General features: G+C 49.0%; 1 protein-coding gene across 1 annotated transcript; it reads left to right on the top strand.

Annotated features, from left to right (window-relative positions):
• Positions 1-17970: 17970 nt before the first annotated feature.
• WNT7A (Wnt family member 7A) lies at positions 17971-51417 on the top strand. Its single transcript, XM_059480271.1, has 4 exons — positions 17971-18644; positions 19451-19677; positions 30122-30393; positions 49884-51417. The coding sequence occupies exons 1-4, from the start codon at positions 18574-18576 to the stop codon at positions 50361-50363; spliced, it is 1050 nt and encodes a 349-aa protein (XP_059336254.1). The 5' UTR covers positions 17971-18573; the 3' UTR covers positions 50364-51417.
• The last annotated feature ends 19486 nt before the right edge of the window (positions 51418-70903 follow it).

The raw sequence follows: 70903 nt of genomic DNA on the forward strand, positions 1-70903 counted from the left end.
AGTCCTGGCAGGAGCTACTGGAGGCATCAGATGTCAGTGTGTGTGTTGTTGCAACACGAGAAATCAGATTTGTTCTTATTTTTTCTATTGGTTGTAGTGGAATTGGATTTTTAGGCTGGTTTGTTTCAGACACTTGAAACCACTCCAGTGAAGAGGCATTGGAAAATCAGACACTGTTCTCTTCCAGCCTGTTGCATTAAAGTAATCTTCAAAATAAAGCTATTACAAGCCACATAATGCTACTAAGAGCTGTATTTTTGGCAACTGAAAAGGTCCTGTCTGAAATAGGAGAATGTTTCTGAAAAAGCACTCCTTTGACATTAAAACTCTATATACAGATGATGTTGAGCTGGTTAGTCAAACCCAGCACAACATAAAAGCAGGGAAGGGATCAAGTCATGGAAGTCCCAGTTCTGTGAGAGAGTTTACTACTCCCTGTGTGCCTCACCTTGTGTGTTACACAGCCTTTAGTACACTCCCAACAACTCTGTGTGAATGAAGGGAAAGGAGCAGCCAGTGGTCAATCCCAGTGTCCCCAAATGCTGTCACACATTAACCCTTAATCTCAGCTGGAATTGCCTCTGCAGTAGCTCCCTGGAATGAGGAGGGATAGGGAAGAAAAGGAGAGGTGTAATTTGAATTTCCCAACTCCCAGTGTGCTGCTGAAGCCCTTGGTGCTGGTACAAAACACTGAAGGGCTTATGCTGAAAGAGCAGCCAGAGCCTTCCCTCAGTATCTGTGTGCAGAGAGCAAGGCTGAGGCTGTTCTCAGAGCCTGATGGAATTAATTCCTGGTGGGTTCTTCATCAGCTGCCCAGCACTGCTCCAGCTGCCTCTGTGCTGCAAGGAAAGGATGCACAGACACCACTGCAGCTCCTCCTCAGCTTGGAGCAAACCTCATCAGAGCAGGGGAGAAACCTCCAGGTCAGTGACAGTGGAACAGGAGGCCTGAGAGTGACTGAGGAGTGTGAAATAAGCAGAGCACATGAGTGTCTGAGGGTTGCAAAGGCAGGAGATAGGGTTCTGTTCAAGGGCTGGTACCAGTCCCAGCTGACTGTCACACAGAGGTGCAGTGAAACATGTGCAGAGCTGGAGTGGGGGCAGTGCCAGGGAGCAGCTCTGCTCAGCTGGCCTTTGACAGGAACAGACAAGTTTAAACCCAGGTTCAGCTGAGCAAGGGAAATCCTTCATCTCAGGGCAGGATTTCATTTTGAACTCAGAATAATTCACAGAAACTTGAATATCACCAGCTGGAAAGGACCCCTGTGGGTTATTGAGTCCTGCTCCTGGGCCTGCACAGGAGACCCCAAGAACCCCACCCTGTGCCTGAGGGTGTTGTCCAGACACTTGACTGAAATAAAGCATACAATTAACTCATTACATTAATTAACATATTAAAAGAAGACTTAGCTAAGATACTAATTAGTAAGTATTCTTAATTATATTAACATACTGTAAATTAAAATATTTTAAAATAAAATTATTATAATAATTTTTAGCTTTTAATAGGTTATTAGGTATTGTTTTGGGTTTTTTTTTAATCTACTCAGAGCTAGGAAAGGCTTGTTGTTGTCTGAGTGGGCAGCAGCAGGTGTGGATGTGGGAAATGCACTGGGCACTTGTCCAGGGGCCCTGGGCCAGCCTGGACCACTCAGGGCAGAGGCTGCTGGCCCTTGCTGGGGCACTGGTGGCAAACAGAATGCTTTGAGGAGCTTGGGCATGTGTGCTTAGCCCAGCCATGAAGAGAAAGATGCTATTAGCACAGTGAGGGATACAGGAGTTAATTAATACCATATCACAGAATCCCAGAAATGTTTGGGTTGGAAAGGACCTTAAAGCTCATCTTGTTCCACCCCTGCCATGAGCAGGGACACCTGCCATAAACCAGGCTGTTTGTTTATTCATTGTGTAGTGAATTAGACCACATGAAAATTTCCAAAGCATTTAAAGTATGTTTCTGAGGTGCATGATAGAGTTTTTACTCTTAATAAAATACCTGTTTTCTGTTTCACATTTCAACCCTGGCAAAACCTGTGTTCCCACTGGATTGCCATGACTCAGTGACATTTCATTGTGTTGCAGAAAATCTGAAATGGGGCCAAGAAATTCCAATATTACCTTCTTAAAGAAAAAATGCCCACTAAACTGCTTGTCCTTCAAATCTCATTCAGTGACCACAGTGTTGTATTTCAAGCAGGGCCAGTACAGGAGTTTTCCTTTAAGCTGCTCTTAAAATGTAGGAGCTAAAAATCACAGAATATCCTGACTTGGAAGGGAACCAGGAGGATCACTGAGCTCAGCTGCTGGCCCAGCACAGGACAGCCCAGGAACCCTCCCCAGCTCCCCTCTGTGCTCCTGTGAAGCTCAGAGCCTGTGTCTGGGGAGGATGCAGCCCAGCTGTGCACAGGGCTTCCCTGCCCATTCCTGTCACTGTTGGCTCCCATAGGGATATCCCAGGGATCTTCAGGCTCCACTGAGCTGCAGCTCTGACAGCAGCCAAATCTGAGCTGCTCTGGAACTCTGGTTATTGATTTAGGGTCACTGGTGGGGACTGCAAGTGCTCAGGAATTATTCTCCAGAAATCCAAGTCAGAAGTGCTGATCAGTGAATTCAATACTGAGCAGAGTGTTTCACTCAGTGGAGAGCAGCACTGAGCTGATCACTGTGCCATCCCTCTCCAATCCAAACACAGCTCTCTCCATCAAAATTGGCAATGGAAAATAGCCCAATGCTGCTCTTAGATTTAGAACAAATTCTGTGACTGGATGACAACAAAACATCTCCTGTGTACCTCTGCTCTGGAGCCAGGCTGGCAGAGCTGGGGGTGCTCACCTGGAGAGGAGCAGCTCCAGGGAGAGCTCAGAGCCCCTGGCAGGGCCTGAAGGGGCTCCAGGAGAGCTGGAGAGGGACTGGGGACAAGGGATGGGGGGACAGGACACAGGGAATGGCTCCCACTGCCAGAGGGCAGGGCTGGATGGGATATTGGGCAGGAATTCCTCTCTGTGAGGGTGGTGAGGCCCTGGCACGGGTTTGCACGCTCATTTTCGAGCACCAAACATGTTCATTGTCAGATAAGGCTCGAGATGTGTTTTCCCTGCAATAAAATAAAACAAAACAACATGAAAGGGAGCTGGAAGGTGCCCACAGGCTCTCTTGGCAGGGTTTGAAGCTGTGGAGCTCTCCCAGGAGAGCAAAGGGCACAGGGCAGCTCTGAGCTGTGCTCGTGGCTGCCCGAGGGAGGGTTCCTGTGTCACTGCTGCCCCACAGGTGACAAGGGAGGGTTCCTGTGGCACTGCTGCCCCACAGGTGACAAGGGAGGGTTCCTGTGTCACTGCTGCCTTACTGATCAACAGCTCCTTGTTACTGCAGCTCCCACTGACACACTGGCACTGTTAAGGTAACAGGTTGCTGTGCAGATAATGCCCCAAACTGTTTTCTCGAGCTGGCTCATGCTCAGGGAAGATGGCAAAGGCACTTTAAAGGTGAAGTAATTTCTTGCCTACTGTGGATGACCTAATGAGACACAGTCATGAGATAAGGGTTTGCGTCACCATCTTTTATGTAAATTCTTTTTTAGGGCTGGTAAGGGAGTGTTACAGTTGGCCACTTCATAAAGGAAAACAAACAGATGGAGCTCTCTTTTTAGTCTTCTGAGATTATAACTCACAAATGCCATTTTTCCAGAGGTGATTCGTTGAATTTCCACATTTCTGGTTATGGTTAGCAAAGATTTTAACATGGATTTGCACATTAAATTCATGTGACAGTTCCATAGAAAGCTTTGGAAGTGTTGTTTTGATACCTAACAGGAAGTACACAGGTGGCTTCCTCTAACATGCATCTTTGGGAGCTTCATCAAAACTCAATAATTCCAACCTTGCATTTTGGAAACTGTTACCTACAAACAAGGCAAGTAACCAAACCAAGCTCTGTATTCTCTCCTGCCTAAAGCATGGTGAATATAACCCTCTCTCATATTTTTAGATTATTTACTGGCCACATTTAGTGTATGTGTTATTGCTTAGGTAGTTTGAGTATTTTTCTTGTACAATAATAAAATCTCAAATCTTTATAAGGTGTACTTGCACAACATTGGTGTTTTAGCACTGTTTATCCAATAAAAGAGATTTTTATACTTTAGGCACTGGAAGCAGCCTTCCCTGCCCAGGTAGCTGCTCTCAGAAGTGTTGCTTCAGAACTCTTGTGCCAGGAAAAGAAAATTTTAAAAAATAGTATTTTAGACATGGTGAATTCAAAGTATATAACAGTCAAGGGAGCAGCAGCAGATTGAATCTGCTGTGCCACTACAGCCCCAGTTCTTTGAGCTGTTGATGTTACACATCCAAAGCAACTGTAAATGTAAGTGTAGGCTGCTGGGAGAGTTTTCAAAACAAATCCGTGTGGTCACAGTTCGTGTTAACTTCTTCAAAGTAAAGCCACTAGAATATTCCGTTTTGTGTTTTTTCTCATGAAACAGGTCATAACTATGTACCATGCAGGGAGGGGTTGTGAGACTGCCATCATGTATTAAATCAGTTTGGTGTTAAAAACAGTTACAGCAGGCAGGAGCATCCCCAGGAGCTGCTCCTGGCCATGGAGAGCCCATGAGCTGCCTCTGGGCAGGCTGGGGCTGCAGGGGAGCTGCTCACACTCTGTTCCCAGCCCGCTCTGGCTGCTGCCTGTGCAGTGTGACAGCTCTGCGTGTGCTCCATGCCCAGAGTGACCTCCTGTGTCTGGGATGGGCGTCATGCTGCACCTGTGTGTGACAGGGTCACAGCAGGGCTGAGCCTGTGCTGCCCTGGGGACTCCAAACACTGTCAGTCCACCAGGTGAAGGTGCTCAATCCAATCCAATCCAGCCTGGGCTTTTCCTGGCTCCCTGTGTCAGTGCTCCCTCTTTCCTTCTGTGTCACCCCATCAGGGAGAGCCAAACAAGCTGAGAGCTGTAAGCCCTCCAGTGCAAACATCAAAGCAGGGGAAAAGCTCCTAAACAAACCCAAACCAAGCTTCTGACCCAGCTTTTGGTGCCATCTCTGGGCTCTGTGCTGTGTCTGTATGCTGAGGTGGAGCCCTGGGCACGTGCCTGCTCCGAGCGGGGTGGGGAGCACAGGATGTACGGACAGACAGAGCCGGACAGACAGAGCCGGACAGGCAGGCTGGCAGGAGAGCAGAGCCTGGCTCTCCCAGGAGCTAATCCTGCCTGCTGGGCACATTCCCTTCCCCGTGGCCTCTGGGCCATGCAGGGATCATGCTGAAGCCTGCCCAGGTTATGTTTTTCATGCTCAGTAAAATTTGGGTGCCAAAAACTTTCAGGATTCTCCCTCCCCTGTCCTCCATGAGTTATGCTTCCTTGAAAAACCACAGCCCTCTCTAAGTACCTTAGAAATGCACCATAAGCACTAAGCCAACACGGGACGATAATAAATGAGGCCAAATTACATGCCAGGATGTGCTGGTGATAATGTTTTCCACTGAAGACAGGAGCGGGGAAATTTTCCAGCACAACAACAGAGGCTCTGTCCCCACCCCACAGGAGTGACCTTTACCTGAGCACCCCAAACCTGCCCATGTGGCCGTGTCCCCACAGGTGACACCGGGGCAGTGCCGAGCGTGGCCAGCCCTGGCTGCCCTTTAAATCCATCTTGGCTTGTTTGCATGCCCAAGAGGAAATCACATGTGTGGCACGAGCCTGACCCAGAAATATTGCAGGGAGTAGGATATTTTGTGTGAATAAGGAAGGGCAGGGTCTGCAAGATGAATCACCAAAACAATAATTATCCTGAGGAAAAGCCTTGGAGGGTGGATTAGCCATGATAACTGCCCTTCCAAGGTAACAACAATGCGAGCCGTCAGCTCTTCTCAGTGCGAGGGACACGGAACGCTGCGGCTCAAAGCTTAAAAATAAAAATGATGGGAGTTCATGAGAAGAGATTGCCCAAGGAGGCATCCTTCACTTCCCAACTGCTCTGACTTCAGCCTCTGATTGTTATACAATCTGCCACAAGAATTGCTCCAAAAATTATTTTTAGCACACCAGCAGCTTTCAGTGAAAATAAATAAAGGGCCAGACAGTTGCTATAAAGACAGGAAATAAACTTTAGAAACTCTTTAACATTTGGCTAAGCATGGCAACTGAATTACACAGTTCCTGAGCATGCATGATTGTCTCAGATAAGATGAGCTCTGATAGTTTTTTCTTTCTCATCAGCCCAGTTACAACATCGTGGTCAGTGCTTTGTGCCTGACACACCTGGAGCCAGCATCAGGGCCGGGAATCCCGGGGTGCTGCGGTCTCAGCCCACACCTCTGGTGTGTGTTTGCCACGGCTGTGCCATGTGCAGGCATAGAGCTCCCGTGGGTGGCACCGTGCCCGCTCCCAGCCCTGCAGGGTTTGGCCACCGCACATTCCCAGAGCAGGGTCCTCTCCTGGCCAGCCCACCCTGCATGGCTTGGGCACAGGGGCAGGAGAGCTCTGCTTGCCCGGCTCTTGCACTGCTCCCAGGAGCTCCAGGCGCCCCAATGATGGGCAGAGCCATGAGGGGATGCGGCCTGGGCCTGCAGAGCTGGGCAGGGGCAGCAGCACCTCAGGCCCTGCAGGGCCCAGGGTGGGCAGTGCCCCTGCCAAGCTGCCCACTGAGTGCTGCCCATCACACCTCTGCCCTGGAGCACAGCCAGGCAAGGCCCAGCTCTGGCCTGCAGGTGAAACAATCTCCTGGTTCTCGTGACTGAGCCAGCCTTGTGCCCAGCCTGGCTGAATGCTCCCAGCTCCCACGCTGGCAGTGGGACAGATGGGGGGAGGTGACAACATTGTGCTGCCTGTCAGTTTTACACCCAGTTATCTCCCTCAAGTGTGCTCTGAGCAACAGAGGTGCCACAGCCTTGGCTGTGCTCCTCCCCACCTGCCCACAAGGCTGGAGAAAGTGCTGGCACTCTCTGGGAACGCTGCCTGGCTCGGGCAATTCCCGGGGGAAAATCCCTCCTGAGGCCCTCAGGCTGTGCCCTGAGCCGGGCAGGAGAGTTGTGTGCAGTGCCAGCAGCCGGGGTGAGCGAGGCAGAGCTGGCACAGGGAGGGCAGCGGGGCAGGGGCAGAGCACAGAGAGGCTGCCCTGGGAGCAGCAGCACCGCCTGCCCTGGGCACGATGTGCTGCCAGCCGCCTTCCAAGGAAAGGCTCCTCCTGCTCCTCTCCCACACGGCTGAACCCCTGCCAGCAGCCGGGAAAGTGAAACCACAGCACGGCCACAGAGCAGCTGGAGAAGGCACTTCCCAGGTGCTGCTCCTTCCCAGGGCTGCTCCTTCTTTCCCGAGTGCTGCTCCTTCCCAGGTGCTGCTCCTTCCCAGGTGCTGCTCCTTCCCAGGGCTGCTCCTTCTTTCCCGAGTGCTGCTCCTTCCCAGGTGCTGCTCCTTCCCAGGTGCTGCTCCTTCCCAGGTGCTGCTCCTTCCCAGAGGCTGCTCCTTCCCAAGGGCTGCTCCTTCCCTGGTGCTCCTTCCCAGAGGCTGCTCCTTCCCAAGTGCTCCTTCCCAGGTGCTGCTCCTTCCCAGAGGCTGCTCCTTCCCAGGGGCTGCTCCTTCCCAAGTGCTCTTTCCCAGGTGCTGCTCCTTCCCGGGTGCTGCACCTTCCCAGAGTCTGCTCCTTCCCAGGGGCTGCTCCTCTGCTCCTTCCCAGGTGCTCACAGTGACCACAGTGTCCTTAAGCCCTTTGCGACTTGTGCAGGAACTTTAATAACAACAAGAAAATGAATAAAATCATTTCCCTGCTCCGGTGGGACGTGGATTCCTTTCCATCTCGCAGCTCCTGAGTTATTAGAAGGAGTTAGTAGAACCATCTACTTCAGTTCACCATTACTGAGCCTGTTACAGCTTTGTGTGGCTCTGCCAGTTCCACTGCATCCTGAGCTGTGCTGCCAGCACTCTGGTTTCTCCCCTCCAGCTTCTCCTGAATGTCTCGGCCCTGGGGTGTCTGCTGGCTGGAGATGGCTCCCTCAGCCCTCGAAGGGTGGCCTGGGTCAGGATGAGGTCAAAGCACTGAAATATCCTCCTACTGCTTGATTAGCTTGCTTAGCTGTGCACAGAGTTCCCGTCTGATCACACTAACATCCATCCCTTCTGGTTTTACTTTAAGGTTTAACAAAATTATTTTCATTTTTATGCCCCCAAAACGTGAAAAACCCCACCTTCAGCCACAGCCCTTCAGCTCAGACTCAGTCCTGCCTCCCTCAGTGACAGAATGGGAGTGAAACACCTTATCAATTTGGACAGATCAGTTTCCTTTATGGTGGAGTTGTTTTCAGCCTGCTCTGATGCATATTACAGAAGGCAAAGATATAAATGATCAACTGGAATCTTGAATTAATTTTTCCTTGTGTCTAAATTAGGAGAGTGAGTAATTGCAGCAGTAATCACACGCAGAGCCTGTTTATCAATGCCAGTGAATAATTGGCTATCAAACAATAGTGCACTTTGCCTTTGAAAATTCACAACCCCACAGCAGGAAGCACACGGTCGGGCTGTGCTCGCCTGCTGATTGATGAGAGGAGTGGCAGCATTACAAACGCGCTTTGGGGAAAAGCTTCTGACGTGTCTCCCCCAAAGCATCCCTCTGCCTCAGGATTATCCTTGCTGCAAGGTTAACTCACGGCAGCCTCACATTACAGCATCTGAAGTCACAGGGCCAAAATAGCAGCAGCCTAATTCTGCAATCAATCACTGCTGTACCTGGGAGCCCCAGGCTGGAGCTGCTTCTGGTGTGTGGTTCGGTACCCGCGGCTGTGACCTCACCCTGTGCCTCCAGCTCGGGCACTCTTATCTTCCTTGGCCCTCCCATTTTCCATGCCAAGCCCATCCTCTCCCCGCCGTGCTCCTCATCCCTTCCTCTGCCGCCTCTGTGTCGTGTCCCTGCCCTGCTGTCCCACCCTCTGCCAGCCCTACAGTGCCACCACCCCTCCTGTTCCCTCTCCTCTGGCCCTTCATGGGCTCCGTGGGCTCCTCTGGCTCTCAGGACCTCACCTGTGCTCTCCTCCTCTTCAGCACCTTCCTTTCCCTGAGCCCTCTGGCTCAGGAGCAGGCATGGTTTGGGGATTCCTGCCAGCCCCTTCCTTTCTCTGAGCCCTCTGGCATGATTTCTCCTGTTCCTGCTCATCCTGAGCCCCACTCTTGCCCAGCCTCTCCCCATCCCTCTCCACGCTCCATCCAAGGCTCTTCCTTCTCCTCCCAGATTCCCACACACGCTCTTGATGCTCTCAGGTTCTGGAGTGTCAGCTCAACCAGTTCCTCACATTGGCATCTCCTCACTCCCTCAGCCGAGCTCAGCTCCTGTTTGACTCTCTCAGGCCCCAGAAATGGTTAATCTGCAATATTCTGCTCTCAGCACTGCTCATCCTCACCTCTGCTGAGCAAATTGTGATGTGCAGTGTGTTCTGCTCACTGCTCATCCAGATAATTCAATTAGTTTTCCTCTCCTCCTCTGTTTGCAGACCTCTCCTCCCTGTCCTTTTCTCAAATTGAAAATTGCTCATTTGCTTTCAAGCTTCATTTCAGTCCAGTCTATCCTGTTCTCTCAGACTCTGGCCTTCTGACTGAATTTCACTGCTTTTTATCTCCCAGGAGCTTTTAAAACAGCAGAAAATTCATTCTCTCTACCTCTGTACCATTACCTTTCCAACTATGCAGCTGTGAGATCCAGCTGAATCTGAAGAAATGTATCTGCAACTCCATCTGATGCAATTCCTCACTTGTGGCTCTCTCCTGGCTGCCCTGTTCTCCCAGGAAATATGAGCTGACTTTTTCTCATGTCTCCAGGAGGACACTGCTCTGTTCTCCCTTCCAACAGCATCTCCCTGACACCTCACTGTCTTTTATCCTTCCTTCATCCCTTTTCATTCTAATTATGTTTTCGTTTAACCTTGAATTCGGCAGTTTCCCCTTCACTTGCATACTTTAGCATCTCCTTTCTTTAAGATGAATCAAATGCATTGAAAAGCCCTTGATTCCTCTCTTGTGCTGCCACACCCTGTTCCATCCCAGAGCCCAGTGCTGCTCCAGCCTCTGAGGTGCTCGCCCACAGCTCCTGTTGGGGAATTTGGGACTGCATGGCTGAACAGCCAGCCTGTGGCACCACACATGTGCAAGTGTGGGAGCACCAGTTGTGGGTGTCTCTGGGTCTGCATTGAAGGCACTGGAGACAGTAATTTGTGTTCAGACTCAAGTGTTTATTATTTCTTATCAGTAAAGCAGTCTCATTACGGTGAGTTCGGCAGCTTTTCATTAGAAGGCACAAAATGGCCAACAAGCTCTTGTTACAAGGTCTTTTAAGACTAAACTATCCAATTAAGAACTGACACCTGGATTATTTTCCCTTTTAACCCAATAACTGATCCCAAAGAGCCTGCAATGTGGACTTTTCTGCCCAATTACAAAATGCCACCCAAACCCATGGAGAAGGAGGAAGAAGAAGCATGGAGAAGAAACCCAGGGTGACACCCTGTGCCCTCCATCTTGCTTCCATCCACAACACACTAAAAATCCCAAACCCTCAATTTCTCACCAAGTGATACACCTACACTGCTCTCTATAATCTATTTCACACTTTTGTGGATTCCAGTTTATCTTGCAGTCCAGGAAACTTTCTCCTTGAATAAGGGTCAAAGTCAGAGCTTCCCTGGGGGTCAGAGCACCCCAGAGCAGACACTGAAATATTCCTATTGTCCTGGGTTTGCACATGGGAGTGTCTGCAAAGCAACCCCTCCAAAACCAGGAATCAGCCCAGGCAAGTGCTTCCCATGAAGGCATTTATAACAAATTGGTTAATGCTGTTTACATCCTTTAAAATGAAATGTTGAATGCAAGATTGTTTTGCCCTTCATCTGGACATAAATTTTATCTCTGCACAGGTAGATAGGGAAATGTTCTCAGCTTTGCAAGGAGATAAAGATTATCAATAAGAGCCCTGATATCTGCAATACAAACCATTTTCATAGGGTTCACAGAATTGCCCCAAAGCTCTCCCATTAGCGAACTGTTTGGACAAACTTGGCTGGAAAACAAAACCCAGTTCAGTACTTTTCCCTTTTTTTTTTTTTTTTAAACCAGCAGTGCTATTTTAAGATGAATTTTATGGTTCCAGTTTAGGCACTGGCCAAAACGGAAGGGAAAAAAATGACAATATTTCATAGAGCTTACGTGCTCTGCTCGTGACTCTCTCACACCATGATATCACCATGGCCTCGTGCATTTCTATTGACATTTGACATCAGCCTTGTAAAAGTGCATCCCAAATCTTTGAATAGATGTAAAAGGGAAGTTTTGTTTTGGAAAGAGACAGGGTTTGAGTTCTGTCATTTTAATTATAGTTATATAGAGATATTAATCTAGTCACAGTTTCAAAATGTCTCCTTCTGATTGTCAGATTTGTAAATATGCTTCAGCCCAAGGTCAGACTTCGTCACCACACAAAGTGGACCCGTGTCTTTGTGTGCCCTCCTCCCCATCATTCCACTTTCTCCACCCTTTCTCTCCTTCCTGCCATGAACATGAGTTTGCTTCCCCTCCTCTCCACATGATTTCCTCATGCTATTTGTTACCCCTTCCACACAGGGCTCTGGGACTCCTCCCTGCCATGGCCAGGGAATGGACACCACCCTTGTTGTGCAGGCCGGTCCCCACCCAGCCACACGTGCTGGGCACATCACCCGGGCAGCCTGGGCAGCCAGGGGAGCTCAGGGGGCTGCAGTGCCCAGTGCCCAGCGTTCCTGCAGTGCCCAGTGTCCCTGCAGTTCCCAGTGTTCCTGCAGTGCCCAGTGTCCCTGCAGTTCCCAGTGTTCCTGCAGTGCCCAGTGCCCAGCGTTCCTGCAGTGCCCAGTGTTCTTGCAGTGCCCAGTGTTCCTGCAGTGCCCACTGCCCAGTGCCCAGCGTTCCTGCAGTGCCCAGTGTTCTTGCAGTGCCCAGTGTTCCTGCAGTGCCCACTGCCCAGTGCCCAGTGTTCCTGCAGTGCCCAGTGCCCAGCTCTGCAGTGCCCAGTGTCCTTGCAGAGCCCAGTGCCCAGTGCCCAGTGTCCCTGCAGTGCCCAGTGTCCCTGCAGTGCCCAGTGCCCAGTGTCCCTGCAGTGCCCAGTGCCCAGTGTTCCTGCAGTGCCCAGTGTCCCTGCAGTGCCCAGCTCTACAGTGCCCAGTGTTCCTGCAGTGCCCAGCTCTGCAGTGCCCAGTGCCCAGGGCAGCTCTGCCTCCTCCTCCCCCTGTCCCCGTGCTGGAGCAGCTGCCAGGCTTGGCTTTTCTCAGCTTTTCCCGTGGCCAGTCCCCGGTTCCCTGCAGGTTTTGCCCCGAGAAGGCTCCTGCAGGAGTTCAGGGCTGGGCACAGCAGCAGGGATGCCCATCCACAGCCAGCTCTGCAGTGCCCCGTGCCCAATGCTCCTGCAGTGCCCAGTGCTCCTGCAGGAGTTCAGGGCTGGGCACAGCTGGCACAGCAGCAGGGATGCCATCCACAGCCAGCTCTGCAGCCCAGCTCCTTTCCCTCCACCTGTGCTCCTGCTGCTCCACCTCCCTGCAGCCCTGGGGAGACCCTGATGGCTTTGGAACCTCCTTCTAACAGCATCCACAGCTCTCTGGTTCTCACACTGCCTGCAAGGCTGTGCCATGTTTTCTGGATCAGACCCACGGTGTTCAGGACCTTTCTTTGGCAATGGACAGTCTGCTTTGACAGTTCATCTCTTCACCCTTGTGTCCATCAATAAACATGTAAAGGAAATGTCATGTCTTAAAAAGAAAGAAAAAAAAAAGGCAAAAATAGTGTTTGTCTAAGTGCATGTTGTGATAATGAAGGAATATTGTTTTTGTGCAAATTCCAGATATTCCCCAGCGTGTTTGCAACAAGTAGCACATTATGGGGTGGAATCGGGAAAGTGTCCCAAAGCAGCTGTGCAGGAAATGAATAATTATAAAAGGTCTGGATGAGCCTCGTCCCTGTGAACAAATAGCTGTGTTTATGCCTGTCAGGGAATAAAGGGTGAACAAAAAGAAAGAAATGAGCCCCAGTGGATCTGGCAGTCACTGAGTGCAGTGGGCACCTGGTGACACTTGCACGTTGCTTGAGGGAGCAGACAGCGAAGACCAAATGAGTGGCAAAGAGTTTATTTCTCCAGTTCTGCTACTGATGTTGAGCATTCCTGTAGGAGAGAGAATTTTCTTCCCAAGAATTAATGATTAGCTCCTTGCCTGGTGTGTGCAGCAAGGCAGGGTCCAAACTCCAGCAGTACCAAGGGAGGGGGACACAGCCTGCAGGGCAGCAGGGCTGATCCCAATCCCAACCCCAACCCCAATCCCAGTTTGGGATCCTGCCCAGCCCCAGCCCAGGGTGAGCCTGGAGGTGCCCCAGGAGCCAGGGAAAGCAGGGGTGCAGCCACAGCTGCTCAGAGGCAGCACAGGGACAGACAGAGGGACTGGCAGAGCAGCACAGCAACAACCTCCACGTTCTCCTGTGGGTCTGGCCACTGCTTTTAGAATGGATGCTCATGGCTTCATGCAGACATCCGCAGCTCTCAGACAGAACCATGGGATCCTTTCTCAGAAACCAGGCTGGATGGAGCTCAGCAGCTCAGGCGTGGAGCAGCTTCACAGGCCATTACTTTGGTTTGGATGCAAAGTATTCCTTTGTTCGTACTTGGACTAAAAAGTCTGAGCAAACTTGAACCCAGGGAAACTCTGGACTCACAGACCATGTTTTAAGGAGCTTCTGAGGCCACGTCCAGCTCCAAAAGCCACAAGATGTGTTGGAGGCTGTGGCAGAGGAGAGCCTGCCTGCTGCTGGACAGCCCTGCACACAAACCAGCTGCAGCTCCCACACCCCTGAAGAGCCCGTAAAGCCCTAACTGCTCCAATCAGAGCAGCTCTTTCTTCATCCCAAATCTTCTACTGGCTTCTGATCATCCATCCCCCTCCCATCCAACCCCACAGCCCCCTGAGCCCATCAGTTGCTAATTGGAGCTGCAAGTAATGAGTGCCAGGCACCTGTGCTGCCCGAGCTCCTGCTGCTCCCGGGGTGCAGGGACTGTGGGGGTGTCCCTGTGCCCGGCTCGGGGGCTCCCCTGTCTGGCATGGGGGCACAGCTGCCCTCTCAGGGGCTGCCACCCTGTCCTGGGCCCTCTGACTGCTGGCCTGGGCCCAGCAGTGTTTGTGTCACCAGAGCAAGGGGTGGGAGGGGATGGATCGCAGCAGGCACCGGGCACTGCCACAGGGTGCCAGGGCTGGGCAGGAGCTGGGCTCACCCTGCAGCTGAGCACTCACCTGGCTGCTGATGGCAGCAGGATCAGCAGTGGGCCCAGCAGAGCCCAGGAAATTACCTGCCTTTGTAAATGTTATTTATTTATTTATTTATTTATTGTATTTTTTGTTCCATGCGCTTTTAGGAGGCAGGAGATTCTTAATACAGGGAGAGTTGGTATATTAACCTCACATTTCTGCTACTGAAAGGACTCTCTGCTCTGGCTTCTGCAGGAGATGTTTTGACAACAAAACAGTGCAGCTATGATTAGCCTGATAAAAGGGAGCCAGAGTTGGAGTATTGATGGTATGTGCATCTAGGATCTAGTTACAAAATGGGCTTTTAACCACATTTTCCCTTGCGAATTCCTGTTATCAAAGGCCATCTTAAAAGAAAAAAAAAAAAAAAGAGAAAAAGAAAAAGACAGGCAACCTTTCTTTTTCATTTCAGATGGGGATGTTTCTTGTATTTCTTTATGCTTATGAAAAACGAGCCATTAATAACCCTGCCCAGAAGCACACACAGAGCAGTGTGTGCTGTGCAGGTCTCCTCACCCAGAGCAGCCCCGGGAGCTCCTGGACCCAGCTGCAGGTGTGGCTTCATGAGGGAACTCAGCACTCCCAAAGGATTGCATCCACACCAATGGACTTTCCAAACTTTTCTTTCTTTTTTTTTTTTTTTTTTTTTTTTTTGGATCTAATTTATTTTGAGAATACATTTTCAGAGCTGATTAGCAGCTGTACTAAATCACTGCACTGTCTAACTCCAAAAAGCTGCCCTGACAAACAATTAACAATAGAAACACCATTGTGGCAACAAGTGATGGATGGCTCCAGGGTGCAGCTTGGGCCCAGGCTTTGTTCAGAAGAACGTTGCTGCTGCTAAATAAAGACACGGGCAGTAAAAGGTGAGAGCAGAGAGATTGTATCTGGAATAAAACTATTTGCCCTGCTTGGGTGTGTTTCTCAGAGCACTGAGCATCTCGGGAGAGCCCCATGGCTCTGGGCATGGTCACAAACTGCCAGGGCACCAGGGAGTCATGGACTGGTTTTGGTGGGAAGGGACCTTAATGATCACTGTGTTCCACCCCTGGCATGGCAGGGACAGCTCCCACTGTCCCAGGTGCTGCCAGCCCTGTCCCACCAGCCTTGGGCACCGCCAGGGATCCAGGGGCTGCTCGGGGCACCTGTGCCAGGGCCTGCCCACCCTCACAGGGAGGAATTTCCTCTCAAAATCCCATCTAAAGCTGGGCTGCTCTTCTTCAGCTTAAACGCCTGCCCTGTCACCCCCAGCCCTCGAGGAAAGGCCCCTCCAGCCTCCCCCTCTGGTCGCTGGAGGAGCAGCAGAGCCAAACCTCCTCCTGCCACCAGCTCTGGGATTTCTCTTAAATCCTTTCAAGAGCATGGGTTTGAGTTAATTTCTCTTGCCACAGGCAATTTCCTGATTCCTACTGCTCTGTCATTAATCTCTAATTGTGATTCTAAGCTTTGTGTTAATTTATCAACTTGCCTGTAACTTATTACTCTAAAGAGAAGTAGAATTAGTTATCACAATGCCTCATATTGATTTTTATTATGCAGATATTAGAATCTATTTATTAGAAGTAATAAATATGAAGACACAGTGTAAAAAAGGGAGCTGGATATGCAGACCCTGTAATGGTAGGTAAGGATTAGTTACTACAGACCACTCAAAAGACATTGTGGTTGAAAGGATGATTTAAAGTCCACAGCATTTTAAAAATTATGAAAAAGCTTGAGAAACTTTGCCAAACAAGCCAAACTACCTCCTGTAATCTGCACAGGAATGTTATTTTATGTATGCTTCAAATGCATCTAGGTCACAACATTTTTAGGAATGAACAGAGTCAAAGAAATTCATTGATTAGTCCAGTAGGTTATTTTCTCAGGAAAGTTTGCCATTCTCCACTTTTCCTGAGCCCCAAGAAAACAGTTTGCTCATCCTTGACCTGTCTCATAGCAGTGTGCTGTGTTAAACACTGAGGTTGAATTATACTGATCATCACCAGCTTCCACATCAGAAATGAAGAAAAAAAAATCAGAAAAATGAAGCATAAAAAGCTGTGGATGTGTTTGCTGGAGGAGCCTGTGGTGTGTGGGCAGGGCAGCTCTGAGATTCTCAAAGCTCTGGCTGTTGGTCACTGTGAGATTCCCGAAGCTCTGGCTGTGGCTCCCCTGTCCCTGTCGCCCCCTGTTCGTGGCACCGGAGCGAGCGCAGCTCTGGCAGTGCCCACAGCTGGGTGATGTTCCCTGCTGCTGACGAGGGGAGCGGGCACGGCCTTTCTGCTGCCTTCCAATGGCACTTCGCTCTGCTGGGGGGTTTCCCCACCCAAAGAGGACCTGCTCCAAGCCTTGAATTTGCTCTCATCAACACCTGCTGCCCCCTACTCACCCCTGTAGACGCTGGCCCATCCCCTGTCCCTGGTGCTGGGTGCGCTCCAGGGCTGGGAGCCTTTATTACATTGGAGGCTGCAAAAGCCTCGGAACAGCTGCTCCCACCGGCCCAAATGCCCTGGAGGTGCTGAGGGCTGCCCGCTGCTGCCCGCTTTGCCCTCTCCCCCTTTTCCCCTCCTTTCCCCTTTTTCCATTTTCCCCCTCTCCCCTCTCCTCTGCCCGCGCCTGCAGTTCCGGCCGTGCCCGCCAGGTGCCGCTCTGACAATGGGGTTGCGGCGGGCGCTGCCCGCGGGGCTCGGGGCTCGCTCGCACCCGAACCGAACCGAACCGAACCGAACCGAACCCCGAACTCCCGGAATCCTGCGCCCCACACCCTGCACCCCCCTAACCCTGCACTCCCCGAACCCCGCACCCCTGCACTCCCACCCTGCACCCCCGCATGTCGCTCCGTGCCCTGTCCCGGGCCGCCCGCAGGCTCCGGTGGGAAGCGCGGCCCGGCTGCACGGAGAGGCTGCAGGTGCCAAGGTGCTGGGAATCATCCGCCGCACCGGGGAGCGCGGAGCGATGGAGAGCTGGACCGGGACACTCCTTCCGTGCCCCGGACAGCCGGTTGGGCAGGGACGGACCGGCCCGAGCCCCAGCACCGGCTGCGCCCCGCTCGGGGCGGCTCGGGAGAGCGGGGGGTCCGTGCGGCCGCTGCCCGGAGAGGGGCTCCAGCCCGGCTCCAGCTCGGCTCCTCCGAAGGACGCCGAGGAATCCTGTCATCGTGTTTCTGTCATCAGAAAAACATTATCAGCAGAACAATTCCCGCACCACACCCCTGTTATCATTTAGGTAACCTCCCTGTTAGAAATATTTTAAGTGGATAATAAAATAGTCACCATATCCGTGTAAATTCCCGCAACGAGGAGCCGGGATCCTCTTCCCGGCCGGGCCGGCGCCCCCGCCCGCGGCAGGCGGGCGGCTCCGCGGAGCTCCCGGGCGGCCGCAGCCCCCGGGCCGCCCCCAGCGCGGGCTCGGAGCGCGGCCACGGGGACCGAGCCGTGCCCTGTCACTGAAGGATCGGCACAAAGCCGACGGGGAGGTCACTGCGGGCACACGGGGCTCCCTCCCGGCCCCCCCCGGTGCGGGCGGGGCGGCGCTCCGGGGATGCTGCGGCCGCCCGGGGCTCACCTCGGCGCGGGGACCGGGAGGCTGCGGGACAGCCCGCGACACGCGGGAGGCAGACCGGGGGGAGGAGCGTCGGGACAAACGCATAAAACCGGCCCCAGGTGCTCGGCGGCCCCGGCGAGCGGGCGGCGAGCGCGGAGTCAAAGCTGCGGCCCCGCAGCCGGCGCGGAGCAGCGCGGGGTGCGGGCCCCCGATGCCGCCCGGCGGGCCGGGGCCAGCCCCGGGGGCGTCCCCCGGTGACACCCCCCGGAGCCCCCGCCGCGCTCCCCCGGGCCGTGCCCGCGGCAGGAGGATCGCGCTGAGCCTGCCCGCAGGCAGGTGATCCGTCTGCCGCTCCTGTTCCCCTCCTGCCCACCTCCCCGCCTCGCTTCCCCCCCGGCTGGACAACTCCCTCCTTGGAGAACACGCCCAAGTAGCTGAAAAAGAGAGAAAGAGAGGAAAAAAAAAAAAGGGGGGGGGGTGTTGTGTGAAGAAGAGAGAGAGCCAATTCACACCGAAGGTGGGCACGCGGCTCGCAGCACCCCGCAGCCCGTCCGGCCCCGCGCTCCCGGACAGCGCCCGCAGCGGGGCCATGCCCAGAGCCGCCGGCCGGGGCTCGGCGCGGAGCCGCGGGCGCTGCGGGGCGCGGCGGGGGCTGCCCCGCTCGGCCGGGCGGCCGTGAGCGCCAGCGACGGAGCGGCCCCGGCCCCGGGCGCGCCGGGCATCGTTTCGCGTGTTGGTCTGAGCCACGGCAAGCAAGGAATATGAACAGGAAAACAAGGCGCTGGATCTTCCACATCTTCCTGAGCCTGGGGATTGTGTATATCAAGATTGGGTAAGTAACTTTTTTTTTTCTTTCCCTTATAACAATCGCGCTCTCTTTCGCGCTCAGTCCAACCTGCCCAGACCTGTTACTATTTAACTCGAGAAGTCTCAAAAAAAAAAAAAAAAAAAAAGAAGTGATGATGGTGGAGATCACGATTATTTCTCTAAGGACAGGTAAAGCGCGCCTCGGAGCGACCCTCCCGGGGGGCGATGTGCGGGGCTGCGAGGGGCTGGGTCCGTGCCGGGAAGGGACGCCGGGGCGATTCCCGGGCAGCCGGCCCTGTCCCAGCCCGGTGCGGGGCGCTCCCTGGCCAGTACCTGCCCGCGCCTCCGGCAGGGACATCCCTCGGCCGCTCCGCCCGGGGGGACATCGCCGCCGGCCCGGGAGGGGCGCAGGGAGGGCGGCGGCGCTCCGGACCCGCAGCATCCCCGGCCAGGTGCGCTGCGTGCGGGAGGAGGCCGCCCCGGGGCAGGCAGCGTGGCTTGTCCCCCTCCCTTCCTTCCCTCTCTGTCTCCTTCTCTCCCTCTCTCCTCCAACTGCTCGGCAGCTTTGGGAAAACCCTCCCAGCCCTCCGCCAGTGCGCGGCCCGGGCACACAATGCCGCTGCCCGCGCTTTAATTCTGGCAGGAGGAAGTTTGCTCCTGGTTTGGCGAGAGCAGTGCGCTCTGTCCATCTGTGCCCCGGCTCGGAGAGAGGGACGGGGAGAGGGCAGCGCGGGCAAAGGCGGGCGCTCCCCGGGGCACGGGGAGGCGGCGGTGCCGCTCTGCCCCCGGACCCGCCTGCCCTCAGCCTCCGCCGCCGTCTTGTCGTTGCAGGGGCTTCTCCTCTGTGGTGGCCCTGGGAGCCAGCATCATCTGCAACAAGATCCCGGGGCTCGCCCCCCGGCAGCGGGCGATCTGCCAGAGCAGGCCCGACGCGATCATTGTCATCGGGGAAGGGTCCCAGATGGGCATCAATGAGTGCCAGTTCCAGTTCCGCAACGGGCGCTGGAACTGCTCGGCCCTGGGCGAGCGGACGGTCTTCGGCAAGGAGCTCAAAGTGGGTACGTGCTCTGGGCTCTGACCCGCCCGCCCGAGGGCACGGGATGGTGGCACGGGCACCGGGGTGGCACTGCGGGCACTGCGGGCACCGCGGGCACTGTGCGCACCTGGGCGCTCTGCTGGCACTGCTGACCTGCTCCCTCCCGGCAGGGCACCTGCCTGTGCCTCACTCCCATGTGTGCCAGCTCCCACCTGGGCGCTATTTCACAGCCCTGCTCTCAGAAATCCTCCCCAAAAAGCTTCCCATGTGTGCACAGGACCCGATTCATGTTCTTAGGGATGGGACAAAAGAGGACTGGCTCTTGCTGAAGGCAGCAGTGAGAGCCAGGGTGCTGAGCAGAGCTGGAACTGCACCTGTGGGGTTACTGGGCTGATGTGGGATCCAGGCACAGCCATCAGTCTCGCTGTGAGAGATTCCCAGCACACAGAATCCTTGCACAGCAGCTGTGCCCCTGTGCCACGAGGAAGAGTGGGTGTGTTCTGCTTTGGGATGTCAGGGCATTCACAAAAGCTGCTCCAATCAACTGACAGAAGATCCCATTTTCCATGCTTTCAGTTATTGCAGCAGCACAAAATATATGCAAATTCTGAACTAAAGCAGCATTTATAATAACTAATGTAAATACCTGAAGAAATAGGGCTGAGATTAAAACTCTCATGCCCCCATTCTGCAAAACACTGTAGTGAAACTTACCCAAGGTTTCTTTGACTCCACTTAAAATGCAAAGACCAAGGAATGTGCTTTCCAAATACAGGCTTGTCTTTTTTAGAGACAGCACTGAAAGCTCACAGCACTGCATTCCACGCCCAGAAGGATCTGTGGTTTCCAGTCCCTTCTCCGTGTAAAATGAAGTTGCAAAAACCCAGAAACACCATCAAGCAATACTTAGCATGGTAGGAAATGTGGATGTTTCATGAGGAGAGCAGGCAGCCCAGAGAAAGGGGCCAGGGCAGCCCTGGATGGGCTGGCCCCAGGCACTGCTCAGGCCCAGGGCAGGATCTGTGCCAGGCCCTCACTGCTGGCACTGCCATGGAACACAGAGGCTCTGGAGCCCCTGAGAGCGCTGGGTGTGTGTTTTACCACAGCAGGGCACACTGGCAGGTGCTCTCCAGGACTTGGGTAAGGAAAGAGCAGGAAGAGAAGAATTCGTCTCAGTTTGGAAACCCTGCCTTTGAAAACCTTTGATAATCAGAGTGGCTCAGGTAGACAAGGGAAAAAGCTCCCTGCACAACGCTCGGGAAATCTGAAAATGGAGCATTTATCCAGGTTCACTCATGTTTCTGTTCCTTGAGCTGAGCCCTTCCTGTCAGCGATGCAGGCGAGTGTTTGCCACTTCTGTCAGTGAGGAGTCCATTTGGATGGTTGGCAGGTTTGGGCTCTTTTAGTCCAAGAGTAACATTTCCTTAAGCAGAAAATGTGAGAAGGAGTTTTCTTCTCCCAGAAATTAGAAAATTGCGGAGTTGTTGTGGTCTGTTGTGTAAACATGCTCTCAGTTCCTTCCCTCCCTCCGAAAATTGAATTATTTAGCTAGCGGGTTATATTTAGGCCCTTTTAAAGAAAGTCAATATCAAAGGAAGTAGACTTTGATCTGTCTTTGAGGTGATAACTCTTAATATGTTCTATCTATCCATTATGAGGCTAAGATGGATAGGGCAAATTCTTCCTTGGTTTCAGAACACAGTCAAGAGTTGAATGGCATCCAAATTACAAAACTCCATAAAAATAATTTAAAGAATAACAAACCCTTCAAATTTAAACAGGTGACACATGATATTTTTAAAGTAGACTTTGGAAAAAATCACAGGGGGTTGAAATCCAAAGGTGATTTTTTCTTTTGCACAGACATTCCTGTGGTCTCAAGGATAAAACTACTTAGGCTCTCAAACACCACAAAATATTTGTAAGTGTTCCTGTTCAGGTGGTCTCCTTGTTCTTCTGCTTCTTCCCTTCAGCAGGTATAGAAACCCTGAACATCTGACACAGCTCATCTTTCTATGGCTATGGGGAAAAGGCATCTCTTGCTCTTTCCCAAGGATCTCTGCCAGGGTGTGTTCCAGGTTAAATAATATTTTCCTTGGTTAAAAAGGGTGCAACCCATGTGCCATAAAGCCATAAGTCAAATTTGGTGCCCACAAACAGGAGATCAGGTCTGAGTGCCTTACCCTGAATTCTATGAATGTTGTGCAAATATACTGCAATTATTTAAATTCTCTTATTGCCACTCAGGGCAATTCCCCTCCTGGCCCTGCTGTTGTGTAGCTAAGGGTCATGGCACACTCTTCTGTGTTTCTCTTTTCCAATCTTTAAAATGGCAACAGGAATATTAACCTTATTGAAACACTTGGAATTCTCTAGAAGGAAAGCATCAAACAATATTTCCCTGTTCTAACCTGCAGCATGTGAGTATTTTTAAAAATTCACATACAACCCATCATCCAGTGAAGTGATAGTTTATTTGTGGAGTTTATCTGTAGAGGTACAGTGAGCAACCCTTTGGATTCATCCTAGAGCATTTTTATGTTCATGGGCTTGAGTTTCCCACTGGTGGCAGTGAGCTCCCACCAGTGCCCAGTGCTGACTCTCCATTTCCTGGGTATTTTATCTGCTTTGCCCTTCCAAAGAGAGGTGTTCTGTGTCCCCTCCTGACACCCAGTGGATGTGACCCCATGCCAGCTGGGGACAGCAGTGCCAGGACACGCAGAGAAGTCACAAAGTGCCACCAGACTGCTCTGCTCCGGTCCCAGAGGGAGCAATGGAGCCCAGACCAACACAGGGATGATTTTTCTAGACCATTCCACAGACACCTTATTAATAATGTAGAGTGGCAGAGAGAATTTCTAAAATAACCATGGAGATGACGCAACGCTGCAATTATGGACACACTTAAAACCAAATATATTTGCCACAGTGGTCAGCAGTTCTGTTCCTGAGGACGGCCACAATCAAAACCAATGTTTTTAAAGCAGGAGAGGCCCAAACCCTCCTGCCTGTCTGTCTTCAGGTGAAACGTGGTTCAAGCCCGAGGATCTGAGATGCCTTTGATGGAGTCTGAAAATCAGATTTGGGCTCTGCTGGATCACGGGAAGAGTGAGAGCTGCTGTGGCCAAGGCTTTCTTTCCATCAGGTGCCTCAGGGGCCTGTTCTGAGGGTGCAACCTCGTGAGCAGGTGGCCAGCAGTGACTCTGCTGGTGTCCCAAAGGACTGCCTTGGGCACAACCACATTTCATGGGATCTGGAGGACACCACCACACTGGCATCACAGGGGGAAAAACCCCATCTCCTTTTGCCACAAGTGAGCAGCACTGGCACTGTTAAACAAGAAAGTGAAGTGGTACAAAGCAGAGGGACATGGCCAAGTGGAGACCCCTCAGGACAGAACTGAGAGAAGAGAGGCACAAGAGCCCTGCAAAGGCTGCAAGGACCCAGCAGGGGGAGGATGGAGGGAGCTCTGAGGTGTGAGTGGTGGTCTGCAAGGAGCATTTCAGCAAAACCTTTCAGCCAGCTCTTCATCCTGGCCTTACTAAAATGCATCAATTCCTCACTCTCTTCTACCCTGGAAAATGCTTCAGTGCAATCCCATTGATACTTCACCCACCTGACATTACTCTTGGGCATAAGGAAAGCTGAAATCAGAAGAAGAGTCCCCATAGGCAGGCTGATCCCAAAGCTGATGAGCACAGCAGGGCAGCTCTGCACGGTGTGCTGATGCCTTTGGCTCAGGGATCACCCCGGGCTGCCCTGAGGCACACACTAAACCAGGAGAGCCTGCTGCCTTTCCTCTGTCCACTGCACTGCACTGAATTAGCACTCACTCATTTGCCAGGTACTAAAATCAACTTTTCTTCTATGGCTTCAAACACCATAAGGGAAGAGGGACATTCCCACTCCTGCCTATTGAAGCAAATGGCAACTGTCCTACAAGGCAAAGCCTTCCCTAACCTGCTCAGAGCTGCCAGCTCTCCTGCTGGTATGGAAAAGAGAAGAAGATCTAGGACATTTTCCTCTCCAGCTGGGTAGATTTAACACAAAATTTAACAGGAAAGTTATGAGTAAATCTTCATATTGTCACTGTGTTATAGACAAACACTTGTGAAAACATCCCAGTACAGGTGTGCTGAAGAACAGATTTAATCTTCAGTCATTTCAGGGAGCATTTTGATTTTAAGCACTGCTGCAGTTTCCCGTGCCAGGTTTTAAAGTCTGATTGTTTGAATTCCAGAATAACAGACCAAGTGAACAACCACTGGTGGAATCCCAGAATCCCAGAACCTCCTGGGCTGGAAGGGACCCTGAGGGATCATGGAGTCCCTGCACAGACACCCCAACAATCCCTTTGAGAGTAGTGTCCAAACGCTCCTGGAGCTCTGTCAGGAAAATCCTTCTTGTTTTTGTTTTGCATGGAAGATCACCTGCCCAGCTCTGTGGGAAACAAAGTTCTGAGTGCTGCTGCACTATGTGGTTTGGTCAATATTTAGAGGAAAGTTTGAGAAGTACTCTGTTTTCTCAACCACTGCTGTTAGGAAGCCCCCAAGATGCACAGAAAAAAAATTGTAATTAACTGGAGTCTTTCTATCTAGTCAGGTGAGGTCAGAGTTTGAATTTCTGTGCTAGGTTTCCAGCCCCTACAACCAGTTTTTACTGTCAGTGTCTTGCGGGAGAACAGTTATTTGCAGGCAAAACAGAGGCCAGGCTGAAATATGGCCTGATCATCCAAAGCTGCTTTGTGCCAAAAAGTCAATCTTTCTCAGCAAGGACTGTCACTGCAAGATAAAACATTGCCCCAAGGTCACTGCAGTTGGAATTCCCATCACAAGGTTTTCATACCTGCCTTCAGATGTGTCTTGTGAGTACTTGTTCCAGAGGAACAGAGAGATTGCATCTGGCTGGGGAAGTGGGAGATCTGTGGCAGGGCAGGGTTCCCCAGGAGCGCTGGGGTCTGGGGGCTCACAGCCCCCTCAGAAGGGGAGACTTATCTGAACTCCAAAATAGTGGCTCTGAGTTTTGCAGTGCACGTGTCTTGAGTAGTAACTTTATGAATTTCAAGGGGGTATTTTCAGAAATAATCACTCTAGCTGGAGTGTTTCCTCTTCAAGAATTTAATGTGTTGATGAAAGGAACTTTAGTTCATGAAAATGGGCAGGGCATAAACCCCCCGAGTCTTGAATGCCTCTTAAAGCCCCTTTGTACTTTATTTACCTGTACTAATCTTTGTAAAGCCACAGTGCTGTTTTATAGGGAAGCATCCTTTTCATTCCAACTGAATACAATATTTTAAGGCACCAACCCGCCAAACTTTGTAGAGAAGGGGAAGAAAAAATTAGGAAGAGAATTTTTTTTTTTTTAAGCTACCATTCTTATTAATCACTTGTGCTAGATTAAAGAAAAATGAAAATAAGAAATCCTGGCAGACCATTTGTATCTACCAAAGAAGGAGGAGGCAAAGCCCGAAGCAGGCAGGGGACGGGTTCTGCTCTGCGTTTTTCCAGGCTGTGAATTATGGCCCCTATAGAGAGATGAGGAGTAATGTTTGCTGTGGCACATAATTGGCAAGGTACGCTGTGTTTTCCATCTTTATATTTTCCCAATCATATTTCAGCTCATGTCACTGCAGATAACTCCCTCTCTGACCCTTTGGCTTTAAATAGCAGAAAATACAACCCATGTTTTCCAGTGAGATAAACAGAAATTTGTCTCTCTTTTATTTCACAGCTTAGTCAATTTATGAGGGGGACTGATAGGGCAGGACAGGCTGTTTGGAAGCACCCTTAGATCCCAAACTACTGAGCACCTACTGACTTCCTGCAAGTAAATCCACTCTGCATTTTGCAGGCTCAGGCTTTGTTTCCCAAACAACATCAAGGTATTGCACTCCTTTTAAAAAAAAGTTCCCATTTCTAATCTGCGTCAATGAAGTTTTTACAAAGTCTTCAAATGTAAAGATTAAACTGAAACCCAAGTGTTGTTAGCTAAATTAAAAGCAGAATGCATAGCAGTCAGTGCAGCTGGCAGACAGGCTGCTCAGCCCAAACCCAGCCTAGCAAACACATCCAAACTCAGAGGCACACAGTGAGTGTTTGCAGAATGAAGGCTCCGAGGTGTGCATGGGGTGTGTGTAACTGTGCTCAGTGTGAGGAGAGAAGCTGCCCTGCCAATCCCTGTGTCTGCACCCACCTGGGACCCTCTCAGTGCTTCCCCAGGGTGGTGCCTGACTGTGCAGAGCTCAGACACAGGCACAGAGAGCCTGAGAAGGTGCCCTGCCCAGAGCAGGGGCTGCAGACAGGACCCCAGTGCTTTGGGAGAGGATCTGCATCAGCAGGTGGAGCTGCAGAAATTTTGGGAGCCATCAGTGCCAAGCTCTCTGCCGTCAGAGCAAATGGAGCTGCAGTGTGCTGCACACCTCACTGCAGTCCAGAAAAACACAGGAAAAGCAGGAGGATGTTTCTGTCCAACACCTGGAGAGAAGCCCCTGAAGTCCCACAGCCCTGAGGCACTGGCTGGGGCTGGGGAGAGCCCCAGGTGAGGCTGAGGGAGCAGAGCCATGGCTGGAACCTGTCAGGTCATCCTGTGAATGGCCAGAGCGAGCTCTGACTGCTGCCAGATCCTTCTCTGGAGTCTCCAGTGCTTGGAGTTGAGCTCTGGAGTGTTTACCATGGTTTGTCTGAGATAAGGAGAAGAATGTGTGATTTGGGAGCTGAAAGGAAGGCTTGCAATTCTTGTACATGTCCAGAGCAGGTTGGACGGGGCTTGGAGCACCCTGGAGTGCTGGAAATGCCCTGCCCGTGGCAGGGGTGGAATGAGAGGAGCTTTAGGGTCTCTTCTGACCCAAATCCTTTGGGATTCCATGGTTCTGTGACAGGTGACTCTCCACCTTTGCCCAACATCTGTAGGAGCAGCTGCCTGGCCATACCTTGGTAAAGCCACATTTCCCCCTCAGATCCTCCAGGAATTTCAATCCAAAGAACAGGAGTAGAAATTCTGCTTAAAAGTGGCAGGAGCACCCCCATGCTCAGGTTGCCCTGTTGGGGCACAAACCCCTGGGACCTCAAGCACTGTCACAGAAGACACTCAGGCTGCTCTGAGCTTCCCTCCCATGCTGGCATTTCTGTGAGCCAGGCCAGGGTAATGAGACTTGAAAAGTCAATCATTTATGGAAAAACAGGAACAGTTGGATGCAGACGTGACAAACCCACATCACTTTATCACCACTGCATGAGTGCCAAGGCACTTCCTACTTGGGCCAATCCTTCTAGGCACTTGCTTTGTTTACATTGTAATCTCCAAAATTTGAGTTTTTAAAAGCTGCTAAGATTTTCTCCCAAATAAGACAAACGTATAAAATAATTCATGTAATGTAATTTATGATCAAGCTTGACAATGGTTCCTGACTCTGCTTGTACTAATTTTGTATTTTCTACATTGTATTTTTCTCCCCTCTAAAAAGCAAAAGAGGTGCTCAGCCTCTACAATGCTGAGTATGTCAGATTCAAGTGATCTTCCAGTGGTTTTTGTTCTAGAACTTGAAAATAACTTGTGCTGAACAAAAGTAATCTGATCAAAATCAAAGGGAGAAAATAACCACATGTAAATTCAACTCAGAAATATTTCCTTGACAGTGTCCCATTTGCTGCTTTGTGGAGCAGAAATCTGGTGTGATGCAGTGCTGCCCTCTGAGAGATAAAGTGGAACTTATTGTACACTGTCCACCAGTGCCTTTTTCATGGTGTTGTGCTTAAAATAGTGAGGGTGTTGATGAGTGTAAACTGGAGGAGGAGCACAACTCCAAATACACCTAAAGCCTGGCATTTCTCTTCCATATTCAGATTTTTATAAAAAGCCAAGAGTTCTAGAAAGCTTCATCTCCAATTTCCATGGTCAAAACAAATAATTTTATGGGTTTTTTTAAGTAAGGAGAAACAAGGAATCCTTTGAGAAAGTCAGATAATTGACTGTTCCTTAATATTTATTAAGTTCCTTAATAAATGCAGCACGTTGCAGCATTAGGGAATACTGCCTTTGTAAATAGAGGGCACGAAGTTGACTATTAACAGATTGTGATAATGTCATCTTGTTTTCCATTTTACTTCCTCGATATAAGGAAGTGAACATTTATCATTGAAAGAGACAAGCAGAGAAATCCAGATCATATTACACAAAAGGGATGCAGCCAAGGCTGAAGTATTGTAAGGTTTCTTTCCCAAATGAATTTTTTTTTTTTTGGTGAAATGCAAGGAGCAGCACAAATGGGCTTGTTTCATGGGCAACAAACTCTTGCCAGCAGCTGAGGTCTACCAGGACTCAGCTGAGGAGCACTTGGAGAAGGGAAGCAGATCTTCCCATCTGCACTCCCCTAATTAAGGGCCTGATTCTGATCCTATTGAACAAGGGTGCATTTTGTCATTGGAGAAATAAGAGTAGGACAAGTTCTTGGTTTGGGAGATCCAAAGAAATTTTAAGGGCTGTTTGACATACATGGGCAACCTCTGCAAGCCTCCTCAGGCTGTGAAGGGCCCTCTCAGCTGAACTGGCCCCCAAAGCCTCACAGATCCCGTAGGGTCCATGTGTAGGAAATACACCAGCATGCAACCAAACTTCAAAAGGAGAAATTAAATCTTAAAGTGAGAACCCCCCCTCAGGAAGCAGAAGCCTGTAATTATGGCCTTGTTGCACAAGGTAATGTTGACCCAACCTCTGTCGCACAGCCTCTGGTGAGGCTGTTACTTCACCTTGCTCTGGTCACAGTGCCTACAACCGGTCAGGATTTTTTCTTCATTTTATGAGAAATTTTGAAATTAAACCAAGACTAATTTCATTGAGTCAGCATAGACGTCAGCGTTGAAAATGTTTGACACCTACCATGTGAAAAAATCATCCCAGTTGAGTTAGAATGTTTTCAGAACGCCAGTCAAACAGAAGTGGTCATTCTGTAAAATTACAATTTAGTGCAGAATTAAATTGTTAAATAAAATCCTATTTCTGAGCTGAATTTTTAAAAGGTTTAATATGGGTGCTTTCAAAATTTAACCCCCCCCCCCCCCCCAAGCCCACCTATTTTGTTTTCCTTTCTTTCTTTATTTTTGAGCTCAAACATTTTCCACCCCATCCTTTTGGTTTAAGTTTAGTTTGCCTACTTCTAATAGCATCTGGAAATACAGAGATGAAGCTGGCTTGATGCCTTGGAGTGGCCCCTAGAACAGAGGCTAGGCAAGGTAAAGAGAATAAAGTGGGTATTTATTGAAAGTCTTTAACAGGGACTCCTTGGGCTGCCAGACGCCTCCCAGAGACTGCACCGAGAATGGACAGTGGTCATGAATTTTTCAGACAATTATAAGTTTGGTCCTTTTATATATCAGGGGTTAATTCTTCAATTACAGCTGCAGATATTGAAGTCATTTACCCCAAGTTTCCTCCTCCCCATTCATTTCTGTTTATACTTTTCGGGCTCTGAGGCTGTAGGATGTCCTTGAGTTTCAGGCTTAAAGGGATTTTTTGTCTGACCAAAACATGGAGACAGTAGCTAACACTCTGTATGGCATTTAGAGTTATACATTGATCAGTACAGGATTTGAAACATAAAAAAGCTAAACTCCAAAGGCATCAGCCTGAACAACACTTGATCTCCCCATGCCTCATGGAGAGCCGTGGCTTTAGGAATGAGCACGCAGCAGGTCAGTCCCAGGGGCCAGAGCCCTGTTCATGGGGCTGTGTGCCCACAGCACTGCCAATAACGGAGCAGGTTTCCAGTGCTCTGTGCTCGTAGCCGTTCACGGAGCAGGTTTCCAGCACTTCCAGAGTGCCGTGTGCCCACAGCTGTTCATGGAGGTTTCCATCATTTCCAGGGTGCTGTGTGCCCGCAGCACTGCTGTTCATGGAGCAGGTTTCCAGTGCTGTGTGCTCATAGCCATTCATGGAGCAGGCAGCACAGTGGGGCCCTGCCAACAGGCCCTGCCATTCATAGAGCAGGTTTCCAGCATTTCCAGGGTGCCATGTGCCCACAGCCATTCACAGAGCAGGTTTCCAGCATTTCCAGAGTGCCGTGTGCCCACAGCTGTTCATGGAGGTTTCCAGCATTTCCAGGGTGCTGTGTGCCCACAGGCCTTGCCATTCATAGAGCAGGTTTCCAGCATTTCCAGGGTGATGTGTGCCCACAGCACTGTTGTTCACGGAGCAGGCAGTGCCTTGTGCCCACAGCACTGCCCTTCATGGAGCAGGTTTCCCGTGCTGTGTGCCCACAGTCATTCATGGAGCAGGTTTCCAGTGCTGTGTGCCCACGGGCCCTGATGTTCATGGAGCAGTTTCCAGCATGTCCAGGGTGCTGTGTGCCTGCAGGCCTTGCCGTTCCCCCACTGTTCCCTGCCCTTCCCTGCTGTTCCCTGCCATCCCCTGCCATTCCCTGCCGCTCCCCCGCCGTGCCCCTGCCCGCCGCTCACGGCCATTCTGCCTTGCAGGGAGCAGGGAGGCCGCCTTCACCTACGCCATCATCGCGGCCGGCGTGGCGCACGCCATCACGGCAGCCTGCACGCAGGGCAACCTCAGCGACTGCGGCTGCGACAAGGAGAAGCAGGGCCAGTACCACAAGGAGGAGGGCTGGAAATGGGGCGGCTGCTCCGCCGACATCCGCTACGGCATCGGCTTCGCCAAGGTCTTCGTGGACGCCCGGGAGATCAAGCAGAATGCCAGGACGCTCATGAACCTGCACAACAACGAGGCCGGGCGCAAGGTGAGTGCCCGCTGTCCCCGTGCCCACCCCGGGGCTGGGCTGGGTGCCCTGCGTGGTGCTGCCATCGTTCACAGCACACGAGCAGGCACCTTGGCAGGTTGTTGGACCGTCTGCTTGTCAAGCATTTGTCTAAATGTTACTCTTTGCAGCTGTAAGAAAGGGGAAAAAAAAAATCAAACAAGTGTTTTATCTGGGGAGTCAAACGGTACTTCTGGTAACAAGCTGCCTGCTGCTGTGTGGGTGAGCAGGAGTCTTGTCAGGTTCAGACATGAATGTCTCACTCAGCTGAAAAGGGATCATTTTCAACCCTGCTGTTCAAACGTTGCTCTTTGTGTGAGAGCCGCCCCTGCGAGGAGGGAAAGGCTGAGCTCTTGTCACTCAGTGTGCCACTGTCACTCGGGTTTGGGCTCAGCATGGCAGCATTGCCACCCACCCCATCCTTTGGGACTGAGAGCTGCTGCTGCTGAGGCAGTGCTGGGGAAGGCAGGGCCCCAGCAGCTCCCGCAGCCAGCATTCCTGGGGATCCCCAGCACTGAGCCCCGGGATTTGCTGCCTTGGCCGGGTGTCCAATCTCCAGTGGCAGCTGGGCCGGGCACAGGAGCCTGCTCTGAGCCCTGCTCCCTGCGGGCCAGGCATTCCCAGGCTGTCCCAGCGGGGCTGTGGCTCCATTCCAGCAGCTGGGATAGCCAGGGCAGCCTGTGTGCTCCCCACAGCCCAGCAGGGCTCTCCCTGCACGAGTTCTGCTGATCCTATCTCTCAGGGAAGTCAGTCCTTGCTTCCTCAGCTCTCCTTTACCTCCTCCTATGCAATTCCTGATTCCAGCATCATGTGAGTGTGACTTAGAGGCAAATAGGAGAAGGAAGTTGGAAGCAGCAGTTAATTTGTGGATGCTATTTTTGTTGTGGTAATTACCTGTAGGCTCTGAGACATCTCCAGTTATGCTGGAGCCAGGCAGATTGTATTGAAGAAAAGCCATTTCCACCCCAAACAAAGGCCTAACCCTTCTTTAATTTAATGCTACTGTAGGAGTTTTATAGGTGAGATTCTGGGTTTTACTCTGTGTAGTATTCCAAATGCCTGTGTCTGGCTCTGTGGTGCCAAAACTTGTGCTTCAACCCCCGCAAAATGAACCCTGAATTCTGAGAATAGCTCAAGAATTGAGCATTCATATTTGCAAAATGAATGGTTCTGAGATCTTTATTACTTAGCTTCTGGTAGCATGAAGGCACATCCTGAAAAGCTTGGTGAAGCACCAACACCCACAGCCTGCTCTGCTGTACAGGCACAGACCCAGTGAAACAAAAAATAGCAGAGGAGTTTTGTGGCACAGCTACTTCCTTGAAAGGTCTGCTTGTATTTGATGGGTGCTGGCAGTAAAAGATTCCCAGGAAATGACACAGCAGCCTACACCAGACTGCAAACATGGCTGGAACTGCCTGCTGGCCAGAAATTTTTCCCCAAAGCAAAGCTTAAAAATGCAGAGAAACAGAAAAGATGCATTTTTTACCTTGGTTATCCCCCAGTATGGAGTGTGGGCAGAGCAGGGCCATTGGTGCTGGAGGTGGCTGTGGGAAGGAGGGCTACAGGAGCCTCCCCAGCCTCCCTGCCAGGCTCCTCGTGTTTCTCACCTTTCTGTGCACAATTTGCTGTCCTGGAAGCTTGTGCCTGGAAGGTTCAGCTCTCCTCATTGTAATCTGGGAGAGCAGTGGTTTGTGCTATCTCTGGCCATCTGCCATTTCTCCAGCAGGCTCAGGAACTGCTCTGATCTGGAGATAGCTCTGCACTTCTTCCTGCATCCTCACAGAGCAAAATTACCCATCTTTGTTCGAACACATCTCTGCTTGAAATCTGCAGGGGAGAGAAGGAGTAACAGGACTGAGGGGAGGCTTGTTGCTCCACTGTCCCATAGAGAATGAACAAATGATGTTTTTGCTAGAGAGATTTCTTTCAGGCTTTGCTCCTGTGTGAAAGATCACAGTATTTAAAGACAATTGGCAGGGGAGGCCATTACAGGTATTTGGCATGCCAGGACTCTCACAACCTGACTCTTCCACAACAAAGACAGCCTTGTTGTGAGGTGGAACTCCATTTTGGAGCAGTATGGATCTTATCAGCCTCCAAACAATCTATTCATGGTGGCTTTCCTCTGGGCTACAAATTCTTGTCTTGTTTCACTTGCCCATGGCTAGGTTTTGATGATATTTATGCACTTGGGAGACAGAGTGGCACCTACCAGGCTTCCAAAAATAAATCAATTCTTATTGATTTCTTACCAGCACCTGTAGGCATTGCTATTCTGTTCAAAAGCCTCTCTGCTTCTTTGGCCTGCAATGTGAAACTGTGCTGTGCCCACTCACCTGGTGCTCATCTGTGACAGGCTCCTTCTTCAAGGTGACACCTACTGCAGGTGGTTCAGGATGCACTCTAGAAAGGCACAGATCCATCAATATTGAGTTGTCTTCTTGAGAACCACTGATAAAATCATCCATTCCATCTCAGTGGGTGAGAATGTTCTGCTGGGCTTACTGGGAGCACTGGGCACAGAAGGGACTGCAGGGTATGAACCCACAGAGAACCACCAGGAAAAGCCTGATCCAGGATTCCTGGAGACCTCAGGTCAAGGCTTTCCAGCCTCTCACAGTCCTGTTTAACCCAGGCAATGTCTCAGTGCTCCCTGGGTGCCAGCAGCAGCCTCTGAACATCCTGAGCACACAGCTCTGTACAGTTATCAAGGGTACAGCTGTCCAGGGAATGGGCACAGCCCCAGGGCTGCCAGAGCTCCAGGAGCCTTGGGACAAGGCTCTCAGGGATGCCCAGAGTGGGATTGTTGGATATCTTTGCAGGGCCAGGCTTGGCTGGGTGATCCCTGAGGGTCCCTTCCAGCTCAGGATACTCTGTAATTCCTCAATCTGTCAGCTCTTGCTGGAAATGAGACAGGCGAGGGTGTCAGATGCGGAGGATTTCAGAGGTCAGAGGTGGAGAACATCCCTGTTCCTCTGCTGAGCAGCTCGGGTCGCGCCGTGCTGGAAACCCCCGGGGCACGCCCAGGATGCAGCAGGAGCAGCCCTGCAGGAGAGGGGCACAGGAGCCATTCCCCGCTGCTCCCACCACAAATGCAGCCAGGGGCAGCCCTGCAGGAGAGGGGCACAGGAGCCATTCCCCGCTGCTCCCACCACAAATGCAGCCAGGGGCAGCCCTGCAGGAGAGGGGCACAGGAGCCATTCCCTGCTGCTCCCACCACAAATGCAGCCAGGGGCAGCCCTGCAGGAGAGGGGCACAGGAGCCATTCCCCGCTGCTCCCACCACAAATGCAGCCAGGCCGGCTTTCCCCACGCTGAGGGACAGGCTCTGACTCTGTCTGTGTGTCTGTCTGTCTGTGTGTCTGGGGGACAACCCAGCAGGACTCACTGGTGCAGCACAAGTTCCTCGGGCTGCTGGAAGGGCAGGGGCAGAGTTCTGAACTGGGGTCACCAACACCCCCCCTCAGACTGGTCCTGAGCAGCCCCAGAGCCTCACCTCATTTGTCAAACCTGCTGGAGAGCAGCGATTCCTGACCTTCAGAAGCAGAGTTTAGGGTGTCTTTCCTCTTTGAATTAGTGTTTCCTGAAGTGCTGATTCACTGCAGGAAGGAGCAAGCAGTACAGTGAGAACAGGAGGAGAATTCATAACAGCTGGGTCAGAAAAAGGAGATAAAGCTTCAATTAATTTAAAGGCATAATCCTTATTTGCCCTGCAAACTTCCATGTGAGGGGGTATAATTGCAAGACTGAATTGTCTGTTAGCAAATTTGTCTTCTCAAATATGAAGTTGATTAAATTACTGTAAGTAACACAATAATGTATGTCTGAAAGATATTTATACTCCAGGAAACAGAAATGTTATTCTCCAAGTTATCCTGCTAAAAAATAACGAAGTAGATACTGAAGGGCTCAACACATTGTGGCTGTGAGCATTTCATTCTGACAGCATGGCAAGGTACATGACCAGACTGCTCTCTCCTCTCTTTTTCCCTGTGACATTGAAATTCCACAAATGGCATCTTGCATCAGCGTTACATCATATTAAGTATAATGCAATATTATGAGTCATTGTTATAAATCATGGGCACAGGCTGCATTTAGAAGGCTTTTGCCTTCAAGAGCACATCAAGGTGGATTTTTATTCAGCATTTCTCTTTGGAGGCATGTGTAGGTGCACTAACTTTGCAATGTCTCTCCATGCTCCACATCAGGAGTGTTTCAGATTTCCCCTTCAGCTCCGAGGCTCCTGGGGATGTGGAGGACGTGCCTGACAGAGCTGCTGTGACAGCAAGCAAAGCTGGGAGCACCCAGGAGGTGTTCCTGGCATAGATCATGCAGGGATCACAACACACTGGCGTGTGTAATGTTTTATCCTGTAGAAAACTGCAGCAAGGCTGAAGTGACACTGTGGCATTAGGAAAGCAGGAGCTCAGGGCTTCTCCCAAGTGTCCTGGGAAGCCACACTTGTGGGACTCTTTACTTGCTGCTTCTCTGACCTCAGGAGTTCAGCTGCCATGAGGCTTCCTGAGCATGTTCCTCTTCTTGTGGGGTGTGCAATCACCACAGCAATTAACTCTCTCTGGAGGGGACAGCTATTTCTACCCCTCTCAAAATGCCTTTTTCTTTAACTACCCTTTCACCTGACTACCAGCAGCAGCACAGAGCACAACCTCCTGCAGATGAATGACTTAAAAACTGTGAGCATCATGTTAGGAAAGAGACAGGGCTGATAAAAGAGGCTGCCAAACAACAGAAAAATATTTCTATTTTTCTGAATATAGGCCTGAAATTCTGGAGATTTAATAGTTCTGCCTGAGCTAAATCTTTAAACACATGAAAAGATGCAGTGAAAGGGCTTGCAGCCCCACTGGAGTGGCCCTGCCTGGGGAAGAGCAGTGTTGCAGAGGGACCCCAGCATTCCAGCAGCTCCTGGCAGGAGCTCTGCTCCCAAGAGATGCCCAGGGATGCTGGTCTGCTTGGCAGGCACAGCTGGGGGACACAGAGGAGGCAGGAGATTTCTTCTACAGGGATGTGGCTGCTGTAAGGCAGCCCTGCAGTGCCTGCACACAGCCCAGCTGGCTGGGAGAGCCACACCTGCCCTGCTGCCCCTCCACCTGCAGGAACTGCTCTCATGGACCCACCAGAATAAAGCTCCTGTGCCTGGAGCTGCTCACAGCTGCTGAAGACTCCAGAGAATCTCAGAGAGCCCAGCAGGACTGGGAGAGGCTGCCCTGACACTCCTGGCACCAGCAATCAAAGGATATTGGAGTACCAGCAGCACAGCCACATTCCCTGGAGTTCAGGATTTAGCAGTGCCTTTGCCATTGCACTTCACACTTTCCAATGTGTTGTTGTTTGTGGTGGGATTTTTTTGTTTGCTTTGGTTTTTAATTTGGTTTGGTTTGGTTTTTCTGGCATGGGCGCAGAAATGTTCCTCATTTTCCTTTTCAGAAACTCCCATTCTTGATGTTAGGGACGCTCCTCCAACACCCAGCTGAGTGGTGCCCCTTGTTGACAGTGGCAGTGACAGTTCTGCCAGACCCCACTGTCACTGTCAGGGCTGTGCCAGGGCAGGTTGGCAGGCCCTGACCTGAATCCTGGCCAGGGCACCCCTGTGCTGGAGAGAGCCATGCCCAAAGCATCCTGCAAGGAATGCTCAGCCAGGACAGCACATGGCACTGCCACTCACAGAGCAGGAGTATTAACAGAGAAATATTGGCTCCATGAGGCCAGGAAACCTGGTGCTGGGTGCAGCAGATGTGCCTGTGGAGGGGGTCCTAGGAGCTCTCCTGGTGCAATATCTGGCTTAGATTAAAACCAGGCAGACAGAGAATGTTGAGGAGAAGGTTTACACACAGGGCTTGTGCCTCACTGTGGCCAGACAATGTGTAAAACATCATCTGGCAAACCTCTGATGAGGCTGTGGGGGCAAAGAGGAGTGTGCACCCAAGGACCCAGGCCCAGTTCCATCCATCCAAGGTACACCCAGTGCTCAGGCCCTGCCTTCCCTCCAAGGGCCTGGCACCCAGCTGTACTTCAGTGCAATTAGCCAAGGAGCCTTAAATGCCACAAAGTCTGTCCTGGCAGCTTCGTTGGCTGGGGCAGCAGGATTCCCAGAAAGGCCAGGCTCTGAGTTTGGAATGAATCCAGTTCACTGAATGGGAAAGCTCCCATTGAGGCTGGTGGGAGCACAAGGTGCAGCTGAGTGCTTCCAAAATCCCATCCAGCTCCATCCCAAGGCTCTGCTGGGCAGCCTCCTAGGTGTGAAAAGAAATACACATCCCTTGCAGCCTTAGAGCATTTTGTTTGTGTTTGAAAGGATCAAAGCACTATTTATGGCTTTCCTACTTTTTAGATAATAGTCTTAAAGCAAGTCCGAGCTTGACAGACAAGCTCTGCATCTTCTCAACAGCCCAGAGTAAGATAAAGGAAGCATTAATGTTGGTCTAAATTATGAGAGGGAATTGGACTGCACAAGAACTGTAATCCACAAAAATGAATTTTCATTCCACTTGTCCTCCACTTTCAGCTAATCAGAAATGGTGATACATGGTCCTACTTGTATTTTGGCTTTCAGCTCCCTCCTATATCTCATGTGGTTGAAAACTGAATTCCTGATTTACACTGGAGATTAGGGAATGATAAATGCTATCGCTCGCCCGGAGTCGCAGTTTTAGAGGATTCTGGCATTATGAGCAAAACATGCATTTCATGTGTGTGACTGCTGGAGCTGCCAGTCTGTCATGCTGCTGACAGAGAGCTGGGACTGAGGGCCAGCCTCTCTCCATAAATAACAGATCTCAAATTCCAAATTTAATAGGGGGCACCTTTTAACAATGGCAATAATCAGATGATTGCTTTGGTGATTAATTTGCTCAGCAAAGCCACTGGCTGGGTCACAGGTTTCTGGACAATTTCTGATTTAATCTGGCCTTTCTCTCTGGACAGTTAGCAACACTTCCCATAGGACCACACCTGTCATTCAGTGCTCAGAGGGGAATATCAGCTAGACAAAAATAGGTGCTGTGTAGATTATTCACTTCTCCCAGGGTTTTCAGCACCTTTGGAGCCTTGACAGAGTCCTTGGTGTCTCTCCTGTTGTGGAACAACACATTAATGATCTGAAGCATATGCAGCTTTCACACAACACAATCTTGCCACAGCAGATTCCTGCTGTGTTTGGGGGTTGTAAAACTTATCCTGGTCATGGAAAAAAAAAACCAGACCTGAGAGGCTGGAACAGGATGGGCTCCAAGGTCTCTTCCAGCCATTCTGTTGCTCTATGAAAAGTTTCAAGAAAAAACCCAGCACCTGTTAACCTTAACTGTGGCCTATGAGCTTGGCTGTCGTGTCTTGTAATGTTTTTATTAACCTGAGCTCCTTGATGTTGTGTTGAGATCAGAATCTAAGATTTTTGAGCTTCATACCTGAATTTTGGCCCAAGTTTTTGAAAAAAATTCAGAAGCAGCAATTGAGAACTGTTCTGTTTCTTCCAGCTGTCATTTGTCACACTGGAAATTCAGGTTTCCAAACCCAAGACTGATTTCCTTGCCTGATATTGGGATCTTCCATATCCACACTTTAGCAAAACTCAAAGAAGATTGGTGTTGGCCAAGTCAGCAGGAAACCAATGGTTAGGCCAGTTCACTGAGACCACTTTTAATGCAGAATCAGGCTGTGTTTATACATGAAGTGTTCACCAAATTCTGGTGGAGATCTCCCAGTGTGCAGCCTCATTCACTAAATCTCTCACAAATCCAAGCCAGGACTCGGATTTGGGGCAGGATCTGTGCTCCCTGCTGTGTGAAACTGGAACCCTCTGCAGTTACAGCCCAGACCTCCTGAGCCTGAAAGTGTCTCCAGGAATGTTTCCAAGAGCCTCAGTGATGAGTCAGGAACATGAACTCAGTTACCTGAGCTGAGCCTGTAACTCAGCAGAGGTTTTGGTAAAACTGAAAGTTAAACCAAGGTTTGGTTCAAACCTTGTCATTAACACGTGATGGCAAAAAACTCTAAGCTCATGAAGCCCTTAATGCTCACCAAGAGAAATAATTGCCAGCATGTGCTGTACAAATGGAACAGACTTTTGCTTTAATGGAAGGAGTTTCCAGGTATTTTGAAGTAAACAATTAAAAAATCAATGAATGAAGAACAACCTTTTAGTCCAAGGACACAGACAAGGCCTGTTGGTACTGGCAGGATGCAGAACTGAGCTATGGAAGGACAGAAAGGTTTCAGGGAACTGCGGGGAGGATGCTTGGCTCTCATGCCCAGTTAGTGCCAGAAGGCACCAGGATTAGTTTGAGTTAGTGCTGGTTACTGAAACCAGCCCAAGCCTTCTGGTGCTTGGAAGGGAGCTGCACCTGAAGGGTGTCCCTGGGCCCAGCAGCAGGAATGCCATGGCATGGGCTGGACCCCAGATGTGAGGCTGCTCCATCCTGGAGCTCCAGCCAGGCTCTCCTGGGAGCAGGAGCCTTGCTGGGAACCAGCCTTGCCTGCAGGATTCCAGATCCTGTCCCAGAAAGGAGCCCACCCACAGCGAGGGGACAGAGCTGCCCTGCCAGGAGATGTTCCTGAGCCCCAGAACACACTGTTGTGTTTGGCTGGATTAACCCTGCAGGCATAGAACAATTCACCATCCAGAGGGCACAATAGCCTGGAAATAAAGAAGTGCAACAAGGAGTCAAGAGAATGTGTCCAAAAAACATGGATTAAGACTTCACAGAAGTTTCTTTCAATATATCTACACTTTGTCATATTTAGCTGAATTTGCTTTGAAATTTCCAGTGGGAAATGAGAAGGCAGAAGGAAGCCAGACACCAAATGAGTGCTCAGGCTTTGCTTTTTTGCTTTCCCAGGGAATCAGCCTGAGAAGTTTGCCTTGCTATACTTAGTGCAAATTTAGACTGAAAGGTGTAGTCAAAGTCCTGAAATATTTTCTAGAAAAGTGTAGATTTGAATAACTATGCTAAGGAATACCTTAGCATTGAGATATTTGTTTCATTTGATCCAACAGACTTCTACTTTATATTAAGGTACCTTAATGAGAGATTTATCAAATTGAGATCAGATTAATACACTGAAGGTGCACGATGGACATGCATGGTTTCTTCAGCTGGTGCTTCGTGTACTGGTGGGACTCGCATTCAGCTCTGTTCCACCTTCTGAACTGGAGACGTGGAGCAACTGGTTAACCCTTTGTTAAAAACATCTGTCTCAAGGTGAAGACTCACTTGTGCGTGGCTTGTAAAGAGGAACCATCAATGGCATTGCAGGCTGCTGCTGCTGCTGCTGCTGAGCTCGTGTGTGAGTGCTGAGCAGGTAGATCAGTTCAGGAGAAGCAGCAGCACTGGGTGAGCTGGCTCAGGGAACCCATCCAACCACTCAGCACACCCCAAGTGAATTCTGTTAGCATCTGATTCCTTTGTAAGACAAAAGCTTCAACTATGGCTCAAAATGGTGCAATCACAGAATCACAGGATAGCTGGGGTTGGAAAGGACCTTAAACCCACCCAGTCCCAGCCTGGCCTTGGACATTGCCAGGGCTGCAGGGGCAGCCACAGCTCCCCTGGGCACCCTGTGCTTAGGCTGCACCCAGCATTACACAGAAATTTAGGAAATTCCACTTTCTTCTGCATAGGAGCAAATTTTCATTGAGAACAGGCCAGAAGATCCCTGTTAAAATACTTGGCTGGGTCTGGGCATGCTGCTCTTGGCAGCTGTGGGGCTGCAGAGAGAGGCTCTGCTGGTAGGATTTTATCTCTGAGAAGTGGGAGCTATCTGAAAACGTGGAAGTGGGGACCTGCAGCAGGAGGGGGAAAGCACTTATGGATTAAACTTAATTAGAAAGTCATCTTTGTAATACAATTAACACCAAAATCATGTTACTTGATGATAACATGAGTATTTTGAATTGCAAACACAAAATGTGTGGAAGTCTGTGCACAATATACACTCTATCATTGTGATCCAGCTCCTGCTTTCCAAGAACTAACATCATTGCATGGAGATTATCTGGAGGAGTAATGAGACATTTCTTTTAAACTAACAGGAATGGCTCTCACTTCCCTGAGCAGCTGTGGCCTGATGTGCCAATCTGTGAGATCCCCCCCAGGGCACAACCACCCCTGGCACTGGGCTTTGAGCCTGTGGCACAGCCCAGGCCATCCCTGTTATCTCCAGGTGTTATCCCTGGAGAACAGGGGGGCTGGGGGAAGGAGGGGAATGGGAGTGGGGGTGAGGTAGCTCAGGTGCTCTTCCCAGATCAGCAAATGGCAGGCAGGCAGAGCAGGCCATGGGTGCCTCTCCAGTGCCATTTACTGAGCTGGGAACAGTGTTAGGGCTGAAGTTTAAATATGTCTCTCTGTATCAAATACAATATAGCTCATGTTTTGTTCTAGACCAAAGGAGTTAATGGAGAAGTTGAGGTAAGAAACGCTGTGTTTTTATAAAGGCAGTACTGCACAATTGATGAAGAATTACTTTGACATTACCTAAAAAGGCCAGTAGAAAGGAAAAACATCCCTTTCAACTAAAACTACTGTCTTGGAGAACTAAAATTTATAGACATTTTTCAGCATGATGAATAATGTCCTCTGTAGCATCATCTGCTGGGTACCCTAGGGTTAACTCTCACAGTTTGGTATGCAACCAAATGAACCTGTAATTAACTGTGTGTGGCTATTGGTTGGGAATGTTTGGAAGCAATATGAAGTGATAATATTGTGCAGCTCATGCTCCTGCCAGTACTTGGCTTTGTTAGTTTAGCACTAGAGGTGTTTCCTGATTACTTGTCTGGAACCAGCCAGGCTGCTCTCTTGGTTTCCATCACTCTTTGGGAACTTTCCTCTCGACAGCTTCAGCATTTGTCAAAATGCTCTACCTGGTGGCTCCCAGCTCTTTATACAGAATCCTTTACTGGCAGCACCATCCCTGGAGAGCTTCCCCTCCACTGGGGAGGGTCCCACAGAGGGTGAAATTCAGGGGATGAGTCAGGCCTGGGTCATTCCTCTCCCTGTGAATCCGCTGTGATGAGGACAAATTCCAGTTGTGTCATTTCTTGTTTTCCCTGCATGGTTTTTATGTGCAGAATGACTCAGGTTCCATGACAAAACCCAAAGCAAGGGGCAGCAGTGACGTCCTTGTCTGAATAACCCCAAGAGTTTAACTCATTGTGTACCCAAACTGAAGAACAGAATTAAATTCAGTTCCTCTTACCTGGGGGTGTTTCCCATTTCTTCAGAAATATCATGAGAATCCCAGAGAATGGGTGAGGATCACTGTCCCAAGATCAGAACTTGGAGCAGACACTCTGGGTGTAGGATGCTGGAAGGATTGCATTGGCATTGAAGGGCTCAGGGTCAGCAGACACAGCTGAGCTTGGGTTTCACTGCCTCCACTGCCCTGATCCATTGACTGCAGGGATGGGCTTGTGGGGTGAAGCAGGGATTAAGGAAAATGGTGATTTTAACAGTGGACATCCGTGACATTTTAAATACATAGCAAAATACCACACAGGTCACTATTTTATGAGAATCCTGATTGGAAGTATCAGTGTTTTAGGGTGATTTTTATTTGGTGACCAGAATGTAAGGGGGGAAGATATGACCTAAGAAGAAATGTTATGTGGGTAGCATGTCAAAAGGCAGAAAAATTGCTGCCTCATTTTCTTTCTAAACTTAGTGTCTTAGTGTCAGTGAGCACCATGCTGTTTCTTCATTTCCAAAACTCCTCAATCATCATCTTCTATTCACTTCTGGCATGAACCTTCTCTCCAGTATCTTTTTGGAAAGGAAGATATGTACTGTGGAAAACTTATGTAGTGATAGGAAGGAAAGCTAGATAACAGAACCAACAACTCTATCTGTAATTCTGTGCCACCACCCCCATCCCCAGCCTATTTCAGCTTCATCCTACAAAGTGCTCAGGTGGGCCAGACAACGAGACTGTTCAGTATTTCACAAGCTGAAATCCATCATGTCCACAGTGTCAGTTTTGCTTGGACAGCATCAAGTAATGATCCTAGATAAATTTTCCCTTAATCTCACAATCCCATTTCAGTAAGGGGCTAGGAAATCCAATTTTCATTTAATTATAGAATATAAAATCACATGTTGAAACTCTTTAAGACAATTCAGCTATATTCTAATAATAACAAGTGAAAGCATAATAAAAGAAATCAGATTTTTTTCTGAACTATTTTTTCAAAGTTCCTTTTTATGACAGATCTTCAAACTTCCTACATGATGACACTTACTTGGCACTGCATTGATCCAGTCTAATCTAGGTGATAATGTGTCTCACAAGAGTTACTTTTCAAAAACAAGTAGTTTATCAAACCCATTGAGAGTTATGTTTTCAAATTATTTCCATTTTTTTTTCTGTTAAAATATTTGCCTTTCTTTTAAACAGAAAACCCCTCAGAACCAAAAGGCAAATGGTGCTTCAGGCAGCTGTACCCAGGGTCCAGAACAGCAGTGACCCTTCAATAAACTGAGGGGTCTCACCTTTCAGATAGTAAGCCTTTGTCATCAGCAGCTGAGAAACACAAAGTGCCACACCAGGATCCCCCATTTCCCAGCTACATCCAACTGGGAAAATGCTGCTCTCTGACTCTGTCCTAATGTAAAACCTACCTAAGCCTAAATTTGGGGATTTGCAGCTGAAATTTGTAATTTTCTAACAGCATTTCCTGTGAAAGGGTGGGTGAGGAGGTTTTGCACTGCATGCACCACTGAAAACAGAGAAAATAGGGATTTTGCAAAGCATGGGAAACCCAATCTGAGGCTCCAGCTTGGGCATTAATGTCTTTGGTTTGCATTCTGATGGCCAAAGAGAGAGAGGAGAGGAGAGGAGAGGAGAGGAGAGGAGAGGAGAGGAGAGGAGAGGAGAGGAGAGGAGAGGAGAGGAGAGGAGAGGAGAGGAGAGGAGAGGAGAGGAGAGGAGAGGAGAGGAGAGGAGAGGAGAGGAGAGGAGAGGAGAGGAGAGGAGAGGAGAGGAGAGGAGAGGAGAGGAGAGGAGAGGAGAGGAGAGGAGAGGAGAGGAGAGGAGAGGAGAGGAGAGGAGAGGAGAGGAGAGGAGAGGAGAGGAGAGGAGAGGAGAGGAGAGGAGAGGAGAGGAGAGGAGAGGAGAGGAGAGGAGAGGAGAGGAGAGGAGAGGAGAGGAGAGGAGAGGAGAGGAGAGGAGAGGAGAGGAGAGGGAGCACCTGGGGACACCTGAGGCAGGAGGGCCTGGCCCCAGGGGCACAGTTACTTTTGTGAAACCAAAGGGCTTGGGTGGAAGTGCATCCCCAGAGCAGATAAGGTGCTCTCCTAGAAGGACCCCTCAGTGCCAGAAAGCTGAGGAAGATTTGAATTCTCAGGAGGAATTTCTCCGTGGAAGGCATTGTTAAACTCCAGCAGGGCTGCCCAGGGAGGGTTGGATTCCCATCCCTGGAGGTGCCCAAGGACACTGTGGATGTGGCACCCAGGCTCTAGCTGGGGACAAGATGAGGATCAGACACAGCTGGGGCTGGATGGTGTGGGAGGGCTTTCCCCCTGAATGTTTCTGTGGCCCTGAGGCATTGTGACACCTTGTTTTATTGCACAGAGCAATCTTACAGCTTGAGAAAAGGTAACAAGGGCCAGGCCTTATGTTTGAGAAGAGCATTAATTAGGTGGTGTGAGAATCCATCTCATTAAATCTCACCTCCTGAAACCAGTTATGTCCTTTGTGTCCCAAATTCAGCTATTCAAAAATAACAGCTATAAAGGCATTCTGTGAAATTTACTTTCTGCACCCAGAAGTGGTGATAAATTGATTTAGTCTACAGCAAGTCACGGAGGTTATCAGAAGTATAAGAAAAATATGCAGGAGAAAATATTTTTTGCTGCATTCCTCTCAGCTTTTACTGGTCCTGCTCTCGTTCATTTGCTATTCTGCTCAGTGTTAGGCAGAGCCTGGAGGGCTCCAGCTCTGTGATTTAAACAACACAACCTGCCCAGGGAGAGAGGATCACATCTCATTCTGTTTGCATGTGCTGGCAGCATTGTGTGAGTACTGGGACCATGCAGAAAGTCTCACTAATACTTGTTCTTTGCTTCTTTGACACACTCGGGAGACAGAAGCTGCATTTCAAAGATAATTCCAACGTACGATCATTTTTTTATAAAGATGAAGTAAAGGGCAACTAATATTTCGGGCAGAAAGTACAAAATAAATATGAAATCCTGTAAAGGGCGCACAAGAAATGAAAGGAATCTCCTGCTTTGGGTGGCATAGAGAAAGGTCAGAAATAGGACAAAAAAAGATTGAACTTATGAGAGTTCAATAAAATTTCTGAGGCCTTCATTTTTCAGGGTGTCATGACTTCCAACCTGGAAAAAGTTTTTCTGCTCTTTAAAAGAGGATATCCCTTAGTGAAGGTGCTGAAATCCCAGGCAGCTGTGGTGTTTGCAGCATTTATTTATGCTCCTGGCTCCCTGCATAAGCAGCCCTGTGACCAGCAGGTTGCCCAATTTTCCTGAGACACCAATTCCAAGGAAAGTGCAAAGGTGGTTTGATTGATGCACTGTGGCGATTCCCTGCTCATTTTTTATTTAAAACACAAAAATTCTTGTCATGAGAAAAAGGGTTCAGCCTGCCTGGGGTAGCAGGATTTCTGGGAGAGTCACAGCTCGTGGTGTTCTGGAGCAAAGTTGTTTGATACTGACTTCAGATATTCTTTTGCACGGATTTACTTATCAAAAACATGAGAAAAAACATCTTTTGGCTGTGCTTAATAAGATCTTCATGAGGTGAGGTATCAAAGGCTGTCTGGAATGAGTCACTCTGTGGGACACAATCCTTCCCAAGCTCATCCCAGTCAGTTTGCAGAGGAGTCAGTGCAAAATGTGTTCCCACAGAAGAGATCTGATAGCACCTCTGTGCTTGTAACTAGTGCCCATCCACTGATGGGAATAGCTTCCACCTTTCCTGTTTAACTATACCTTTGCTAATTTTAAACTTGCATTTGGGTGGTTTTTATGCAGTTTCTCAATTTCTTAAAGATTCCATAGGATTTGCCTCTGACAGCAGGGTTTCTTTTTTTGTGGTCTCTCTTGTTCTTTCTTTTTCCCCAATCAAAAAGCACTAGGTGTTACTTGTACTGCCCTCAGATTTCAGAGCTTTGGGGCTAGAACAGTCCTGCAAGTTACCTAAACAGTATCATCCTTTGGAGATGGATCTCACACTTGGATGAAACAAGTGGCAGAGACGTTTCCCAATAGCTTTAAGAGACATGGTCCTTCTGCTGTCTGTCCAGTCAGCGCTACACATCCATCCAGTGCCCTTGCCAATTCCTGGGCTCACCCTACACATGATTTGGTTCTCACCTTATTTTGGTGAAAGACTAAATAAGGCATGGCTTTATTTTATTAGCTTAAAACTTCTTTTTTATTCAATCAATCTTTCCAATAGCAAAACTAATAATGTATCTCAACATTATTCCCAAAGTTTGAGGAGCTTTGTCTTATTTAAGGAGCCACAATTGCCTCTGTAATAATATCAATCACCAATCCTCACCTTCCACCAGCTGAAAGGGGCAGTTCCCCATGGCCCTCTCCAAGCCCTCCCATGTTCTTCTCTGGAGTGAAAATCTCACTCATTTTCCAATACTTACACTTTCCTTGACCTTTAGTGAAGGTGTGTGTGCAGACATTTCCAGGAGACAGTAATTGCCTGACACAGGCACTCTGATGTCAGGCAAAATTAGGCAGGACCATGGCCTTGGTGGGCAGGAGTCAGTGTCTCGCTAATTGCTAATTAATTACCTGGGCTGCAGATGCAGCCTGGGGCTGGGGTTATTCTGGTGCCTGGCCCTGCACTGATCCCATGGGAATCCTGCTGCAGGTGGGATGATCTCCAGGTGTGAGATGCAGGTCCTTGAGCACAGCTTTGGCATCAAGGGCTGCAGAGCTGGGGCTGATCTGGGGCTGGGCAGTCCTGACCCAAGGTGTGGGATCCTTGGGAAGCTCAGCTGCTTTGGTGCTGGGAGCCCAGCACTGGGGACAGACTGACACCACCAAGGGACTGGGGACAGACTCTGGGCTGGGAGAAGCCCTGTGTGGGTGTGAGTGCTGTGTCTGAGCATGCCAGGCACAGAGCCAGCTCTCCATGGGCCCCCCAGCAGGGTGGGACAGCCCTGGCTGAGCCTGCAACAGCTGGAACAGCTGGAACAGCCCCACCAGGCTGCAGAACCACATGGAGCTGGAACAGCCCCACCAGGCTGCAGAACCACATGGAGCTGGAACAGCCCCCGCCAGGCTGCAGAACCACATGGAGCTGGAACAGCCCCTGCCAGGCTATAGAACCACAGAGCTGGGACAGCCCCTGCAGCTCCTGGGCTGCTGCTGCCACCCTGCCATGGCCATCCCACACATTCCCTGCAAAGCTAAAGGGGGAGAGCAAGCAATAGCAGTGCCTAGAGGTGCTGCATCTGGAGATAACATCAGCAGGGAGAGCCAGCCCAGCTCTCCCCACAAACTATTTCCCAGAGGCAAATGGCAAAGGGAGACAGAGGGAGAAACAAGTACTGACAGTTTGCTGTAGGAGCTCAAAGAAAAAGTGGACGAAGCTAAAAGAACTGCAGCTCCTTGTCTGCATTTGATCCAGTTCAGAGCGCCCACTGGTGCATGCAGATTTACTTTCCATGGCTGGTGGAGCTGGAGATGGTCATTTGGTAAGAAACATGGGATCTGAAATTTTGTGCCCTCCATGCTCTTACATTTTAGGAAAAGTCAGTCTGTAACACACCTAAAGTTTAAATCTGATGTAAAAAGTATGAACTGCTGCATAATTCCTTCAAAGAAACAAATCCTGAAATAAAAGGTGAAGAATGCTTTAACACAGACAGAGTTTTTAAGGGAAGGGTTCTGCTTTTGGCTCACAGAAACCAAGGAAAAGACTGGTCTGTGTCCCTACCCAAAGAATCCCATATTACAGGCACTGTTTCATCAGAGGGTACTGGAATAATGTAATAGTATTAAAATACCACCATCCACACATTTTAATGTAAAACAAATAGTCCGAGCACCTCTATCAGAGTACAACCATCAAATCACCCCTGCAGGTTTGCTTTTGCTGAGGCCAGGCAGTTCCAGTCCCGTGCAGCCTCATTTCTGCAGGCTGTGGAGCCAGTTCAGCCCTGCTGGATTTGCAGGACACGGCCCTGAGAGCCCAGAGAGGAGGATGGGTTTGTGTGCAAGGACAGAAGCAACAAGAGGGGTGTGAGCCCCAGGTGGAGAGGGTGGGTTAGAGGAGGCAGGTCTGGAGGGGACACAGGTGAGGCAGATGTGCCAGGGAGATTCCAGCAGAGAGTTTGGAACCTCTGGCACCTCTGGCAAGAGCAGAGAGAAAGGGAGAGGGAGCCAGTAAACCTTAGGAAAATACAGAAACAATAAATGGGTGAGAGAACAATAAAGCAGAACTTTCTCACCTGTTTTCTCCTTCCCATCCCCTTCCAGGTGTTTTCGGACTTCTAGGAAGGGCCCCTAGCACTGGGGCTCAGCTGGTGTTGCTCAAACTTCTGTTCGAAAGCCCTTTTAGCCCTGAGTGCCTGTGGCCAGGCTGGGCTGAGAGCTGCAGAGCAGGGCCTGGCCGGGGCTGGGGCTGGGGCTGGCGTCCAGCCCAGGGCACGAGGCCACCCTGAGGAGCCCCATCCCTTCCTGAGGAGCCCCCATCCCTTCCCAAGGAGCCCCATCCCTTACCAAGGAGCCCCATCCCTTCCCAAGGATCCCCATCCCTTCCTGAGCCCCCATCCCTTCCCAAGGAGCCCCCATCCCTCAGACCCTGCTGGGATGGAAATGAAACAAACCAAAAGGCAATTTTCACTCCGGGACACAGCCCTGCCCGGGTAGGTGGCACACCATGTGTTGTGTGTTCCTGTTCCAAGCCAATTTGGCGCATCCCCGTGGCAGATTGGAAATACTCTGTTGCAAGTTTGAACATCTTACCAGGATGTCAGGCCTTCTACAAGAGCAGTGATTGAATCAGGGTTGAGAAATGTATCCCTGGCTAGTTTCAATTTCAAAAAAGAGAGCTTTTAAAAAGGTACAAATGAGGCTAAAGGAATTTATGTTATTTTTCCGGTTTCTGTGCTATAACTCCTTTTCCATCTCCTCATCTATCTTCCAAGTGTCCTGCCTTATGAATGAGTGAGCAATAAAAGAAGTATGCAGTGGCTGAGAGAGAAACTCAAGATAACAAGATAAAGGCAAAGCTTGAGCAGAAGTTAAGATGTAGATCAGAATATGGAATTTTCTCACATCTGAGTTTTAGGGCAGTCATTAGATCGTTTGCATGAAAAGCTGATTTAAAATCAGCAGCACAAAATGTGACCTAGCATGTGCTGAGTTCACTTGTGTCAAAGGCTTGGACCTGTGCTTTTGGGGGTTGTGATCCTGTCTTCAAACCACATGTGCTGACAATCTGCTCCTAGACTAAAATAAAAATAAAGCTATTTCATAGAACCAAAAAATTACAGAACCACGGAATGATTTGCATAGGAAGAGATATTAAATTTCATCTAATTCTGACCCTCCTTCCACGGGCAGGGACCTTCCTCTGGGTCAGTGCTCTGTCCTTGCCACCCCCAGCTCACAGTGAGGATTTAGGCTTGAGGAGCTGGACCTGGCTCCTTCAGTGCAGGCTGCTGTTTTCTGCTGAAAATGGCCAGTGACAGTGTCTGCTGTTTCCAAACACCCCAAGCTGAAGGGAGAGGCTGTAACAAAGGGTTAATTCCAATTTCCATATCACTGACTGGCTGCCCAGGTTTGGAGCTGCATGGATCAGCTGGGTTTTCTCAGGGGAAAAATGATGTGACCACTCCCTGAGCCCTGATAATCCCTCTGCCTGGGCTTTCCAGTGCTGGGCTCTGCCAGGCTAGGCAGAGTTTCATCATCAAAATTATTGTGGCCTCTTTCAAGTACAAGACAGTGGGAAATTAACTGCCGGAATTAGGTGTGTTTGCTTGCGATATCCCAACGTCACTGCTGCTTGGGGTCAGCTGCAGGGCCCAGGACTCAGAGCGGGGACTAAGCTGCACTCCAGTTTATTTGGCAAAGACTGGGCTGGTAAACAGCAGGAGAAGATACAGGGACAGAGTTTCAGGGGATGTGAAGGTGGAAGGGAAGATGAGGATTGACAACTTCCAAAGGAAAGAGTCGGGCACTGGGCAATCCTGTTGGAGAAAAGCTGTGCCTGAGGAGGGTCCCATTCCAGCTTTGGTCCCTCGGCTGTGCAGTTAGGCAGAGTTGTCCTCCCTGCTGAACTCACAGGGCAGGCAGGGAATCAGCTCTGCAGGCGGAACTGGCTCACACTGATGAGCATTTGCTGCCTGGGACAGCAGCGTGCCCCGTGCGTGGTGGCAGCAAACCCATCCCTGAGCGTCACCCAGCCAGTGTCCCTCTGACAGCCCTGCTATTAATGCATCCTTCTTTGTTCTTCTGACCACAGATCCTGGAGGAAAACATGAAGTTGGAGTGCAAGTGCCACGGGGTCTCGGGGTCCTGCACCACTAAAACCTGCTGGACAACGCTGCCCAAGTTCCGGGAGCTGGGCTACATCCTCAAGGACAAGTACAACGAGGCCGTGCAGGTGGAGCCCGTCAGGGCCAGCCGCAACAAGCGCCCCACCTTCCTCAAGATCAAGAAGCCGCTTTCGTACCGCAAGCCCATGGACACGGACCTGGTGTACATCGAGAAATCGCCCAACTACTGCGAGGAGGACCCAGTGACGGGCAGCGTGGGCACGCAGGGCCGCATGTGCAACAAGACGGCGCAGCAGTCCAACGGCTGCGACCTCATGTGCTGCGGCCGCGGCTACAACACCCACCAGTACTCCCGCGTGTGGCAGTGCAACTGCAAGTTCCATTGGTGCTGCTACGTGAAATGCAACACGTGCAGCGAGAGGACAGAGGTGTACACCTGTAAGTGAGCCTGCCCGGCCGCTCCCGGCCTGGATACATTTGCACATGCACTGATGGAACTGCGGGAAGAGCTGCTCTCCCCCAAGGGATGCTCACCCACGGAGCCCTCTCTTCTCTCCTCGCCTTTCATTGCTTATGTGGATACACATTTCAGACTCTTATAAAGTCAGCCAAGAAACAAAAACAAGCAAACACCTCCCCGGGCCACCAGAGACATGAAAGAGAGAGGAAAGGATCACCTCAGTGAGGAGGGAGCGCTGGCTGCCTTGCAGAGACACCGGCCGGGGAGGCATCTCTGGGGCTGGCAGCAGCTCTCGTATGGGAAAGGGGTGCTCAAACACCTCTGTGTACGAGGAGCAGGGAGGGGTAGGGGAGAAATCCCTACAGAAGGGCTTTGCACAGGATGGGATGGACAGAGCCTCCCCGTGAATTGCCCTGGCAGTGTGTGGATACACAGATTTATCCACACTCGTGAGAAGCTTCTGCTGGTCTTGCCCATCTTTCCACGTCACAGCACTTGCTGCAGCAAGAGGAACTGTGGAAGGGTTCTGTAGACACTGCTTTATCTGCCTTTCTCGTGTGTGTGTGAGCTGCAGATTTTAGCACAGGGATTTGGGACACTTGGGCATAATAATAACAATATTTAACAATTTATTCAGATAAAACTAATATTAATTTATTTAATTAAAAGAAGAACTTTACCAACCTTTCTGGAACTATTCTGCAATTAAAGTAGATAGCTGGCTTTCTTTGTGGAATAATTTTGTAGGATCAGCAAAGAAACACTGGAGCTGTACATATTATTCTTGACTAGGGTATTTCTATTAGTTGGACTTGCAGGATACGTTCTACAGTACTGGATGTTTAAGGACAAAAGCTGGCGTCTTTATATATATGTACATACACAAACACACTGTATTTGGGGGTTTTTGTTTGTTTCCTCCTGTTTGCTGCTAGTTGTCTGGAACAAAAGTGGAGTGGTAGGGGTTACAGATCTTTACCAGTTTTGCCTTTTGTGTTTTTTTTTTTTTTCTTCAATTAAAGAAAGAAACATTAATAAAATCCTGTTTGGAATATGTCTAAAAATAAGAAAATCCAGACAAAATTCCATCTTTTGGAAAAATCAACCATAGGATAAGAGAGTATATTTTGTAAGAGACTATTTTTATATAAATATTTTATTTATACTACGTCTGCTTGTTCAACCTGTACTTTTTCTCAAAACAGGCATACAATTTGTAATTCTTAGGCTATTTAACAGAGAAAGGGTAATTAGTTTGTGAACACAACAGCAGCAAGCTGGATGCATTCAGCTGCAATTGGTGGATGTGTCAGAAAGCAGGATGAACTTTCTCTCCTGGCTCCTTTCCTGCAGCTCAGTTTGCAGAATATGCAAAACAAGAACAGGGTATGTAGCATCAATTTTGTCACATGGCTTGAATTCATGATTGGTATTAACTGGATGCTCATTTATCCCATTCAAGAAAAAAAAAAAAATCCGAATTAGCTTCCCACATGCGTCAGTCATTAAACTGTGGCGTTATGACTCGCAAATGTGCTGTGTGTGCTGTCAGTTAAACCTCTGCTTTGTGCTGCTGTCAAAGCTGATTCTCATCAGGGCAGGACTGTAGACTGGGACTGTAATAACTTGCATGACACACATCGTCTGATTCTCATAGATAGGATACAAAGCTTACTTTTTGTCCAGCTCCTTTTGGCATTTACATTATTCTTTCCCCCCCCCCCCCTCCAAAGGCCAGAGCCCAAAAATACAGAAAAACATTTGGATGAGTTTAAAGAGGCAAATTTAAAGACTACTCACTTGTTTTTCAGAGCCCAACTAAGCTGTTTTGCATTCCCTTTGCTTTATTTCCTTTTTATCACTGCTGATTTCTTCAGACACTGGACTAGTAAATATTTCTCTGCATTTAGAATTGTTCTGTTCCCATTCCTTAACTCATTTGTGGCTGATAAAAAACCATGTCTAATTCTAATGTTGTTTTTCACTGGGTAAGAAAGGTGGCCCAGCATTACAGATGATATTGCACATCAGCTGTGACAGATCAGGTTCTCTGCTCCTTCCAGACTGCAGGATCTCCCCAGTTAATGAAGCATCATGATGGGAATGTGTCACTAACTCCCTGCACAGCAGCAAGTGCCACCAGGGCCAGGTGAGACACCTCTGTCCTGTGTGTTGGTCCTCCTCAGGCCAAACTCCCACCCAGCACTGTGAAAACCGAGAATTTATGAGAAGGGAAACAGAAGCATCACAAAAGATGCTGCAAAGTTTGACAACCTACCTGTTAGGACTTGGGTTTTAACTCATTCCTTGTATATATATTATTTAAGAACACAAGCCCATGCAGTTCCTAATCCTAGCAATGTATATCAGGGGTTAATGCACAGTTTCTTTGCAGGCCTGCCATTTAACACAAAATAGAATTTTTATTCAATTCAGGTCCAAGAATGGGGTATCAAAATAAAGTTATTAATGTAATTTACTTTCAATCTTATGACTTGTCAATTTTCATTGAGTTACTGCTCTTAGTCCTCCTCAATTCCACACAACTAGATTTAAAATGCAGCCACATACCATAAGGATGTTCATTATAACTCTGTATTAGGGTTAAATAATTCAGGTCTAACATTTAATATTGGAATCTTCCCCCCAGTTTGTAGTGGGCTTTGATATAGTGAATACCATATCATAGTTAAAATTGTGTTTTCCTCACTAATTAGAGTTACTTTACAAGTTATTACTTTTGCAGCATGTTTTTACCATAGAAAAGTAATGTGCAAAACTCCTGCTTCCTGTAAATTTCCATATGCAGTGACGTGCCACGTACAGCTAGCAGAATAATTATTGAAGGACAAATATGTTTAAACAGTTTTACTCACAATAATAAAAAACTGGATGCACAAGGAATTCAATTTGGTACACATTTTCCCTCTATTTTACAATATTGCTGATGAGAAAATGGAGAGAAGAAAAGGAAAAAAAAGCTGTCAATTTGTTTAATAACTGGAATAACAGTTTGGGAACCATGATTTAAAGAGCAAGGAAAACCAAATGCTGCATTCAACTAGAAAGTATTTAGAAATTTGGCTGTGTCACCTTAGACAGGAGAAATCGGGCCCATCAGGATGTGCCATGACTGTGGAGTTAATTGGTCATTGGCTAAAAGGGCTTGAATGGCCCGGAGAATAAACAGGAGAAGGGGGAAGATTTACGGGTGTGTGGACATTCCTCCCCCACACCAGCTCGGGCTTTGTGCTCGGGGATAGAGGAGCTCTGTTTTTACGTGGGGAGGGAGCTGCAAAGGCGCTGAAATGCACACAAGTGCCGGACAATGCAGCCCTCAAAGGGAAATCCATCCTTTCATGTGTGCTGCCAGGGCAGCGCTGGGCACAGGGACAGCCTGGATGGGCACGGGAAACACAGGGGCAGGGACAGCAGGGGAAGCAGAAGGGGGAAAGCTTGGCTGCAAGCTGGGAACCTGTTTATTGTGTCATCTCCCTTCCCCATCCCGTAGTGGAACCTCAGTTTGTGGAAATGGAGATGCTCTGCCTCAGGATTCCCAAGTAAGTTCTAAGGGTTTTACGTCTCAGCCTTTCTAGAAGGACAGCTAACCTGAATTGACTCAGCTTGGTACTAGAAACACTTACATAAAACATGAATCAGCTCATGATTAAGTTTTCTTTGCCACGTATGCACAAAGCTAATGGAGATATGTCTTTCAACAGTGATAATTAAACTGAAAACATCCTTAAAATATACTCTTAAATGGTTCATTTGATAAAGTTATTGTAAGGGGACACAGTAACTTAGAAAAGGCAAATAATGGCTACTAATCCACATAGCACAAGGCTCTCAATGAACCCTCCTGAGGATTACAAAACTTTTTAACTGACCACACTTCAAAATCAATTTGTTAAACAGAGAAACATTACAGACTGCAGTCTGGATGCACAAATTCAAATTAGGATGCTGTATAACTATTTCTGACAATATTTTCACATTTGTCATTATAATAGACAAGGAAGTATGCACTGTGAATGTCCCAAATGTGCACATTAACCAATACTGTCCCTTGTCCCCAACCTGTAACCAAAGGAGTCCAGGGAGCAAGAAAGTCCCCAAGTCTGAGCTGCAGGGTGGGGGTGGATGGGAAACTGGATGTGAGCCATCCCAGCCTGGCAGCCAGGGGGAACATCACTGTTCTGGGGGCACCAGGCCCAGCATGGCCAGCTGGGCCAGGGAGGGGATTGTCCCTCTCTGCTCTGCGCTGGGGCGGCCTCCCCTCAAATATTGTCTGAGGTTTTGGTCACTGCAATATAAAAAAGAGTGTCCAAAGGAGGGACACAGCATGGGGAAGGTGTGGAGGGGCCCTACAAAGAGTGTCTGAGGGCACTTGGTTTGCTCAGCTTGAGAAGGGAAGATTGAGGTCACAGCTCCAGGGGCTGCAGCCCCTCCTGAGGGGCAGCTCCAATCTCTGCTCTGGGACAGGGACAGCACCCAGGGAACAGCTGGAGCTGGCCCAGGGCAGGGTCAGGGTGGACATCAGGGAAAGGTTCTTCCCCCAGAGGCCGCTGGGGCCCTGAACAGACTCCCCTGGGTTTGGTCATGTCCCCAAGGCTGCCAGAGCTCCAGGAGCATTGGGACAACACTGAGGGACAGCCGGGGTGGGATTGTTGGGGTGTCTGTGCAGGGCCAGGGGCTGCACTCGTTGGCCCTTGCAGGTCCCTTCCCATTTAGGACGTTCCAGGATTCTAACTAGGAGACAGAAGCAGACAGATTTATTTATTTATTTATTTATTTATTTATTTGTAAGATAAATAAACGAATGGCCTGTAACAGACAGGGTGCACTCCAGAAATGCTTTGCAGTACAGAGGAAAAGCCTCAGAAGGAAAAGGCCTGGACAAATCAATGCATGGAAGGCACAGCAGAGAACAGGACGGGCTCAGCAGCACGGGCAGAGTGCAGCAAAGCTGAGCCTGCCTGCTGCTGCACAGCCCATAGAGCAACTTCATTCACATCAAGCCAAATCCGAAGTATCTGTTCCCTGGAACCAGCAAGAAACCTGTTTTGTGAGTTGTGTCTCACACAAAAGTTTTTACCTAGCAACTTTTCTTGTACACATGGAAATATGCACTATGGACATCACATACAGTGTATTTTTAGCAAAAAATCCCACAGAGGATGTTAAATACCCATCACCTTGAGAAAGAAGTCAATGGAGAAAGACACAGAAGCAGTAAAGGCAGTCATGTTAGAGCATAATGTCATCGCACAGGACTGGAAGATAGGTCATTTATTAAAAAAAAAAAAAAAGAAAAGTATTTTCCACATATTAAAAAAACCTCAGGATAATTCCTCTTGGCCTTCTCTAATGCTGTGATGTCCAGTTGTACAAAAGTTCTGAGCTGAGCCTGGTCCCAGGCAGCGACTATTGTCCCTACAAACAGACAGGAAATCAGGAGACAGAGCCCCAGAGGGTTGGCCAGTGGGCACAAAGGCAGCCTGTGAGAGAAACAGCACTATGGCCCAGATTTCTCAGCTTCTGCCATCCCTTTTGTAAAGGAACTCGAGCAATGACTGATTTGTCTCCTTGTACAAAATACATATCCAGATTTGAGGGTTTGGGGAATGCATTCACTCATGCAGTGATTTCCCTGTGTGTTCTGGGGAGCTGAGGAGAGGAAACTCCTTCCCAGGCTCATTAAATGCTGAGCACACAGTAATTAATATAACCTCCACATTAAGTATGAGTCATGCACCGGGGAAATGGAAGGAACCTGCTCTCATGTTTTGTCTCCTCGAGTCAAGTGATCAGCAAAGCTGGGAGATAGCAAAGGGGATGGCAGAGCAGGCTTTGGGAGGGAGGGGATGTGGACAGCAGTTCCACAGAGGGAACAAACAGCCTCTGGCAAGCTGAAACTCAGCTCCAAGTCTCCACAAAGCAGGGGCACATTGCTCTGATTCCCCAGCACTGGAGACATAGAAAAAGTTAGGGAATATTCTACTGGAAAGCGTTTAATAGGACAGCGTTAAAACACATGGTGTTTGCTGCCACCAAAAGAGGGGATGCGAGATGACTCACTGGGGTCAATGATTGTACCAACTAAGTACAAATTATGAGAATTAGAACAGAAGCTAAAACAAAAAATAAATTTATTAAAGCCTTTCTGAGAAGTTAAAAAGGCAATTTATCTGCTGCTGTCTCTCCTTTTGTGCTCAGCTCGGGCACCTGTCAGAATATTTTGATGCCTGCCCATTTTTAGTAGTGACCCACATGAGCTGCATTCAGATTAAACAGTAAAGAAAAAAAGCATCCCAGAATATATATTGTGTTTATTTAGGCCAGAGCAGCTTGGACGACAGTGCAAAATCAATCAGAGCCCAAAAGGAAGCTGGCAAACCGTCAGTGCCTCGGCACATCCAGGCTGCACTGGCTCACAAAGACAAGGGACAGGGCTGGGAAACTCCTGGTGTTTGTAACATACCCTTGGTTGATATAATAACGAGATGAGATGAGGGGATACACAGCCCTGAATTCATGGCTACACATCAAAGTTGTCATTTTGATGACTTGTTTGGGCAGGAGTGGCAGTGGCCGGGTGATAGATTATTCTCCCTTTATCCTGTCACAATGACATCTGCTTTATTCACAGATCAGCCACCAGTTGCTACAACAACGCCAGTGTGCTTTAGAAAATGTTGTTGAGCTGCTGAGAGAATCTTGGCTACCCATTAGCAAAATGTTAACTATGCAAAACCAAAGAGCGTTTGGTTTTGTTGTAGGAAAGAAGTCAATGCTCTGCAATAACTAAGAATGTCAAAAAGAATTTACATTCAAAAAGTAGAGAAGGGGTTTAACCCATGATATCACCATGATTCAAAAATCCCCCTGGAATTCATTAGTGAGACATTAGGTCTGAAGAATAGAGAAAATAAATAATGAGTTTTAAAAAGAAAGAACAAATACACTTTCCTCCGAGCAGCATTTTAACACGTCTGCTGCCCTTCACTTTTTCCTGTTCATTGTCTTGGAGTTTTACACAGTAAACCTTCACTAATAGGGGTTTATTTATTTTTATTTATTTCTTTCCTGCCTGCTTAGCACTTGGAGGAGCCCCTGGGTGCTGGTGACCCATGGCAGGGCACGGAGCTGGCTCCAGCACAGCCCCTCAGCCCCACTGCAGGACAGGCTGGAGAGCCTCAGCCCCCTATTCCTTAGCCAGGCAATTCCAGGGAGCATTTGCAGCAGGAATGGCTCTGTCCTGCCCTCAGACAAGGCAGCCCCGTGTTTGGGGGCTGTGCTGGGGGCAGGTGAGCATCCCTGGAAACAGGAGCAGCCCTGGAGGGAACAGTGCAGAGCTGTGCCCTGAGGCTGCTGGAGGGGCTGCTTGCAGGGAGAGGAGCCTGAGCTGCACCATTTGGAGTGAAATTCCTCCAGTTCCTAGGAAAGCTCAGCCTGCCACGGCCCAGTGATTGATGGGGGCTGCCTGCCACGCAGGGTGCTGCTAATCTGTGTCAGGAGCATCCTCCTGTGAGAGAGAATCCCTGCTCCAGCCCTCGCTGCCTTTGGAGCACAATGCCTCTATCCATCTTGGCCATAATTTTTCATCCACTTCAAAGTTAAGTGAATGTAATTCTTAATTTGTTTTCCAAATGACTCAAACAATTTTCTTCCCTTTGTCTCCCCAACAAGATCAGATCGATTTTACAATGTGTTGTACTTCAAATTTAACTTCATTAAATGTTTATAACATTAAGAGGCTAATGACATAAGCCTTGTCTGTGGTATTTATAGGCTTTACCAAGAGACTGAAGACCTGAGAGGGCTGAAGTTCAGGTTAATTCTTTGAGAATGAAATTCAACACCTGGTTGGAGCTGCAATACACAAACTACTAGTACTATGTCAAGACTACCACGGTAATTTAATTTATCAACCATATTTACTGTTGGAGTTGGAAATCTCAGCCCAGCCCACAATAGATCATAGGTGTATTGTTTTCCTGTCACAGTAAATAGGTCCCAAATGCTGATCTAATGATCTTGTTACATCACCAAGCTCAAGATTTGTTAAGCTACTTATTACTGGAAGAATATATGTGAAAAGTTGCTAGGAGCCATTTTTTGCTACACTCTGAACACACGCTGGGGTCCCCTCCCCACAGTGATGTCCTGGGTTCTATCTGCCCCAGTTTCATGTTATAACTGCAAATCCATGGGGTTTAATGAAGGATTCAGCCCTGTTTTGCTGCTCACCACTGCCCTGTCCAGCTGCCATCAGTCTGGTTCCCCCCGTGGGTCTGAGCCTGCTTCTCCCAGAGATTCTTCCTGGAGCTGGTGACCTTCAGTCCATGGGAATTCCAGGGACATCACACAAACCAGGGTCAAACTAGTAGCATTAGTTGAATCACATGATGGAGTAGCATTAGTTAAATCACATTCCAATAATTTTCAATTATTTTCAATTATATTCAATTTCCAATAATTTTCAAGGCAGTGCAGGTGAGGAGTAGTTTTGGGGTCTTTTGTGGGCATTTTTAGTGGGGTTTTATTTGCTTTGTTGTAGCTGCTGCTACAAGCACTCAAGGCAGCAAGGAACAGGGGAACAGGGCTATAACAGGGGACTAATGGGCTGCCTGAAGCTTTTGAATATGTTGGATCATACAGCTTCACCCAGGAGCACTATTTCTGTGCAGATATTTCTGTGTGACCCTGAACTGGGATTTCAGCTGCTCTCAGTCTACCTGGAGTGAGCTTTTGGGACTGGGTGCTGTCTTTGAGGCTTGGTGCAGTTCAGGACCAGGCTCAGAGCTCAGCACAGTCACCCAGGGTTCGTTTCCCCAGGGCCAGAGCTCACTGCCAGCTTTAAGGGATGAGCACAGCACCAGAGGTAATTTTTAAAAGGCTCCTTGTGTCTCAGGTACAGCCAGCAGGGAACAGCAGCCCTGCCAGCATTGTTGTCATGGCTACAAATGGCAATCTCTGTCTTCCACATGCATGGAATGGAATTGGGAAGAGTCCAAAGAGCATCCTTAAAAATCACTGCCGTGAGAAGGCAGGGGGTCCTGAGCCCCAGCAGGCCACCAGCAGCCACCCTGTCACTGTCCCCAGGGCTCTGTGCAGCACTGGCAGAGGGCAGCTCTCTTCCAGCCATCCAGTTAAACCCACCAGGGACCCCCACTGCCCTAATGGCAGCCAATTTCAGCTAATTATACACTAGGAACTTTATTTCCTGAAAATGGATATTGCCTGAGCAAGAGGTATGGATAACATCTTCATCTGCCAGAAACAGGATTAGTTTTGACAGAGTTATGTTTACAAACATAAAATTTATCACCTTTTTTTTTGTTTTAAATAGCACCTGTGTACACCTGGAACAAGACAGTGGCTGGTGATTTATGTTGGATGGGAACAAGGGCTGGCTCTGCTGGAGCTCTGCCACAGCTGAGTGTCTGTCACTCTGCCCTGCTGGGTCAAGACAACACATCAGTCAAGTAAATCACTTAAGTAAATTATTGAGGACTTAAATTGACTTTTTCTACATAATATGTAATTACTTCCTTGAACCAACATTCCCTTACATCACCGATTTAAAAAGCTTTCTATTTGTTTTTTAACTGAATATTGATCGAATTGAAATGGCAGCCAGCGCGCACTGTGTATGTGAAGTTCAGGTTCTGGGGAGCGAGCTCCCAGCAGCTGCGAGCCCTGCAGGCCCTCAGGCACACCCCAGGGCCCTGCCCAGGGCAGCAGCAGCTCTTGCAGGGCCAGGCAGGGCTGCTGGGGATGTGGAGCAGAGCAGCAGCACAGGCAGTGATGAGACACAGCTCTGCAGCACCCAGCTGCCACCCTGACTGCAACAATGAGGGTTTCTGCTGCAGCCAGCAAAGCTGTTCGAGCCAGAAGTGAGAATTACAAGTGTAAAATCTCCATGGGGACTGCAGGGATTTAGAATCCCACAAGGCTGCATCTGCTGCTGGCTGTGCCTGTGCTCCTGTCACAGCTCTAGAAGAAAAGCCAAATGTGCAAAGATTCCTCATGTCATCACAGAAAGACAAGAAATTTTGGCAGATCACATTCTGCCTCTGAGCTCTGTCCCTCCCTCACACCCAGGGTGCTGCAGGGAGTCAGAGCTCAGCATCCTGAGCCACAGGAACCTGCCCAGCTCTGTGTGACAGCAGCTCACTCAGAGCACAGGGGCCTGCACCACTGCAATCCTCTGAGTGCAAATTTCCTTCCTGTCAGAGAGTTTGTGTGTCCTGTCCTCAATCATCCTCCCCAAACCACCCTTCCAAACCCTATTGAACCCCTCCAGTCTGGGCAGTAATTTTCCTGCTTTAGGAAACAAATACCGATCATTGTCAGAAATGTCTGCATGCAAGCTTGGTGGAGGGCAGGAGAGGCAGGAAGGAGACACTGGGCTCAAAGAAGGAAGTTCTCAAGTTGGAGGAGTCTTACCCCCACAGGGATCACATACCCCCTCCTCCTCTGGGTATAAACTAAAAGCCCTTTAATTTGAGTTTGAAACTGGTCAAGTGACCCTGGGCTGCAAAGCATGCCTGGCTTTGAGAAAAGGCTGAGGAGAGGCTGCTGACCCCACCAGTGATGAGCAGAGATCAGATCTGTCAATGTGCAACATTTAATATTCCTTAGTCAGAATCGTTTCCGGTTAAAATTGGCAGAAGAGGTGAATATCATTCTCTCAGTATTTTATTAGTGACATGGGAACTAAATGGGAAAGGGCAGCTAAAAGTAGTTTTGCTAAGGCTAGAAAATACATTAAAGTCAGCATTGTCATGGATTACACCCAAGGTCACAGGATTCAGTCACAGGAATTGATTGGTATTTACAACTCAACAAATTGCTTTAAGCAGGAGTGACATCATGGCCCACACTATTTACCACAGGAGCTGCACACAGGGAGCTGCAGAGCAGCACAGCAGCTCTGGCTGGGTTAATGCACCTGCTGTGGGCTCGGCTACAATCAGGAGAGTTCTGCCCTCCCAGCCTCCCGCTCTGCACAAAGCTGCACCCTGTGAAGCCAGCAAAGTGAGAGGCTGCTGTTGGGTGAGCACCTGAGCACTGCTGACCAACTACAGCATCACCACAGCACTCCTTTTGATTCACATGGGAGATGGGAGAAAGCCACTTGCTGCTCCATGCAGCTAATTGCATTTGAATTAAGAATAACTTCAGCAAGCAAGGTCCTCCTTGCATCTGTTGCAAGAGCAGGATGCTCCCAGCAGCCCAGCAGGAGAGGAGCAGCCCTGGGCCCTAGAACTCCTCCTCAGCCCTCACAGGCCCTTGGATGTTTCTTGCTTGGCTCTGAGCTGGAGAGTGGAACAGGAGCTGTGGGGATGTGCATTAAGAGTTGGCTCAGTGATCCGTGCAGGTCCTCCCAACTCAGGACAGCCCTGACTCTCAGATTCCACTGCTGCCCAGACAGACACCAGGGAATCCCAGACCAGGAGCCATTTCACAGGCCTGTGAAGTATAGGAGCTGCAGGAGAAAATCCTCCAGAGTTGCCCTGCAGAGGTTATGCAGTGCTGATTTCTCTCCACATGATTAAATGTGGAAGTAGGAGTGCTACCAAACCCCATGGACAGCAGGGACATGGATCTGGCTTTGGCTCAGAGTACATGGCCAAGGGCCCTGCTCCTCCCATGGGCTGTGTGACCCCCCCACCCTGTGGTGTCACAGCCCCAGGCCCCAGAGCAGCTCCTCATGCCCTCCCTGTCTCACTCAGCAGGGCACATTGGCACTGTAAAGTCCATTTTCTTCCATCCCCAAAGGAGGCAAATCCCCTTTCATGTAATTGCATGTGCTTCAAGGTGCTTGTGGACTTTGACCAACTGGTTTGTACAATCAGACTTCCCCCTCCCTGCTGGAACCTGTCATTCCCTAATGCATTGCTTTACACAGCAAATTGAACAGGTTTGTGGGTATTTTTGCCAATCTTTACGAATCCTCTTGAGTGATCTGTGGATGGGATCAGCAAACAAATTTTGTTCTAGCTCTCCAAACCCTGACACATGAATTGATTTCAGCAGGACACGTTAAGTGAATGATGGATCTCTGCCAAAAGGGCATGTAGGATTTTGCAGGGGGAGGAGGAGAGAAGACTTTGCTTTCTCCCTTTTTTCTTCTTCTTAAGCAGTCTTGTTAAGAAAGGGCAAAAGCACTTAAATTCATTGCTCTCAAATAAATTGGTTCTCTTTTCCACCCTCTCAGGAGTGCTTTTCCTCCAGGCTTAGCCAGTTGTGTGTTCCTGGAAGCAGGAACAGGTGAGATCCTGCTCAGTCCTGTCCAGGAGACCCTGCTCAGTCCTGCCCGCCCTGGGGCTCAGCTGCCCCTTGGCACCAGCATCCCTCCTGTCCCTGCCCGAGGCTCCACTGGCACCACCATCCCTCCTGTCCCTGCCCCTCCTGGCCCTGCCGAGGCTCCTCTGACACTTTCTCAAGCCCATTGAGGCTGGCAACAAGAGCAGGGCTGTTTTGGCTGTTTCAGCAGCGCCAGTGGGCTCAGGAGCAGAGGCAGCCTGTTCCCTGGGCTGCTCTCACAGGCTGCTCTGTATGCCTGGCCAGGGCTCTGATGCTAATGTGTTGGCACTGCAGAGTCCCACTGCAAACGAGAGATCCCATGACCTTCTTCAGTTACAGATAACACAAACTGCAGTTCTGTTTAAGTGGCAGATTGGTTAACCTCAGGACTCTGTTTCTGTCATTAATAAAGGGTCACGTTACAAAGGCACCTTGGAGCTGTCCCAGGGAAATGTGGCCAACCTGCCCTTTCTTGTGAGCCCTTTTCTGCACTGAGCTCCTGCTTTGGGCAGGCTGTGCATTGCAAATGCTCTGAAACTCCAGCAGCAATGAAGGCACTGCTTTAGGACAGGTGTTGAGGCAAAACACACTTTCTAAATCAGGTGTGCTGTGTAGTAACTGTTAGTGCTGCTGTGATTTCCAAATCCTCCAAAAGGGTTTGTGCACAGAATCCTGTGAAATCTCACCTGGGCTTTCAGTCATCTCTGGAGGAAGGCTGGTTTCAACCAAAAAAAAGTCAAAATAGAGTTACAGAGATTTTTCTGTTTCTCAAAAAGTCATTTAATACCTGAACAAAATACTCATTACCTCCTATATTATACTTCATATAGCTGTACCATATTTATAGATACTTTTACCTGTAACTCCTAAAAACCTACACAGGATTTCAGAAGACAGTGTAATTTTTGTCTTATTACAAGAGGTGATGGGCAGCCATTGTAAATTTAGCCTTGTCTGTTGTACACCCTTTATCTTAGGCATTAAGGATGTCATCATATCCATCACAGAAACCTTATTCCACATCAGAGATGAATCCATGGCTCCAGATCTTGGGAAGTTGCTGCTTTTCTGTGCCCAGCAGGACCTGTAGTGTGTTTCCATCACAGCATGCCAACCCTCAGGCTCCATCAATGTCTCAGGGTACCACCAACCTGTGTGAGCAAAAAGTGGTGGTGACAGGAGCCCAGAACTGGAAAAACTGGAGAGTTCCACACTTGGACAAGTTTCTTTAAGCGAGGCTGTTCTTGTGCAGCTGCTCAGGGTAAAGTTCTAGGTCCTTGTTTGCGGACAGCCAGAGGAGTGCAATGCTCAGCTGCACAGGCCCAGGTGATTCAGCCCAGGGAAGCAAATCTGCTCCTTGCTGCTCATTTATCACTGCTGGGTCAGTTCTGTGCCAGAAGCATCTCAGACCTTCTAAGAGCTGATGTAGTTACACAAACACAAAGTCATTATTGCCTTGGCTCCAGATCTGCTCATTCATCTCTCTCCTCAAGAGCTGGTTCAAGAATGCTAATTAATAGTAGTTTATCATTAACGAGCTGGCTTTATTTACCAAGATTTGCCTTTGGTTTGCCAGGGACAAGACTGCTGGGGTTCTGTTCTGTTGTCTGACTTGCATCTTGTTGAACATTATAAACTGGATTTATATGGTATGAAATGATGAATGAGGGCTGAGTCATTTCACGGATTAGCATTTCACACTGCCTGCAACGAGACAATTTGTTAAGTTCTACAACCTGTGTAATTATTGCTCCACATCTCAGGTAAGGAAATGACACAGCTCCACTCTGCCATAGTGAGTCTGAGCATCCAAATGTCTTTTAAAGCATTCAGTGAGATTTATGATCACCTTCTCCTTATTGCTAAAATGAGACTCTAGCATATGATGGAGGTGCACCTAGAACAGCACTGCACCCACACTGCAGCACGTGCACTCTCACACAAGTGATCCTTACAGAAACCATTTTTCTCCTTTTTGTAGTTCCTGGAAATATTTATCATCAACTCAATATAGCAAAGGAGAGCATCCTGCCTTTAAACCTGCTGGGTCAGATGATGCTGCCAGTAAAGGGGGGCAGTGCTTGGGGCCAGTGAGATCCAGAAGGGGTGAGTTCTGTCTCTGTTCCTGTGCAATGGGACAGGGCAATGCAGATTGAGGGGTGCATGTGTGAGGGAGCACGCACTGGGAATGAGCCCTCCCACCCCCTTTGCCTTTCCTCCCAGCTGCTAAAGGTGATGAGCAGGGTACCAGTGAGATAGAGAGGTAAAAAACCTGAAATTATTAGACAGTCAGAGGCTCTTCCCAAAAGCTCAGTGCCAAGTGCTCCATTTCCAGCCTGCAGCACATGGGGATGGTGCTGGCTCCCAGGAATGGCACAGGGACAGGGATGGCTCCCAGCAGTGGCACAGGGACAGCGATGGGTACCAGGAAGGCACAGGGACAGGGATGGCCCCAAGGAGGGGCACAGGGACAGGGATGGCTCCCAGGAGGGCACAGGGACAGGGATGGCCCCAAGGAGGGGCACAGGGACAGGGATGGCTCCCAGGAGTCCCACCCAGTGCCAGAGGCACTCGAGGCCTGCTCAGCTGAGGGGGCAGTGCTGTCATCTCCCCAAGCAGGGATCCAGCTGCTGCTGCTCTGGAGCAGCCCTCGAGCCCTTGCCTGGCATTCAGAATTCCTGCACACCCAACACATTGCTCCCCTTCCCCACCTGATCCACAAAGCACCTTGCACTCCTCCTGGCTGACTCCATCTCCTCTCCACAGCCCCAGCAGCAGTGGCACCACTGGGACTGACATTTCTGGCACAGTATTTGAGGTAATTACATTAGATTGGTGCTCTCCTTCCTCACTTATTGCTTTGGCAATTAAAAAGCATTAACCAACAAAGTCAGAGATAGGTAGATTTACTGAATGACTGAATATTTACAAGTATATTTTACTTCAAATTATTCCTCAGCTTTCAAGAGAAACTATTACAATGTACATTAATTTATTACATTGAGCACTTCCTCCTATTAGATTCTAATGTAATGAGATAATTTTCTTCCTTCAAGCGTAGAATTCCTATCAGCAGAGGAGAGAAAAACACTAATTCCTTTCTCCTGTGGGTTATTTGGGATAACTCTGCAGTCCATTCTTGCAATTGGTTATTAAAGCAGTAGGAAGTTCAACCCAGTTGACTGGACTGAAATCACACAAGTTTGAACAACTTTGATCAAGTGATGCTCTGCTACATTTAATGATGCAACAAAGGGAGAACAAACAAAAAACTAAACAAATAAATAAATAAAAGAGATCCCCAGACTCCAAATCCCTACAAAACACATGGTATGAAAAATTACATCACAGTATGAGATTTTAAGGCATGTATTATTCAGGGAAGCTGAATTAACACAGCCAAATATCATTACATGATAATTATATTATTACTTAGATTTGCATTTTGTGGATGTCCATATTTTCATGATTTAGAACACATTGTCTCCTTCTCTAAGCTATGAAGCATTACAAATGAGATTTGCAGGGTGGGAATTTGAGTTTTCAAATGCAAACTTTGCTCTAAGGCAAGTAAAACGAAGAACTGTGCATCTGTGGGGAAAGAGGGGCAGCAGGAACAGTGTAACCTCCACCAGCTGACTCCTGCCACCTTTCTTCTTCAGGTTACTGAGCCCTTTAGTAAAAAGTCAGTCCCTGAAAGCAAATAAAAACCCCCTCCCCAGTGAAATGGAGCTCTGATGGGAAAATCATTGATATTCTCTGCACAGGCTGAGGTGGTGCCTGGAGAGCACAGGAGAACCTTGGCTGCACCAGGGCCTCGTGCAGGATCTGACTGTGGAAGAGGCTCACGTTGACCTGAGCAGGGCTCAGTGGTTGCTGGTGATTCACCTGTGCCCAAGCCCTGTGTCCCTGTCACACAGGTGTGCCACAGCCCCATTGGTGCCAGGGATCTGAGCTGTGCTCTGGCGTGATGCACACCCTGTGCTAGAGACTGCCCCACACGGACACCTAAACATTGCATTAGCTCTCCCTTCTGTGCTTGTGAGCTTGGATAGAGGAGCCAAAAGAGTCAAAAATAAGAAGATCTTTGAAGTTTCCAGTTTTTGCAGACCCAGATAATTTTGGCACAGGTCATGTCACAACCATCATTTGTCCTGAGGCTGAACTTTCTGAGCATTTCAGCAGCAGCTCTGAGACTGTGCTTTGAAACACAGATAAAGTCCTTGACTAATGCTGCTGTGAACTAAAGGAAATTCAGGTTCTGTCAGGGTGTTTTGAAATGCAGGATTTGGCTCAGAACAGATTATCTTCCAACACTTCAACATTTCAGCCTTTTTTTGGATTTCATTGTCTTTCCTTTGCTGTGGTTTAATCCAGGAACAGGGAAGGGCTGGGTCCTTTGGAGCTGCCCCTTGCAGTGGCTTCTGTGCCACATCAGCCCCATTCACTCTGTCACTTGTGAGCCCTTTAAAAACGGCTTTTGATGTCAGTGGCCCCAGGCATGTCGATACCAGGGACCTCCTTCTCCTTGTTCCCCATCTTCCATCCCACACCCGGCTTTAAACTGGTTTGCAGTGCATAAAACTGTTGAGAAGATTCAGGGGGAATGGACAAATTCCAGCTTCACAGATCCCACTGACAATTTTGAGTCCCAGTAGACAGAAAATTAAAAACCATTAGGGTTTGTGATAAACAGAACAGTTCCTAAATTTCACAGGTTGTATGGTTTGTTCCCTCTTCTTCCAAATTCCTGAACTGTATCCCAATTTCCCCCAACACATCCACACTGGTTTTGCTGAAATCTTTAACCAGGAATCAAACCAGCAGCTGAGAAATGTCTTAGGTGCTCCTTGCACTCTCCATGGAATTATTCTGTTGCCTTGTCACCATGTCTTGTCCCTGTTTAGGAGTACATGGGTTTGGGTACCAAAACTCTCTAATCTCAAATAGATACAATTTCATGACATGTACTACTTCTCTTTCCCATGGGAGAGGAGATGGTGTCAGGAAAGGGATGCCAGGTCAGTGAGTGGTCACAGCATGCCCAGTGCAGGGCTGTGGGTCACCTCAAGTTCTCCCTGTTCCCCTGGTGCTGGAAAGATCACCCCAAACCCCAGGGTGAGATGCTGGGATCCCCTCAGAGTGGCTCCTCTAAAGTGAGTGATGAATGAAGCCTCAGCTGTAAGTTCTACTTTTCCTGAAACCGTCAGAAATATTAATTTAGCACTTGAGGACAAGATGCTGATTACTAGAAGAAGGGAAGTGCTCACATCAGGCAAAAGTCCTACAGAAAATACATTCATGCTGTCTGCAGAGCCCCACATGTCAACATTTTGTTGGTGTTAATTGCAAGTCATGGCTGGAGTCAAAACGAATCTGCTGAGCTGCCTTTCACATGTATTCCCAGTCTGTGCACCAGTGATATCAAACTGTTTAGAGCTCTTCATGTGAGCAGTAGTTAACTGACTTGGATTTGTAAACACTTGAAAAAATTCTTGCAACTTAAGTAAATCTTATTATGACTGGGGAAAATTCCTATCCTTTCTCCACGTGCTAAACAGTCAGAAAACAAGGATGTTTTAAATTCCTTCAGTTTAAAGGAGTTTGAGGTGTTCTTTGAAATGACAAATGCATTACCTCTTCCTGCCCCAATTTCCATTTGCTGTCAATGGCTGAAGTTACTCTAAAACTGTCTCATATTTCATATAGCAGAAAAATGGATAGCAAACAGAAGGAACACAGACATTTCAGAGCTCAGTGTCTTTGTTTCTTTCCCTCCCCAGCTGCTTCTGTGTTGGTTATCAGACACAAACGGGGCCACTGCGTTGTGAACCAAGTCCAAACCCCACTAAGCTTGCAGTGTGTATGGGAAAGGAGAAGGAACAGAGGAAACACCATTCTCATTCCTTCTGGGAGGGTTTCTCCTTTCCTAAGTGTGGCAGCACCCAGCCTTGGGGCACTCAGGGAGTCTCCCATGCCCTGGTCCTCCCTGCCCCTCTCTTCTCCTGCCCACATGGTAATTCACAGGAAAACAGACCAGGAAATTCTTTTGGCACTTCAGTTCAAATCAGTGTCCCAAATACTTCACTCTCAAGTGGCACAAAGCACAGGTACAGCTGAGTTTTCCCAGCCCAGGCATGGCCGTGCCTGTGATCCCACTGAGAGCTCCTTGCCAGGCCAGGATCTCTCCTGTGCCCAGAGGAACTCTCAGCTCTCATTCCTTGCATTTTTAAGGGAAGCAATTCCTGCACTTCACAGAAGCAGAACCAATGCTCAGTTGTTTTACCTCTTTTCTTCTACCAACAGGTGACTTTGAGCCGAATTAAAATAGGACTGGTAATGAAAAATAGCCACTTTTGCTCTGCAGCCTCTAATTGCTCAAGTCATTAAGCAGCTCCTGTAGAATGGAAAAGCTGCAGTGTTATTTTCATTTCTCTTTCCCCTTGTTGGTAACCCGTGCAGCATCCAAGGCACTGTCTTTGTGCACACTGAGCTGGGGCTGTAAAATAAAATCTGTACTCCACACACCATCCCACGAGGCTGTTTGAGGCAAAAAGCCCCCTGACACCCTTTGAGAGTTTCCCTCCTTTTTATTTCTTCTCCTTTTTAATTCCATCTCAGCAATCACCAGAGCTCTGGCTGAATGCAAGGCCCTTCCTCTTCAGAAGCTGACTGTAGCAAGACTTAGATTCTACCCCTTTGGAAGAAAAATGCTTCTTGACAGCTCTTTGGAGAGCAGGGGGAGTTACGTGCAGGGGTGACACTGGCAGAAAGAGCTGGCTCTCCCCGTTCCTTGAAGCTGCATAATGAATGAAATGTTTAACAGAAGAGAGGATGTAGGCCTGGCAAAACCTATTAGTTAAAGGGCTTTTTGAAGCCATCTGTCCACCAGCTTTAGCCACCACTGAATGAAAATTGGTTTTGAAAGCAAAAGGGACAGACACTCTTAATCTTCCAGCTCCTCATCCTGCACCGCCAGGCAGCCAAAGGCACTTGCAGAGCTCAGGGAAGGAAGGAGTTCCTCAGCTGAGGAAGGGGTGCCTTGCCCTCTTCAAATGGCTCTGCTCACAGTATTTTTATCAGTTAACAGCATTTACAAGTGCAATGTACCAATAAGGACTGAAACAGCAAAAGCCAGCTGCATAAAAATCTGCTATCCCTTATGTGAACTTCAGAGGGCAAATCAAAAGAATTTTAGACAAACCAAGGAGAGCTGCAGTCTCTTTTCCAAAAACAAAACTGTGCTTTAGTGCACCAGTCAGAAGCCCTGACTTTTGACTCCTCTCTTTAATCACTGAACCAAAATTTCTGGGCTAACACTGGTCGTGGCCCTGCTAATGCTCATTTTGGGGGTGCCTGTCTTAATGGTTCATACTCACCTCTGTTTCTGCAAAGATTGAAGGACAATTCCTGTAACATGGGGATAATTTGTGATATTTGCTTTTCACACAACTTAGGCCAAATGAAAAACTTCTAGTTGCTGAGTGCAAAGCTGAGATCTGCTAAGGGCATACAAGCAGTTTATTCACAAGTTTATGAACCCACCCAGAAAGAGGATAAACTGCAGGTTTTAGAACTCTACCACAGACTTGTAAGTCTGTGAGTGAGAAACTGCAGGTTTTAGAACTCTACCACAGACTTGTAAGTCAAGAGTGAGAAACAGAGATGGTTTCCCACACAGCAACATGAAGACACAACAACTCTGTGATGAAGCTCATCACAGTACTTGAGACCCGCTGCTGATTCAGTACAAGAGCAAGAGAGAACAAATCCCTGCTGAACCACAAACCCTCCATCACCAAATGTGGGAACATGACGTGTTAATTTATGCAACAGGATCTGAAGAGCAATGTAAAAGGAAAGAAAACCATCTCAGCAAATGTCTTGGGTGCGCCCTGGCCTACTGGATCCGTGCACCTGGCAGATCAGCAAACTAAAGCAAACAAAAGTGGGAAGTAAGTTCATGTTTCTGAAGAAAAGAAAATAAGACAATTTCCCTCACCCCCATTCCAAGTTTGCATTATTCTACTTTCCCAGGGCTATTCCATGTTGGTTGTTACCCTCCTTCCCAGCCGTTGTTTAGACAGCTTGAGCAGTGGCTGCAGAAGTGCAGTAGGTGTTTATGCAGTTGAAACTGTAGCATACAAGTGCATCTTTGGTCCTAATTTCAGCAGGAAGAGATTATATGGAGAGAGAGAGAGACTTAAA

Source organism: Ammospiza nelsoni, chromosome 11, assembly GCF_027579445.1.
Source record: "Ammospiza nelsoni isolate bAmmNel1 chromosome 11, bAmmNel1.pri, whole genome shotgun sequence".
NCBI classification, from domain to species: Eukaryota; Metazoa; Chordata; class Aves; order Passeriformes; family Passerellidae; genus Ammospiza; species Ammospiza nelsoni.

Coding starts and splice junctions, on each gene's coding strand:
- WNT7A (XM_059480271.1), top strand. CDS start 18,574: ATGAACAGGAAAACAAGGCGCTGGATCTTCCACATCTTCCTGAGCCTG. Junction 19,678..30,121: donor CGGCAAGGAGCTCAAAGTGG/GTACGTGCTCTG, acceptor TCTGCCTTGCAG/GGAGCAGGGAGGCCGCCTTC. Junction 30,394..49,883: donor ACAACGAGGCCGGGCGCAAG/GTGAGTGCCCGC, acceptor TTCTGACCACAG/ATCCTGGAGGAAAACATGAA.